We start from the raw sequence: 72,089 nt of genomic DNA, 5'->3' as shown, positions 1-72,089 counted from the left end.
AACTTGTCACACAATTTTTGAGCTCTAATCCAATCATCTCCTGATGGCGCATATCTAACATATCTTGAATCACGTAGTTTTAATTGTTCAAATACTCTATTGTACAATAAAGCTATGTTGAGCATCAAGTATGTTGAATTCCACCTTGTTTGACAATCAAGTGATAACTTTTTAGTACATGTCACTTCAAGAGAACGAGCAGTGTCCTCAAATTTCTCATACCTCTTTGGTGTGCCCGACCAATAAGCAACACTGTCTCGAATCTTGTCAATGCTATCACCAATAACAGACAACCCATCCTTGACAATAAGATTCAAAATATGCGCACAACAACGCATGTGAAGTAACTTTCCTTTTAAAATGAAATAGTTAGAATTAAATTTTTCCTTCAAAAGTGGAATCATTGCATCGTTAGTTGTACAATTATCCACAGTTACTGTACTAATCTTGTCTTCAATATTCCATTCAGACAGACACGAACTCAATGTATCAGTAAGTGTAACAGCATCATGTGGGCATGATACATACTTAAAACTTATAATCCTACTATGCAACTTCCAAGAGGCATCTATGAAATGAGCTGTCACAGTCATATATCCTCTCTTTTGATGATTGGCAGTCCACATATCAGTGGTTATAGCTATTCTACTTCTATTCTTCTCCAAAATTTGGCTACATTTTTCCTTCTCAACCTTGTACATTTTCAAATATCAGACCTAATTATATTCCTTGACAACATTTTAAACACAGGGCAAAGAGTATTTGAATAGTCTATAAAACCACTATGCTCAACCATCAATAAAGGGTATTCATGTAGAATGATCATTTGAGCTAACTTTTTTCTCCCTAGTTCAGGATCAAAATTGTAAGTTGTGACTGAAGGACTTGCATTAGGATTAGGATTCATGGCAAGTTGTTCCTTTATTACTGGGCATCTTTTCACATGAGCAAGCAAATGTTTAGTCCCATTACTACTCTCTCCCCCTAATTTCCTCCCACAATGGTTACAAACTGCCTTCAGTTTACCATCAATTTTTTGCAATGTAAGATGATCCCATGCAGGAGATGTTCTCTTTCTTTTAGCACTTCTACTCTCACTTTCATCTCTTGTATTTCCTAGAGATTGTGCCTCTTGTGTATGTGTTGAATGAACATAATCAACATCATCGACAAAATTAGATTCGATAACATCTTGGGTAGACATGTTTAGTGTTTGATCTAACCTACATTATATCCATAATCCACATAACAATTAGGAACTGCTTGGCTCCAAAAATATTATACATATGTATAAATATAACTTAAAGATTACAACACATAAATTCTAACCAGTAAAGGCTTTGACCAAGAAAATAGTGCCACTGACAGTCCTAATGAAACACAATCCGCAGGAGTCCCTAAGTAGAAAAATCATCATGAAACCTATTATTATCAATGACCCCAACCAAAACACAAAACTAAAGTACACATAGCAGAAGCTTTGAATGATTATGAGGCAATCTAATTCAATCCAACAATATTAATCTGATCATCCTATTCTCAAAATAACAACCAAAATTACAATCAAAATCAGCAATTGCATGTAGCACCCTCGCAACCTGGTTCTACAATTTTTATATATAATCCACACTTAGATAAACAAAATATATCCAAAACCAAAGGAAATCAAAATCTTAGAGAAGCAGAAGTATTAAAAAATCACATACCAAAATCTATATATATGAATAATACACAAACAAACCCATAAATTTTATAAATCAAACTCAGTTTGAAAAAACCCATTCAAAACTCAGTTTTTTTTTTATGACAAGAAAGGATATCAATCTACAGGCAGTGCAAACAGATCTTTCACTCCTAAGCATCTCTTGGAAGTGAAAAAGGCTTGCATTTTAGAATATTCTACTGATCGTTTTCATTAGCGCTGAGGTCTGCAAAAAAGTGTTGTGAATATTATGCTAGCAAAAGGATATTTACAAGGTTTTTTGTTTTGTTTCTTATAGATATATTTATTACTTGAGCTAGCCTCGTTCAAGTTGCAAAGGAATTTTACAAGTTATAATGGTCAGTTTTTCAGTTGTTCATTAGAGAGAATAGTTTGGGTGTCTACTTATGCACCAACTGATATTGCAGTTTTAAAGCACAAAATCAATTACTCCATATTCTAGAAACTGTAAGGTGTTCCAACTATTGTTAATTTGTTACAGAATGGAGATGCAGTTCTTAGCAAAACTTGATATGATATGAAAAATGAAATAAAATTCCAATTACTCTTTAATGCTATAATACAAATAATTCAATAGGAATGCTCATCTTGTTGTGGATTTTTATGTCCAAATCTGACTTTGGACAGTGGATTTGGTTGTAGTTTGGATTGAAACAGAAGAAAGCAGTATTGTTGTTACAACTTACCATTGGGTATATGTGGGCTATACTGAACCAAACCACCCAAGAATCCACAACAAACTCTTGAGCTGTGGTTCATTGAAGCTCCAACCATTTCATGTAAAAAGTGTTAAGACTTATCTTACTAGATCTGCTCCAACCCCATCCATCCCCAAGTTTTGGTTAACTTTTTTAGGTAGAAGGCATCATCCTTATACAGATTCATGATAAAAAGGTCTATATGAAAGCTGTATAGCCATTTCCTGAACTAAAGAACATCAGTAGTTATGTTAGGTACTTATTAATATTAATGAAAGAACTCCATGGAATCTCTCCAGAGATTGTTCATTTTTAATACTGATTAACATTGAAATGGAAGCCTATACATATATACTAAACTTACTTCTTGTTGATAAAGCTGGTTTCTAACATGAATGTATTTTGTATGAGTTATAAGGGATACAGCGCAAGTCCAAAAGCAAGGATTCAATATTAAAAAAAACTACTAAATATGTTTTGAAGCCTCATAAAGGATTCAATATGTATAGACACAGATATTTGCCAAACTAGTTTCGAAATAGCCATTCGAGATGACTACGGACCTAAATTCCTCATCAACACAAAAACAGAATTCAAATCATACCATAACTATGACCCAAATTAAAGAAATCATAAATACCCATCACACAAACTCAAAAATTTCAATAATAAAAGATCATTATCACCCATATATCTAAATATCATATTAATCTAACCCCAAAATTCTAATCAGTGTAGTTCTTGCAAAAATAAAAAATCCAATTTGAAACTAACAAAAATTCAAGCAGTAGAAGATGGAAATAATACAATACCCAGCTGAAAAAATAAGTAGAAGATGGAGAAGATGGAGATGGAGAAGAGAGCACTCACCATTACCCAAAACTTAGCAAAGAAGATGGAGAAGGTTGGATTGGCAGCAGCAGCTTTGGTTTGGAGAAGAAGGGTTTCGTTTTGGGCTTGCTCCACGACTTCGGGATTCTTGAGCTTCTTCAACAAATTCTCTTCTTCCTCCGAAACCGGGCTGTTGGAATTGAGGATTCCGGTTAGGGCATCAAGCTCTGCGATTTCAGAGGAAGACGAGGAAGAGTAGAGGTCTAGTCATGAGGAGAATAGAAAAAAGGTTCAATCGAGGTTCAGTCGAGTTACTTCCTTAGGAATAAAAAAAAATTAAAAAAAAAGGTAATCGGGGCGGGTCTACCCTGACCTGCCAGAATTCATAACCCGACCCGCCAGAATTCATATCCGGGCGGGGCGGGTCAAAGCCCCGCCCCGAATTCTGCCCCAATTTTACCGGGGCAATGATGCCTCGCCGGGTCGGGGCCCCGACCCGCCCCGCTCCATAGACCCATTTTTCCATTCCTAAATGTCTGGTTCTGTGTCTATAATCTGATTTTTATAGTTTGTGGATTTTCGCCATTATCACTTTGAATTTATTTTGCCTATGATGTTCAAGAATAAGTGTACTTATTCTATGTTGGTGATTATGAGACTTGATGTGCTCATATATTTTTTTTTAATATATGTTGGTATGTCAAGTGTCATAAATGCCCATAATAATAAGTCATATATAATTTGAAATCCTTATGATGATTAAATTGGGGATATTTTTTATGTTGAAGTTAATTAGAGTCATTTCCACTATCGCTAACCCAAGCCTCACCTCTCAAAGCCATCATCGACATTCTCAAAGTTCAGTTAGAGGAAGGAGGCTCTCATGCAATAATTCTAAAGTGAAGAATATCAAGAAAAATGTAGTTAGAGAAAAGATAATTGTATAGAATTGTTGATATTTTATTTTATGAAATGTAATTAGTGTAACACTCGTCATTTAATAAGCAATGAATATTTTATAATATATGTTTGTTTATTTTGTTATTCATGTTAAATAATTTATTTGAGGAATAATGACAAATATTTTTAAAATTAATTATTTTCATTTATTGTTTATATTAAATTAAATATAAAGATATAATTAAAATTACCTACATATAAACATTATCTTTACTCACAAATAAATAAGTGTAGGTAAAAATAGGTATACCAGCTCATGCCATGTGGACCAGTTATTTAGTGCCACGTAACCAATAAAAAGGGACGAGTAACCCAATCATTTAGTGCCACGTCATGTACCACGTGGAGTGCCACATCACTTTCCATGTATAATGCCACGTATAATGCCACGTCAAACACTAGGTCAATGACGTTGACTCATTATTTGTGGGGTCCACACGATTTTTACCTACCAATATACTAATCGTAGGTAATAATACATTTCTCGACTAACTATTACCTACCAATAGGTTATTGGTCAAAATTGGTAGGTAAAGGGATTTACCTACCAATGCACCATTTTTACCCACAAATAAAATTGGTAGGTAAAGGCCGAATTTCTTGTAGTGGGGAAAGAGGTTGAAGTGGAGTCTCCCATCCCCCAATTTGGTCCCACGGTGGAGAAGGAGGTCGAGGTGGGACCAGACACTTTCTTCGAGGCAGAGAGGATAGTCTCAAAGATTACGACCCAGGGGAGGGTCAACAAGATTCTACTGTCCCATAACATCGAAGTTGGGACAGACGCTCTTGTAGCCCGTCCTCCCCTCGAGGGCAAGAGGAGCTGCGTGCCTCTTGATGAGGAGTTCGCGACCTGGAGCGACGAACACCTCATGGCCGGGGCCTTCCTACCTCTGGACCAGTACTTTGCATATTTCCTGAACTATGTGAAGCTGGCCCCCTTCGAACTGCCCCTTAACTCCTACCATCTGCTGGAGGGGCTGAGGTACCTCTTCCTGAAGCAGGAGTGGGAGGTCCCTACTCCAGCGGACATCCTTTACTTCTTCTGCCTCAAAGCCAGCCCGGATCAACGGGGACGAGGCGACGGGTTCTACTACTTGAGTTGTTTCCCAAACTCTTCTGCAGTCATCGAGCTGCCCAGCCACCCCAACGACTTCAATGACCAGTACTTCATGTCGACGGGGTTTCGCAACTGCGAGTACCACTACTTCAACCGTCCTCATAAGCTTTCCATTCTCAGCCCGTGGTTAAAAAAAAAAACTTTTTTTCTTTCCTTTTTTTTTTGCGTGTATACTAACTGGAACAACGTCGTGCATCCATCTTTGCGAGGACGGCTAAATCAGTGACCCTCGAGGGTCAATATGACACCTTGGCGGGGCTTCCGTCGAGTGATAAGGACTACCGCCAGCTTGTGACTGATGAGACAATGCTGGCATGTAAGTTGATTTCTGCAGGCCAGACTCTGGCCTTGAGGAGGACGTGGGCCAATCAACCAGCAGCCCGCGTGATGGAGACTATTCCTGAGATCGAGGTCACGGCTGGCAACGACGGCGAGTAGGAAGATGAGCCTGATTGCCTCTTGTGCGGAAAAGGAGAGCTCCAGAGGCTGCCTGGGATCCAGATTTTGACCGAGCTCAATCAGGGGCAACAGCTGGCCCCTCCGGCCAAGGTAACCCCTATCTCTTTCGGGACCTAGATAGGGCAGCCGCGGACCTTAGGTTAGTTGGGTTTAACCCACACTAGCTCGTGCACCACCACCGAAATGACCCAGACCTCAATGTAACCCTGCTCCAATGCGTAGACCAGTTAGTACTACGTAATGACGTGGGCCGTCCTAGGGGTACCGTAGTAGTAGACAATACGTTGTCTTTTAGGTCGGCCTTCTTTGAGGAGTACGGGACTAACCTTAGGTTGTGGCCCTCCCTCCTAGAGGGTATAGTTGCCCTTGGACTTAGGCAATATGTGGAGGAATCTAGCCCCGAGGTAAAGCCTGACCCGACACCTCCCACAATCCAAGAAGTGGTTGTCTTAGATTCCCCGTCCCCTGTAGCAGCTCCGAGGCCGAAGGTCGTGGAAATAGATTCTGTTGGAAAAAAGCTTATACATCATCTTTATTTATTTTCATGTATATCTAATATTAAACAAATTAATACAAGATAGCCTAAAACATGTTTCTAAAATTGAATTCAAAGAGAAACAAATAATATAATACTTACAGTATACGCAGCGGAATTAAGAGTCCTTCCTTCAGTTTCTCTAACTCTTGTATCCTTTCTGTCGCAGAGTATTATCAAGAAACTGAACCGATCTTCTATTTTCTTCACAATCTTCCAATGTATCCTTAGAACCACCTAGACTAGTGTGGGAAATTCTCAACACATGAGATAGATATAGAGAGAAGAAGAGAAAATAACAAAGAGGCTTAGAAAATGACTTGTGTTTAGAGAGAATCTAAAACTATCAGAAAATCTGACTTGTGACTTATCAAACTTCTTTTTCGACTTCTCTTTAAGCACTCCTTTTATAGACTCAATTAGGCCATTTAATTTAATTAAAAAATCAATAAAATAATAGCCATTTTGAAGCCCTAGGTCGAAATTATCATGGGCTATAGGCCCGTGAAATTTCTCATTTGATTATAAGCCCATTGGACTTAAAATCAAAGCCTGTATTATTTTCTATTAATGTAATTAATTAAATAATTATTTAAATCCTTTATCAAATTAATTATTTCTAATTTGAACCTTGATTTAAATTTATTTATTAATTTAGATACCAATTTATCTTAATTAATAAATCTGCCATAATTTCTCTTTTCTTCTCAAAATTATACAACTTTGTGAAACTATCCAAAATTGACCTGGTCAACTTTGATAATTCTAATTGATAATTAAATCAATTAATTGAGACTATCTAGATGATTTTATCCAAGGTACAATGGGGACCATGGGCCTATGAAATCAAGCTCCAATAAGTTATCATAAATCTAACAAATAAATTTACTAACTTATTAATTCATCGTGACTCCACTATAGACTTGGAATTGCACTCTTGAATTCATAGAACGCTATATAACAAATATAGATACGCTATTAATTATCCATTGTTACAACCATAATTATCACTCAATCCTCTATAGACGGTTTACAATGAGATAGGACTAAAATACCGTTTTACCCCTCATTGTATTTTATCCTTAAAACACTTAGTTCCTTGTAAATGATATTTCAGTAAACTAATTTAATTACTGAAATGAGATCTCTATCATTTATCACCTTGAACCAAACTAAAAGGAAACCATCGTTTCACTTCTTCATCAGAAGCTATAGATGTTCATATCTATGATTAACACTCCCACTCAATTATACTACCGAGTTCCCAAGATGTAAGTATGGGCTAGTCCGTAGGGTAAGCTGGTAACGAACAAGTCAAAGAACTCAAATAATACAATCAGTTAGAATACTAACCACTCAAAATTGAGATTGAATTGACCTATGGTCAACTATATGATATGACTAGAATAGATAATAACGGTATGTTTACTTATCTTATCAACTGTCAATATCGGTCCTGTCTGATGTAACAAATACATCCGATCTTATCTACTTTGCTAATGTTCTAGAAAGAACATAACACTGTAATGTGTAAGTAGATCATATCGTAGATTGGCAAGTCAGTGTAAATCCTGGGCACTGACTAATCTTAGGACTAACTTATTTTGAACATATAATCATATTTATATTCCACTGTGATTACGTCACTATAAATAAGATTAGCTATATGCTCGGGATTTAATAGAAGTTTATATTAAACAAATAATCATGAAAATAAAACATGTGAGCAAAGTGATTGACTAAGGCAAAAAATGATTTCTATTCTTTTATTGATAATAAAATGAGATTACAAAGAATTTGGGTTTTAATTAGGGCATAAAACCCCAACAGACTCTTCCTCTAGCTTGGAAGGTAGGAAAAAAATTTCTTTACTGTGTTATTGTTAATAATTTTCTTTTGGAGAATGTGCATGTATCCTTAACGTGTTTTTTTTATTCTTATTTTTAGGTGAGGAGATGGAAAAAAGGGGAGGACCTGATATCAGCTCGATGTTCCCAAGAGGGAAGGCACTCGAGGGTCCCCTCGTCAAGAGGCTTCGGCCTTCTTCTAAGAAAATGCTGCCCCTAGATGCAACCACCTCTCAATCCCCGGCTAAGGGGAAAAGCTCGGGCCTAGGACCTGCTCCTACTATCGGAGCTACCGCGATATTTCCTCGCCCTCCTCCCCCTCCTGCTCAGGAACCGATAGCACCGGTTGGTCCCCAAGCTCCGGTGGTGCATGTTGCCACAGTTCGCATCCCCGTCAACTCTCAGGATTTGGAGCTGATTCCAGACACTTTCCGGGGGACCGTCTACGAGATGGCGAACTACTTCGTGGAGCACTTCTACAAATCCAAGCCCACCGATCTGAGGGCAATCGAGGAGAGGAGCCCTGAGAACGTGATGGAATCTTCTCTCGGGATGAACCTCACAGTAAGTACTTATACCGACCACTTTTTACATCTTACTTTTCGGGAATGCGTCTAATTGTTCTTTTGCTTTTTTGCAGGCGGTCTTGGCTCCTCGCCGCATCAGAGCAGAACGAGCAGACTGCCAGGGCTGCCTTGGTGGTGGCCCAAGCGAGTGAGCAGGAAGCAAAGTCTGCCCTCACTACTGCCCAAGCAGCCAAGCAGGAAGTGAAAGCTGCTCTCGCCGCAGCTCAAGCAGGCGAGCAGGAGGCGAGAGCTACTTCGACAGCTCTCCAAGTCGAGCTTGAGGGGGCCAAGGCAAAGCTGTTGGAAGCCGAAGCGGCCGTCCGGGAGGAGAACGAGGCATCAGCATTCTCCATGGAGAGCATGTTGTACCACTGTTGGGCCTTCAACTAGGATGGAAACTTCTCCTTCATGGCCCCCGAGGCATGGGGACACTACCTGGAGAAGTTCAAGGCTCGGCTACAATCGGAGTAGCCAGCGGCGACTGAGACCGAGGAGACCTCTGCTGCCGGCGAGCAGGAGCTGAGGAGGTGACGTCCTCGAAGCGACCTGGGGGGGCCTAGGGTTTTTCTTTTTTATTTTTATCTTTTGTAATTATTTACTACGAGGTTTTTCTCCTCGAGACAATTTTATGATTTTATTTATTTCATCACTTATTTTTCTTTTTAATATGATGTGTTTGGTAAAAACTTAGTTCGTGTTAGTTTATTGACTTTTTCTTTGAGACTGCAAAGCACTGCCGGTCAATTTCAACCAAATTCTAAGTTTTAAGACCTGGTCGTATCCAGGACATTTAATTTAAAAACTTAGTTCATTTTAATTTTATTGATACCTCGTGTCTTTTAGGAAAAACACTGATTAATCACTTTAACCAACTTCTAAGTTTTGGGACCTGGTTGTATCCAGGATATTTAATTTAAAAACTTAGTTCGCGTTAATTTTATTGATACCTCGTGCCTTTTAGGAAAAACATTAATTAATCAATTTAACCAACTTCTAAGTTTTAGGACCTGGTTGTATCCAAGACATTTAATTTAAAAACTGAGTTCGCGTTAATTTTATTGATACCTCGTGCCTTTTAGGAAAAACACTGATTAATCAATTTAACTAACTTCTAAGTTTTAGGCCCTGGTTGTATCCAGGATATCAATTTAAAAACTTAGTTCGCGTTAGTTTTATCGACACCCCGTGCTCTTTAGGAAAAACACTAGTTAATCAATTTAGCTAACTTCTAAGTTTTAGGCCCTGGTTGTATCCAGGATATCAATTTAAAAACTTAGTTCGCGTTAGTTTTATCGACACCTTGTGCTCTTTAGGAAAAACACTGGTTAATTAATTTAACTAACTTCTAAGTTTTAGGCCCTGGTTGTATCCAGGATATCAATTTAAAAACTTAGTTCATGTTAGTTTTATCGACACCTCGTGCTCTTTAGGAAAGACACTGGTTAATCAATTTAACTAACTTCTAAGTTTTAGGACCTGGTCGTATCCAGGATTTATGCCCCCCAAGTAAGCAGAAAGAGATCTTTCTTGGTTACTTTGAACACGCTCTTTTAAGCCTATACGCACACGGAAACATACAATACAAGAAGTATACTCCTCATTTTTTAATAAAACAGGGTGGCTTTTATAATTAAGCCTTACAAAAGCACGATTATTGATAATATTTCTTTAGGTGCACAGCGTTCCATGTTCGTGGGACTGTTTCCCCATTAAGCCGAGCGAGCTTAAAGGTTCCTTCCTTCATAACCTCTATTGTTTGATAGGGTCCTTCCCAGTTTGGTCCCAAAACTCCATCCTTGAGATCCTTACCGGCTAAAAAGAGCCTTCGGAGCACCAGGTCGCCTAAGTTAAAGACACGTTTCTTGACCCTTGAGTTGAAATACCGAGTGATTTTTTGTTGATAATGTGCGAGCTGCAGCTGTGAATCTTCTCATTTTTCGTCAATTAGGTCGAGGGACGCGCTGAGCAATTTATCATTCTGGTCTTGGTCAAACGCTTGGACTCTATGTGAGGCTATTTTTGTTTCGAAAGGAAGGATGACCTCACTTTCGAAAGTCAGGGAGAAAATAATGTGCCCCGTCGAAGTTCGGTGTGAGGTCCGGTATGCCCACAGCACCTGGGGGAGCTGTTCAGGCAAAACTCCCTTGGCTTCATCCAGCCTCTTCTTAAGGCTCGCTTTGAGTGTCTTGTTCACAGCCTCGACCTGCCCATTAGCATGGGGGTAGGCCACGGAGGAAAAGCTTTTAACTATGTCGTGCCTTTCGCAGAATTCGGTGAAGAGGTCGCTATCGAACTGGGTTCCGTTATCCGACACGATCTTCTTTGGCAGCCTAAATCAGCAGACAATATTCTTAACCACAAAGTTGAGGACCCTTTTTGACGTAATTGTCGCCAGGGGCTCCGCTTCTGCCCATTTCGTGAAGTAGTCAATAGCCACCACTGCATAGCGAACTCTTCCTTTTCCCGTGGGCAGGGCACCAACTAACTCAATTCCCCAGACCGCAAACGGCCACAGTGACGAGATCATCTTCAGCTTGACGGGCGAAGCTCAGGCAATCGTGGTGAACCGCTGACACTTGTCACACTTTTGGACATAAGAAATCGAGTCCTTTGATAGAGTGGGCCAATAATATCCTTGACTCAATATCTTCAAGGCCAGGTTTTGCCCCCCAGCGTGATCCCCACAAAATCCCTCATGCACCTCCTGCAGAATAGTTTTGGCTTCGCCTGGCAGAACACACCACAAAAGAGGAAAAGAAAGGCCACGCCGGTACAACGTCCCATCTACCATTGTATACCTTGGAGCTTGGTAAAGTATCCTCCTCGCGTCGTTTCGCTCTTCATGTAACTTTCTTGTTGTGAGGTACTCGACTATGGGAGTCATCCAGGTCGGCCTAGCGTCGATCATCTCGACCTCTCTTGCAGTTTCCTCTATGCTTGGCCTTTCCAAGAATTCCACCGGTACCAGGCCCAAGGTTTCGGCCTCCCCGGAGGTGGCGAGCTTTGCTAAGGCGTCAGCATTGGCTTTCTGCTCCCCGAGGTATCTATTCAACTAGGCTGTACTCAAATGCGTATAGCTCCTTCTTTACCTTGGCAAGGTAGGCCGCCATCTTGGTTCCCCGCGCTTGGTATTCTCCTGATACCTAGTTTACCATGAGCTGTGAATCGCTATAGCACTGGATGGAGCTGGCCTTCCGCTCTCGGGCCACCCTTAGCCCAGCCAATAAAGCTTTGTACTCGGCCTCGTTGTTGGACGCTTCGAATCCAAACCGTAATGCGGAGTGGAAATGATGTTCCTCTGGGGATATCAAAATGACTCCAGCTCCGGACCTGTTCTCATTAGATGAACCGTCCACAAAGACTTTCCACAAGGCCCGTACCGGTTCTTCCACTGGTTCCTCCTGGAATCCCGTGCACTCTAACACGAAATTAGCCAGAGCTTGGCTTTTGATCGCAGTTCGCGGCACGTATAGTATCTCGAATTGGCTGAGCTCAATAGCCCACTTCAAAAGACGCCCCAATGCCTCAGGTTTTTACAAAACCTGCCTTAAAGGTTGATCGATTATGACGTGGATTGAATGGGATTAGAAATACGGCCTGAGCTTTTTGGAGGCCGTGATAAGGCAAAACGCCATCTTTTCCATCATCGGATATCTAGATTCGGCTCCGAGGAGCGTCTTGCTAATGTAGTAGACCGGCTTCTGAGATCGGTCCTCTTCACGAACCAGCACAGCGCTGGCTGCATCTTCCTTTACAGCTAGGTAAAAAAAAAGAGGCTCTCCTGCTGTTGGTTTAGATAACACGGGCGGCTCAGCTAAATGTGCTTTTAGATCGAGGAAAGCATGCTCACACTCATCAGTCCACTCGAATTTTTTATTTCCCCGGAGCAGGTTATAGAATGGCAAACACTTGTCGGTTGATTTGGAAATGAACCGATTAAGGGCCGCCACCCTTCCTGTCAGACTTTGGACGTCCTTTCGCGACCGGGTTGATGGCATTTCGTGTAACGATCTGATTTTATCGGGGTTCGCCTCTATTCCTCGGGTGTTGACTATGAAACCCAGAAATTTTCCTGACGCAACCCCGAAGGTACATTTTTGGGGATTCAGCCTCATGCCATACTGTCTTAAAATCTTAAAACATTCCTTCATATTGGGGACATGGTTATCGTCAGTTTTTGACTTGACCAATATGTCGTCAACACACACTTCCATGTTTTTCCCGATCTAATTAGCGAACATCCTGTTGACCAATCTCTAATATGTAGCTCCTGCATTCTTCAGCCCGAAGGGCATGACCTTATAACAATAAACGTTAGTTGGAGTCATGAAGCTAGTGTGTTTCTGGTCCGCAGGATTCATGGCGATCTGGTTATAACCCGAGTATGCATCCATGAAGGACATGAGCTCATGCCCTGCAGTGGCGTCCACCAATTGGTCAATTCTCGGCAAGGGAAGCAATCTTTGGGGCAGGCTTTATTCATATCAGAATAGTTGATGCAGGTCCGCCACTTCCCGTTGGGCTTCGGGACCAAAACAGGATTGGCGACCCAGATCGGGTATTTTGCCTCGCGAATAAAGCCGCTCCTTAAGAGTCGAGCTACTTCCTCTTCTAAGGCCTCAGCTCGGGTCGTGCCCAGGCGCCTTTGTTTCTAGGACTACGCAGGCATGTTTTTGTCCAAGTTGAGGGTGTGCATGATGACGCTTGGGCCGATCCCTATCATGTCTTCATGACACCAGGCAAACACATCTAGATTCTTTTGCAGAAATCTCAGCAGCTCCGCCTTTCTCTCATTACACAGGTTTTTCCCGAGCTTCACCACCCTCGAGGGGTCTCTCGGATCGATGTTCACCTCTTCGAGTTCTTCGATGGCCTGGAGCTCGGGTCTATCTTCGCCTATCCTGGGGTAGATATCATCATTCAAGGTGATACCTTCCCCATTGGCTTCCTGAGGTTTTTCTATCTCAGGAATAGATCCTGCTTCCTGAGATTCCTCACTTCTGCCCTGAATGGTCATCATGTGCTGCCCGGGTTGTGACTTTCCCTTCATGGAAATGTTATAGCATTCCCTGGCAGCAAGCTGATCACCTCAGACCATACATATCCCCGTAGAGGAGGGGAATTTTACTACGAGATGGCGGATAGAAGTTATGGCCTCAAATGCCATCAACATAGGCCGGCCCAGAATAACATTGTACGCGACGGGACAATCGATAACCACGAACTCGAGGAGCTTTGAGACAGTTCGGGGTCCCTCTCCCAAGGTTATTACTAGCTCGATTATTCCTATCGCTGCCGGCCCTTCTTTGGAAAATCCATATAGCATCATGGAGGTGGCCTTCAGCTCGGTTACGGATAGCCCCATTTTCCCCAGCGTGGACTGGAACAGCAGATTCACCGAACTCCCATTATCGACTAGTATCTTCCTAACTCTTCGGTTGGCGAGCTAGGCAGTTATGACTAGAGGATCGTTATAGGGGAACTGGACGTGACTAGCGTCCTCTTCGGTAAAAATGATTGGTTACCTCTCCAATCGCTACTGTTTGGGTAGATGTTGCTCCAGGATGAATTCCACTCCGTTATGAGCCTTCAACTCATTGACATATCTCTTCTGGGCACCTCTGCTCGTGTCAGCCAGATGGGGGCCTCCGGAGATTGTGGATATCTCTCCTCCTATTACAGGAGGAGGGGTATCCTGATTTATCTAGGGCCCGGGCTGATTTACCAGAGCTTCCGGGGCTGGTTGACCAGTAGGAACCCGATTCCGCGCATACTGAGCCAAAGGTCTGGCTCTGATGAGTGTCTCAATCTCATCTTTCAAATGCCTACAATCGTCAGTGTTGTGGCCAATGTCGTTGTGGAATCAAAAGAACTTGGAAGGGTCCCTCTTAACCTTCTGGTGTTTCAAAGGCTCCAGCTTTTTCCAGGGGAGGCGGGCATAATTTGATAGGAAAATGTGTTCCCTAGTGTTTTTGAGCTCGGTATAGGCCACGTAGACTGGCTTAAACTTTTCTGCGAGCTTGTTCTTCTTCAGACCGTGTTAGCCGCCCTCGCCGCTCCCCTTTCTCTTGCCTCCACCCCTTGGTTATTCTAGGCAACGGTTTGAGTCATTTTCACGACATTCGTTTCCGCTCCAACGGGCTGATCAAGGGTTTGGCTGGTTCCTGCGACCGATGCTCGCGCCTCTTCCAGGTTTATCCATTCCTAGGCCTTGTTCAGGAATTCATCCACGGTGCTGACACCTTTTCTCTGGATCTCTTTCCATAGCCCGCCTCCAACAAGGATTCCAGTCCTCAAGGCCATAAGCTTGGAACTATCGTCCGCGTCCCTGGCTCGAGCCGCGACGTTTGCGAACCTACTCAGGTAAGCTTTTAAAGGTTCCCCGGGCTGTTGCTTCACGATCGCCAGGGTGTCAGCTTTGACACAGGTAGCTTGAGAATCTCGGAATGCCCTCTTGAAATCAGCAGAAAAAATCTTCCATGAGCTGATGGAATGCTTTTTACACTACTTGAACCACTGCCTAGCTGGCCCGATCAAGGTGGAAGGGAATATCAAGCACCTCAGCTCGGGGCCGATATTATGGGCCATCATTAGGGTATTGAACATACCCAATTGATCCAACGGGTCCCCATCTCCATCGAATTTGGATAGGTGGGGCATCTGGAAACCCGGTGTAATGCCCTAAACTCCAGGGACCGTTACGGTATACCTTGTAAACAGTGCTAAACTCGTTAATCGAGTCATTTGGCCAAAATCGTGTAACTAAGTATGATTAGCAGTTTAGGGATTAAAAATTTTGGTTAAGATATAACGTTTCATTAGAACGTCTATTATATATATTGGGATCCCAAAAATATAATTTAGAGGTCTATTACAAGAAAATATTTACAACCAGCCGATCTAAGCGGCAAAACAGGGTTTAACCCTAGTTCCTCTTCAAACCTCGGTCGTGGTGGTCGAGCAGCTGCATATGTACACATCGTCATCCAAGCTCTCCAACTCAAGGATGGTCCAGCTTTCTTTTGCCTTTACCTGCACCACATAGCACCCGTGAGTCGAAGCCCAGCAAGAAAACTCAATATGCTCATGCACAATCATATCATGATATCATATCATGATATCATATCATAACTGGCATGTCTAGAAAACATAGCTTTATTGAAGTATACAAATAAATTCAAACAATGTTGGGGAATGATAAGAAATCCTGCCCTCCTGATTGGATGGCTATCAAGTCAATCCTAATCAGATGAGTGATTTAACACTAGAGGTTTTGGTAAACCATACTAAGTGACCAACAAGCAAGTCACTACGGGCTCAACACCCAAAGCCATGCACATGATGATCAGAATGATCATACAGAGCTTATAGCTCTGAATAGATAAGTGAATATCACTTTGAGGTTCTGTTAACCATACTGAGTGACTGACAAGCAAGTCACTATGGGGCTCAGTGCCCATAGCCGTGTAACAAAACCATTACCTGGGCTTTCCTGCAATGGCTCTAATCAGATGAGTGACTGATGGGTAGTCACTAGCTTAAACAGATGAGTGACTGATGGGTAGTCACTAACTTAAACAGATGAATGACTGATGGGTAGTCACTAACTTAAACAGATGAGTGATTGATGGGTAAGTCACACAAGCGCTTTTAGTTTTCATCGAACTTGAGGTCGGTCCGGCATTAATGCTCTTGTTGAGTCATCTAATGCAGAATGTCGATTAGATCTAATCTTTTATCGGCCCTGCGTTCATGACGCTTATGCCGTTACTGGCTCCCAGGTCAGTAACACACGACCAATGCCAAATCTGAGTGAGTAGGGCCACTCACAAGTAAGCAATGCTACCAAACATATATCATATGCCTAATATCCAAATACAGGTCATTCAGCATGCTTACTTAACAATTACTAGCACAATTAAGATCATTCATACTGACAGAGGCTCAAGCTCTGAACAATCTCATATTCAGTATTCATAGCATGCCCTAATCACATGTTTCTCATGCATCATATTTAATAACTTGACATGCCTCAACAATAACCATGCATGTCACATTTAATCAACCAACATGCATCAAGAATAAGCATGCATGTCTTATACACAGGTTGCAGTTTTCTTACCTTTGGTCCAAGCACAGGTTACCAATAAATGAGCCACAAGCACGATCCTGATTCCAAGCCCCTAGTGATAACCTAGTCACAACCATAATATAAAACCTTATCAAAATGAGTAAATAAATACTTCCAAACCCAACCCAAGCCTCTGAGACATCGAATCCCACTCAACTAGGTAGTAGGATTGATCCCAGACCCTTAGAGTTAAGTTCCCCTAACCAAAACATCAATTTGGCCATAAACAGCATCAAGCGCCGCGGCCCTCCCGGCAAGCGCTGCGGCCCTCAGGCAAAACAAAACCTCCACCTGCTTCTTCAAGCCTGGGCTGCGGCGCCCAAGAACAGGACCGTGGCCCTACCTCGAACTAGCCATTTTTTCCCGTTTTCAAACTTTTAACACCTCCCAAAAACATATCCAAACATCTCCAAACTCAAAAATAAAAGTTCCCAAACATCCCCATCATCCAAAAACAACGAAACCCAAGTCTCAAATCTAACAAAAACTCATCAAAACACAAAATCCAATTCAAGCTTAAAAACTTTAAAAACTTAAAACTTCAAACTTGAATTACCTCCAATTGAGTTGTTTTCCAACTAAATCCTCTAGCTAATAAGCTTCTAATCTTCCCTAGAATCGCTATGCCTCGATCCTCGCTTGAATCTGAGTCCTAGAACTCAAGTTTCCTTCAAAAATGCGATCTAGAGACGAAAATGGAACTTTGAGGAAGAGAGAACGTACAGAACGTTCTTTTATTCTTTTAAAAGGTTACTTCAAGCTTAAGTAGCCTCAACCAAAACCTAACACTCACCCCCGGGGACAAAACAGTCAAAACCTCTAGAATTTCCCCCTAATCTTACTAACTCCCAATTTATCATCAAATTCTTGTTCCCATTACCCAATAACCTGGTAATGCTCTAAGTACCCCTTGACTCACTCCGAGTCAAGAATAAATCCCGCTGACTTTCCCACTAGCTTACCTCCTAGGATCGTCTTGTGCTGAGTAACCCTGGCATAACCAAATAATAATAAAGCACCACACACATATCACATGTATGCCAAATATGCCCGAAATGGCCAAAATATGAAAATCTCCCAATTAATAAGAAATGGGTTCACATGCATATTTAATACTCCTAAACATGCATATAATCATTTAATAACATAATAAATCAATTATGGCCCTCTCGGCCTCCTAATCAAGGTCCTAAACCTTATTAGGAAATTTGGGGCATTACACCCGGCGGGTACGTTGTGGCTGCTATGTTGGAGGCAAAAAGCTCGAGTTCGTCCCCCGAGTCATACTCGTCCTTCTCTGACAGGAGTTTCTTCATTAGCTCCTCCATCTGAGCTAGCCGTTCTAGGGTCTGGTCCTTAATCCCTTAGTTGTTCTAGGGGCTACAGCCCAGATTAGCCCGTGATGTACGTATCACCACTGTGGCTGGGGTTACTACCTATCCACAGGTGGTTGAGAAGGCACTCACAGCTGAGAGTGCAGAGAACAAGATCTGGCGTGACAGTGCAGCCAGAAAGGATTTCAGGAGGACAGGTCCTCCATTTGTGGGTTCTGGTAGGGGTGTAGGCCCCAGTGAGCAGAAGAGGAAGGTTCCTGACACCTTCCCAGTTCCAAGTCCTGATAGGCAGCCCCGTGGTATTTCAATGGGTCGTCCAGGTGGTGGTGAAGCCTGGAAGTCTTATCCTGAATGCCCTAGATGCAAGAGGCATCATTTGGGAGAGTGTAGGGCAAGGGCCTGCTTCTCATGTGGAGCAGTGGGTCATCTTAAAAAGGATTGCCCTAAGATCAGAAAAGAAGAACCCAGAAAAGCGGACAGCTCGGCCCCAGCTCGAGTGTTCGCATTGACACAAGCAGAAGCTGAGGCTTCTCCCTCAGTTGTTACAGGTCAGCTTCTTAGTGCTGGAACCCCTTATAATGTATTGATTGATTCTGGTGCTACACATTCTTTGTTTCTAGTAGTATTATTGATAGACTGTGTAGACCTTGTGATTTTTATGCTGTGGGGTTTGGAACTTTGTTACCCACTGGAGAGTTAGTGGTATCCAGGAGATGGGTCAGATCTTTGCTAGTGGCAGTGGAGGGCAGAGAGTTGTCAGTGGATTTGATAGAGTTGGTTATGACTGACTTCGACATGATATTGGGTATGGATTGGTTGGCAAAGTATGGGGCAACCATTGATTTCAGAAGGAAAATGGTCACCTTTGAGCCTGAGGGTGAGGATCATTTTTTGTTTGTTGGTACTGCGCATGGACCTCATATACCTATGATTTCTGTATTGAGGGCTAGGGATTTATTGCAAGGAGGTTGCATTGGATTCTTAACCAGTGTAGTTGATACCACTCAGGTCGTGCCAGTGAGACCAGAAGATACCAGACATGTTTGTGAATTTCTGGATGTGTTTCCAGAAGATTTGCCAGGGTTGCCACCGCATAGAGAAATTGAGTTCGTTATAGAATTGGCACCAGGGATGGAGCCAGTGTCTAGAGCGCCTTACAGAATGGCCCCAGCTAAGTTGAAAGAATTAAAGGTACAGTTGCAAGAGCTATTAGATTTGGGTTTTATCAGACCTAGTTTTTCACCTTGGGGTGCGCCAGTTCTATTTGTGAAGAAGAATGATGGTTCTTTGAGAATGTGTATTGATTACAGAGAACTTAATAAGCTGACAATTAAGAATAAGTATCCTTTGCCAAGGATAGATGATCTATTTGATCAGTTGCAAGGTAAGAAGGTATTCTCAAAGATCGACCTTCGTTCTGGTTATCATCAGTTGAGGGTCAAGGAGGGAGATATACCGAAGACTGCTTTTCGTACCAGGTATGGGCATTATGAGTTTTTAGTCATGTCTTTTGAATTGACTAATGCCTCTCCTGCGTTTATGGATTTGATGAACAAAGTGTTCATGGATTATCTGGACCAGTTTGTGATCGTCTTCATCGATGATATTCTGGTGTATTCTCAATCTGAGTCAGAACATGAGTATCACTTGAGGTTGGTTCTGCAGAGACTGAGGGAACACAGACTATTTGCAAAGTTCAAGAAGTGTGAGTTCTGGTTGTCTCAGGTATCCTTTCTTGGGCACATTGTCAGTAAGGAGGGGATTAAGGTAGATCCAGCAAAGATCGAAGTGGTCAGAGATTGGCCAAGGCCAAAGAATGCTTCTGAGGTTAGAAGTTTCCTTGGATTGGCAGGTTATTATAGGCGTTTCGTGGAAGGGTTCTCAAAGATAGCTAGTGCATTGACTGAGCTGACACGCAAGAGTTAAAAATTTGTGTGGTCAGATAAGTGTGAGATTGATTATAGCTTCGATTCTGAGTCTTCCGACAGATTAGGAGAAGTTTGTGATTTACTGCGATGCTTCTCATCAGGGTTTGGGCTATGTTTTGATGCAATCAGATAAGGTAATTGCTTATGATTCTCGTCAGTTGAAGGAGTATGAAAAGAGATATCCTACTCATGATTTAGAGTTGGCGGCTGTGGTTTTTGCTTTAAAGATATGGAGGCACTATCTCTATGGAGAGAAGTGTGAGATCTATACAGACCACAAAAGCCTGAAATACTTCTTCACCAAGAAATATTTAAATATGAGACAAAGGCGTTGGCTGGAATTAGTGAAAGATTATGACTGTGAGATTCTGTATCATCTAGGAAAAGCCAACGTGGTTGCTGATGCTTTAAGCCAGAAGGGTCTGGGACAGATTCATGGTATGAGGCTGATAGCCAGAGAATTAGCAGATGATATGACCAGGGCTGGTATAGAGTTGCTGGTGGGCCAGTTGGCTAATATTACGCTACAGTCTACGTTGTTGGAGAGAATTAAGGAGGGTCAGCTGAGTGATTCACAGCTGATCAAGATTAGAGAGGATGTTCTGGCTGGAGCATCCAGAGATTATACAGTGTCTGAGTTAGGCTTGTTCAGACACAAAGGGCGGATATGTGTTCCGCTAGACATTGCTTTGAGGCGAGAGATTCTGGATGAATCTCATACTACACCTTACTCTTTGCATCCAGGCACCACAAAGATGTATCAGGATGTGAGATCATTGTATTGGTGGCCAGGGATGAAGAGAGATGTAGTTGAGTATGTGGCTAAGTGCTTGACTTGTCAGCAGGTCAAGGCTGAGCATCAGAGGCCGGCAGGGTTATTGCAGCCTCTGGATATCCCAGAGTGGAAGTGGGAAGACATCACAATGGATTTTATGGTGGGCTTACCCAGGACTGTTGGTCAGCATGATTCTATTTGGGTGATAGTGGATCGCTACACCAAGTCAGCTCACTTTCTGCCAGTGAGGACTACTTATACAGTTGACCAGTATGCGGATCTCTATGTGAGAGAGATCGTGCGCCTCCATGGAGCGCCTAGGTCGATCGTGTCAGATCGGGACCCTACTTTTACTTCCAAGTTCTGGGGGAGTTTGCAGAAGGCCATGGGGACACAGTTGAAGTTCAATACTGCTTATCATCCTCAGACAGATGGACAATCTGAGAGGATGATCCAGATATTAGAAGACATGCTGAGAGCATGTGTACTGGACTTTGGTGGATCTTGGAGTAAGTATCTGCCTTTGATAGAGTTCTCCTACAACAACAGTTATCAGTCTACCATTGGAGTTGCACCTTATGAGATGCTGTATGGTAGGAAGTGCAGATCTCTCATTCATTGGGATGAGATAGGTGAAAGGAGATACTTGGGTCCTGATGCAGTTCAGAGGACTAGTGAAGTCATTGAGAAGATTAGAACTTGAATGCTCACTTCTCAGAGTAGGCAAAAAAGCTATGCAGATCCCAAGCGCAGGAACGTGGAGTTCCAAGTGGGAGACTATGTCTTCCTTAGAGTCTCACCATGGAAAAGGGTGAGAAGGTTTGGGAAGAAAGGCAAGTTGGGTCCTAGATTCGTAGGTCCATTTGAGATCCTAGAGAGGATTGGTCAGGTGGCTTACAGATTAGCTTTGCCTCCGGCGTTGTTGGCCGTGCATAATGTGTTTCATGTTTCAGCTCTTCGGAGGTATGTATCTGATGTGAATCATATTTTGAATTATGAAGATCTGGAGCTTGAGCCATATCTCTCCTTTGAGGAGCAGCTGTAATGACCCAACTACTCTAGACTTTTGGACCATTAACGAAAACTATACATAAACATTAATCCTTAATAAATCTTTACAAGTGAAAAGACCATAACTTTATTAAGAAACTTGTAAAAATAAAGGTTAAACTTACATAAAATATCAAGTAGGATATGGGATCCCATTGTTTTAAAATCAAAACATGACATAATTAAAAAGAGATTTCATAATAAAATGCGGAAAGATACATATAAAAACCATAAGAAAACAAAAGAACTACATCCTCGAAAACCGAAACTCTCGACTCCTTGAATCCATTCCGCCTCAATACACATTCCCCAAGCTTCCAAGAATCTTTCTCGCCACTAAGACTATTTTCCTGCACATATAAACAAAAAGGAGTGAGCCTAATGCCCAGCAAGGAAAATTCTAACACATAGTCCATATACATAAATTTCATAAGAAACATAAAACATATCATAACACTTATGTCACATACATACTATAATGGCCATTATTACTCGGGGTCCCATAAACTAAACAAGTCATATGCCCATTAGATTAGTGGGGTCTTGCTAGCTAAGCAAGTCATATGCTCATAATCTATTTGGGGCTTGTTAGTCATATAGGTCATATGCCCAAGTCTACAATCATACTCAACATAACATATTGCATAACATAAAATCATAAGATAACATATAAAAGCATATAACACATAAATCCTATCCTATTTTCCTTACCAAAATACCGGGAAGAGTTGGGACTTTGGAACACTCCTAAAAACCATTTATAACAGGGTGAGTAAATTGAAGAAAATGGATGAAAAGAATGGAAGAACTATACCATTGAGAATATACTTACCAAAAACTTATGTGCTTAAGAACTTGGATTTCCTAACCAAGAATAAGAATAAGGTTAGAATGAGTAGAAGACTATGAGAACTTAGATAAAATAATATCAATTGAACTAGAGTGTGGAAATACCTTGAAGACTTATAAGACCAATCTAAACCTTGAACCGAAATGCTACAAAACCTTACTTCCCAAGTGTTTGATAAGCTTATAATTCCCAACCCAAGTGTTTACACTCTCACACTCACCTAGCAACTTGCAGCCTCTGAACTTAGAGTAATAGATGAATAATGGCTGGGTACTAGGTCCTATTTATAGAGTTTAGGAATGAAGAGATCTTCATTTAACTTGAATAAAAATAATGGCTTTTTAAGTGAAAAACATTTGAATTATCGTTCAGCAGAGGCTAAAGACTCGTTCAAAAAGATGCTGGACTTATCAAGAGGTTGAAGGTTTGAAGGGAGAACGATTTCAAAAACTTTCAAATTATGCTGAGAGGGGCGATATATCGCCCCCTATAGGCGATATATCGCCTGGGCCAGTATGCCCGAGGCAATCGTGCACGTTTCGTGTTTTTTGTATCTTCGTGCTGCGATATATCGCCCCTATAGCTGCGATATATCGGCATACGCTGATTATTTAAACATGAAATTACACATTTTTAGCTTAATTTAAATTGAGTAAACATCCTTGACTAAGCCCTCTAACGTTTTCAAAGCTGCTGACTGACCTTAGAGTATTCAAATTTTAACCTAAATAAATTTAATCCTCAAAATACTTAATCATTAATAAACCCATACATAACATGTGCTATTATCCTATTGGTTCTTATCTAAACCTTATAATATAATAAATATTATCCTCAATATCAGTCATATTAATCAAACCTTAGGTTAAAATTAATATTCCTAAACTATAGGTTAAACTTAGAAAATCTACAAGTACTACTATGAGTGTCCAAATAAATCCCGGTCTGAACCAAAAATCCACAGTCATAAAGATAATTCTATTATTACTATTATACTACTATCTAACTTAGCTAAGTAAAGTTCTTTGGACTCTACAGCAACCAGTTCAGATACTTGACAGAAAAGATAAGGTCCTCAGAAATAAGACGATACCTTTGGTTAAGGTATTGTGGAGGAACAGCAAGGTCGAGGAAGCAACCTGGGAGCTGGAGTCAGATATGCAGAGTCAGTATCTCGAGCTGTTCAGGTAAATTTTGAGGATGAAATTTCTGTAAGGAGGGGATAGTTGTAATGCCCTAAATCCTCCGATGTGGTTTAATGGCGGGATTAGTAGGGCGGGAGGGCCATACTTGTTTAATTATGCCATTAAATGATAATATGCATGTTTATGTGAATTATATTATAATATGATGTTATATGCATGCATGTGGGTCCACATTTGAGTATTATGATATTTTGATAATTTGGCCCGTTAAGGGTATATTTGTATATTTGGGTGCATATTGTGAATTGTGAATGAGATCCCATTATTATGGAGATATATTTGAGCTATTCAGCATGAGATGTACCTATATAATGGATTAGCGGTTTTTTCATAACGGGGTCAATTATTGGGTAATAAGAATTTTATTTGATGATAAATTAGGAGTGTTTGAGATCAGGATGGAATTCTGGAAGTTTTGACTATAATACCCCCGGGAGTGTTTTTGGGACCCCGAGCACTAGGTTTTATTTGAGGTTACTTTAGCTTGAAGTAGCTTGTCAGATAGAACGTACGTTAGAAAATCTCTCGTTCTCTTTCCGTAGTTCATTTTTACCGTTCGAAGCCTTTTCGAAGAAGTCTTGAGTTCTAGGAGTCGAAATCAAGCGAGGATCGAGGCATAGCGATCCTAGGAAAGATTAGAAGCTTCTTGACCGAAGGATTTGACGAGAAACAACCCAATCGAAGGTAATCTAAGTTTAAAGTTTTGAGTTTTTAGAGTTTCTAAGCTTTGAATTAGACTTTGTGAATCGTTGAGTTTTTGGCTCGATTGAGCCTTGGGTTTTGATGGTTTTGGAGCATTGGGAAGCTTGGTAACTTTGATTTGATGATTGGGGAATGTTTAGGTATGATTTTGGAGGCTTTGGGAAGTTGGAAACGTGTTTGGGAATGGCCCAAAGTTGGGGGTCGCGGCCCTGTTCTTGGAGAGCCGCGGCCCTTGCTTGAAGAAGCAGGTGGGGGAGATTGCTCTTGCTGGGCGCCGCGACCCTTGATGTAGGGCGCCGCGGCCCTTGCTTTAGTGGTGACTTGGGGTTGCAGCCCAAGGTGCTAGGGCCGCAGCTCTTGAGCAAGGTTGAGCCCGTTTGAGTGTTTTGGCCCCGGGAACATGGTTTTAGGCCTCAGGATCATTCTTACTACTTGGATTAGTTTGGATTGATGTCCCGAAGGCTAGATAGTGGTTTGGGAACCTATGTTGATCATTTTTATTGATGGTGTCCCGTGTTTGGTTATGACTAGGTGACCGCTAAAGGACTAAAAGTTGATCGTTCTCTGAGGTCGTTCTTTCATTCATTCTAGCTCGAATCTGAGGTAAGAAAACTGCACCCTGTGTATATATGACATGCGTGATTATTATTAAGGCATGTTGATTGATAAATGTAGACATGGATTGCATATTAAATGTTAGTGAATGTTGCTTACTTGTATATGGCACTGACTAGTCAGGGACACTGACCTAAGAGTCAGAAACGACATAAGTGTCCTGAACACAGGGCCGAATGAAGATTAGATCTAATCGATATCAGCATTGAATGGCTCCAAGGCATTAATGCTGGACCGACCCTAAGGTCGATGAAACTTATAAGCACTTGGCTAGTCTAAGACAAGTTACTAAGAGCCAGGGCATAAGGTCCAGGTGACTACTTGTCACATGGCTAGGGAACGATGTTCTAGGGTTATGACTTTATGGTCATGAGGAAGGTTATGTTTGTGACCAGTCACCATGCACTTGTCCTGGTTAAGCTAATGAAAGGTTCACTTACCTGTTAAGCCCCGGTGACCCTATCGTCACAAGGCTGAAAGGAGCTATTCCCAATTTAGTGACTTTTGCGACTGTCGCATATCTGTTTTGGACTGGTAGTCCTGAATGATTATTATGATCATTGTTGATATTATATCATGTTTTATTGTGTTTTCTTGCTGGGCCTTGGCTCATGGGTGCTATGTGGTGCAGGTAAAGGGAAAGAAAAGCTCACCCAGCCTTGAGTGGAGAGCTTAGGTGGTGATGTGTACATATGCGGTCGCTTGACCACCACGGCCAATGAGTTCTCAGAGGGACTACGGGGTTTACCCTATTTTGCCGCTTAGGTCGGCGGGTTTGTAAATTTGAAACAGTAGTGACCATTTTGAGTTGTAAATAACTTGTAAATGTTTTGATAAGCTCATGAGAAGTTTATATACTTAATAAAACATATCCTTTCCTTTTTATTGATTTTCACCTTAACCTGTTAATAACACTTAGAACACGTTTTTAACCAAAGGACTCGGGTAACGGGTCAAATTTCCGGTTCACCGTAACTGTTCTGGGGTAACTAGGGCGTTACACCTCATCTCATAAGGTACCTTTCCAATACTGGGTAACTTTCTTTCTCTCTCTGATTTACCATTAGTCTGAGGATAATGAACTGCACTACATTCCAATTATATACTCATGGCCTTCTACAACCTTCCTAAAAACTTGGAAGTAAAAACTGAATCCTCGTCTGATAAGATAGACCTCGGATTCCATGAAGGCACACTACTACTTTCACATAGAGATCTGAATGCTGATCAGCTGTGTTACTTGTCCTTGTTGATAGAAGTGGCTCACTTTAAACACTGGTCCATAATGACCCAAACCAACTGATACTGGCCCACTATCCTGGGCAGCTCTACCGTGAAACCCATCGCGATGTTTCCTTATTTCCACTATAAAATATTCAAAGGCTGCAATTGCCTTACTGGTTTCCGATACTCTAATTTGACCTGCTAACAGGTTAAGAACTTTACCATGTATTCCATTATGTCCCTCTCCATCCCAGGCAACCACTATAAAACTTTCAATCTCTGATACACTATCATGATTCCTGAATGAAGAGAATAAAAAAGTAGCATGAGATTCATCTAGAATCTCCCGATTGATCCCAGTGTCCATCGGATTCCAAATCCGGTCCTTATACCACAATAAACTCATACCTGACACTGTATAACTCTTAGCTAATCCAGTTAAGACTTTTCACTCAATCTTTCCTATCTGTGGTTCACTTAATTGTTTTCCTTTTGATCCTTTCTGAAATAGTAATCTCAATCATAAAATTGGCCACCTGGCCCACTAGCAACTCTACTCAAGTTCTAGTCAGACCCTTTAACCAAAATGATGCATAGGCAATCCCTTTCTCCCTGTCACTGAGGTGTCATAACAACCTGCAAACTGATTCTGATCTATAAGAAGACTCATAACTCTTTCCCGAGGCACATATAATATCTTGTCCGTCCAGGGAAACTCTTGCCTACCGAGGCATTCCTTGACCTTGGAAAATCTCCAACTGAGGAAATACTATAATACTGTAAATCAAGACGTTCACAAATCCAATTTCAGATGATCCTTTGGATACTCCGTTCATCTGATTCATCAAAGCAATCTTGGCATTAACCAAATTCTCAGAACATCACTCAGCACTCCCAGTTCTCTTATCTAATATAAAAACAGTCTTCTGCATATCCTTCTCCTTGATCTTCAACTGGTACTAACCAGATCAAAGATCCACCTTATCCAATAACTGAGCCTTAAGTTCTTACAACTTTGCTGAAGCCGTTCAATACCGCGCCCTAGTCCTGATTCCATTCCTGGCACTAATCCACTCACCATTCTATTTCTTTATATAAAGGAAACCCTGGCAAATCCCTTGGAAACATATCCAGAAACTCACAGAATAATCCAGTTTGTCCCAATCCCACTGGCACAATCCAAGTGGTATCCACCACACTAGCTAAAAATTCTATGCATCTCCCTGTAGTAAAACTCTAGCTCTCAATACAGATGTCATCAGCATACAAAATCCATGCACATTGCCAACTGTCACAAGGCTTCCCATTCTCATGCCCAAGAGTTACTATCATTTCGTTGCCATTTAACATCACCTCAGACTTAGCTAATCAATCCGTATCCAAGATTAAACCGAAGCCAGTCATAACCAGCCTTATCAAAACCACTGATGAGTCCTTTTTACCATAATCCAACTCATCTCTTAAATCACTAATACAGTATTACTTTTCCATCATAACATAACCATGTGATTTGCATATCATCTTTATGCCTCTCTAGATGCCACAAAAAAAGAAACAACATGGCACCAAAACCAGTCAGCATAATACAAAAATCAAAATTAGAAAGCTAACCTGCCACCCTTGAGGAACTAGTCTCAGTCTTTGGCTACACCAGAACGAACACTTGAGCTGGAGTCGAGCTGTCTATCCCCTTTTGCTCATCCTTTCTTAGCCTTGGGCAATCCTTCTTGAAATGTCCAACCATGTCACATAAGAAACATGCCTTTGCTCGGCATTCTCCCAAATGACGCCGCTTGCACCGAGCACAAATTGGATAAGTCTTCCAGCTTTCATTCTTGCTTGCTCCAAATAATGGTGGTGTCACTACCTTAGCTCCATGATCTCTGGCACTACCTGAGCGTAGGTGGAGGTTTCATGCACTGGGGCAACTCTAATGCCCTGAGCTATTTTGGAATTCGATCCCTGAATAAACCTTTCCTTCCGAGCTACATATGTGGGTACCATATCAAAAGCGAACTTGGCCAACCCATCAAATCTGTTAACATACTCGGCTATTGTTGCATTTCCCCAAATGAGATTTAGAAACTCATTCATCTTAAAAGTCTTGGCTGCATCATAGTAATGTCTTTCATTGAACAACTGCCTAAATTCTTTCCAATCCATCACAGCTGGTATCTCGAGTCTGGGATACTACTTCCCACCACGTCTCGGCATCATCCCACAATACATATGTCGCACAAATCACTCTATCGTGACCTACCAGCCCCATACTATCCATAATAGAACTGATCATGCCCATCCATTGCTCAGCTCTGAATGGATCTAGGCCTCCCTCAAAGACTGGAGGGTAATACTCTTGGAATCTTCCACATGCCCATCCATTTTGTAATGCCCCACGTCACTATGACTGCTTCCTGGAATGACGACTAGCACTACAAACCAACACAAGTCTTTCCAGCGTGCTTTGTCCTCACTTGGCACGCTTCTTAGGAAAACTTCCTAGGAGGTCACCCATCTTGAGATTACTCCAGGTCAAGCACGCTTAACTTTGGAGTTCTCAAGTGATAGGCTACCGAAAAGAAGATGCATCTTGTTGATATAGGTAGTACCCATCAATCCATTTAAGTCATCTTCAACCGTGTAGTCTCATACCTACACAATCTTAGAATCATCACACATGACCTTCCCCAGGCGGTGTGGGATTGCACAGCATTTTACCCGATCTTTCTCCCTGCGGATCACGAGATTCTGACTATCACAAAAAGTATACATTACCATAAACAAAAACACAATATTCAATCTCTCTCTCCTCCGTGAATTTTTTTTTATCTCTCCATTTTTTCCGGTCGCCCACATTCAACAGCTTCAACTCCGGTGGCATGAGGTCTTCATTTCAGATCTTATTCTGGTTCTTCTTGTTCTTGTACTTGTTATTTTTTCATATATGATTTTGCATTTTTAGATCTGATTTTGCATTTCAGATTTGATTTTTTTTTTTGAGATAGATAACTATAATTAGTTTACAATCACTTTAGATTTTTTTTTTTTACATCTTTTTTTTTTCACACTTGGCTAAGTACTTAGGTACTATGGCGACAAGTTCCTTTCTTTTTTTATTTCAGATGTGATTTTTTTTAGACCTAACTATAACTAATTACGATAACGATCAATTTAGATATTTTTATTTAGATTTCATTTTTTTCACACCTAACTAAGTAACTAGGTATCATCACAATTTTTTTCATATTTAATTTTCTTTTTTTAGACCTAGTTAAGTAATCAGTTGTCATCATATTACTAAAAAAAATTATTTTGATGGTGGTGATCAGTCACCACCATATCACTAAAAAACTATGAAAAAAAATTGATAGTAATAATTGGTTACTATCACATAAATTTAAAAAAAAAATTCAGAAAAAAATATGATAACCAAAATATAGAAAAAAATCCATAAAAAAATAAAAAAAAGTCATAAAAAATACACAGTTAAAAACCTCACATTTATCAAAGTTGATGAAAAAAAACCATATTTTATGTGATTTCCTATTAAAAAAAATTCATAGTTAAGTGCTATAGCAAAGAATTTGTATATTGCTTATTAGAAAATTTTAAATTTTTTGCCATAACCATAACCACAAACATAAAAATAAAAAATAAATTAATAATAATAAAAAGAAATACAATAGAAGATTACAACTTAAATAATTTTTTTTGAAAAAAAAATCTTAATTCGAATTTGAATGTATATTAGAAGAATTTTTTTTTGACAATAATGTTTAAGGAAATTTTACAATCACACTTTATTTTTCGGTATACCTATACACTCATCTTATTTTTGGTACTTGCTAATTTTATTTTTTTATGATTTTGTATACTATGTTTTTGTAAACTTTTAATAAATTCTAAATTTTATGTGTCAAAATTTTAATTCAAATAATTTGTTAAAAGTAACATATTTCAACGCTGTGTTTCAGTAAATATAATTTATCAACTCTGTTTTCAGTAATATAATTTATTTGAATTATTTTTTAAATTTACACGATCTTAACAAAAAAAAAGTGCACCAAAAATCATGCACGGAAGATGTACCTCACATATATTAGAAGATTTTTTTTAAAACAATCCTTAAAAAGAAAAGAAATAAATAAATAAATACTCGATTGACTGAACAGTGTAAACGACAACTAGAGGAAGTCCATGGAATTGAAACTGTGGATGAAATAATCGACCGAAACGACAATTCTTTCCCAGAAATTGCTTCGGAATCGGAATTGGCCCATGAGACTCGACTAATTATCACTTCCCTCGCTCCGCCCAGTCACCAACCATGGAGCTCGACCTCAGCTCGTTCCTCGATGACGACGAAGACGACCAACTCAACTCCATTCCCCACCGTACAATCGACGACATTCTCAATGACTCTGATTCTTCCACCTCTTCGTCTCCTCCTCCATCTCCACCCTCCGCTTCCCGCCGTCTCTCCTCCGATCCCAACCGTTCATCCTCCGCCTCCAGACTCTCCTCCCAGTCTTCGATTGACGGGACCCGCAAGCCTACGAACTGTCCTAAACCCACACAATTGGAGGAAAGGCGAATTGGGTCTCGAACCAGTTCGGTTGGGCGGTTCAAGCTCGGCGATTCGTCCGATGACGTGATCCGGAGGGGGTCGAGGCCTTTGCCGTCGTTGTTTGGAGGAGTTCGTTCTAATGCGAAGCCCGGGGCGGCGCTAGCGGCTGCGGCGGCTGCTTCGAGGTCGATGCCGACTCCGCACGCCGCAGCGATCAAATCGAGGAGGAGTGTTGGGATTGGGGGTTTTCAGAAGGCTCTCGAAAGTGTTCAATCGGGTTCCACTAATGGTACTGGTGTTGCTGCTGATTCTGAGACTGTTGTTTCTGATGATTTGGGTTCCAATTCTACTGGTGACTTGAATGTGACTGGTTCGGAAATCAGTAGTTTAGATTCAAAGATAGTTGAAGTTAATAATAGTAATACTGATGATGAGAAGACTGATGAAACTTCAAGAGATGGAGTTGCGGTGAGTTCTTTTGTGGGTGAAGTTCTTCATTGTAAAGAAACAGAGAGCGATGAATCAAGGGCTGGCAGTGCTGGAGAAGGCTTGTTGGGTGTAAATAGGGAAACCGAGGCAAGTTTTACTTCAGTGAATGTTGGGAAGGATATTGATTTTGATGAGAATCCTGCTGTTGACCATGTTGAAAATAGAAACGTCGGGACTAATTCTTGTGATGAAAACGAGCCTGGAGTGGATGAGAGTTCAGAATTTGTAGGTGTTAATGATAATAATGGAAAGGGTAGTTCTTGTTGGGCTGTTGCTGATAATAGTGGAGAACTCGCAGTGGAGTCGATGACTGAGGAATTAGAATTGAGAGACTCAATAAACAATTTACCTTATATGAAGGATGACAATGATGATGATCTCGATGGTGATGATGCTAGCTCCACGAGTGAGATTAAAGAACTTGTGGAGGAGAGAATTGGGCAATTAGAGAGCAGGGGAATCAGTCAACGAGCAGAAAAGAAATCACAGCCTTGCATGAAGCCACTTGAAATAGCTGAAGAGCTCGAGAAGAAACATGCTTCGACGAGTATGCACTGGGTAGAAGGTGCTGCTGCCCAACCAATGAGGCTTGAAGGTATTCGGAGAGGGTCCACAACATTGGGATACTTTGATGTGAATGCCAACAATAACATCACACGGACTATTTCATCTCAGGCATTTAGGCGCGATTATGGTTCACCGCAGGTCTTGGCTGTTCATACTAATTACATTGCAGTAGGAATGGGAAGAGGGGTTATTATAGTTGTTCCCAGTAAATACTCTGCACATAATGCTGACGATATGGAAAAAAAGGTTGCATTTGCTTATCTCTTATATGTATTTTGTCTCTTTGATGCTTTTGTATTTACTGTTTTTTTGCTTTAGTTGAATCTTGGAATTTTTTTGAGATGTAGCTGTAGGGTGTTTTGGAACAAAATCATGGAAGAATGATCTCTTAAATATGTTAGACGTGATAATTTGTTGCCAATTTCTAGTTTCGATATGCCTCTTGTGTTCCCATAAAAAACAGGTAGTACTTGAATCTTAACAGTCACTCCAAGATATATCTGGCTTGAAATATGCTTTGCCATATAATCTTTGCATTACCATAAAGTTGTTTTCTTTTGAATTTGGTTTTGCTTTATGTTCCTTGTTTCTAGGAAATCACAAAGAACAGACCTTTTGCAATTTATACAGCTGATAAGCTAATCTTTCTTCTTCATGGAGAAGAACCGCAGCAATAGAGTTATTAATGTTACTACACTGCTGTGCTACTCAAAAAGCTTTTTTAATTTTTGAAGATTTTACAAAACATCCGACTTCAAATTAATTTATTGTTCTCTCAAGCAGTAGTTTGATGTTTCATTTGTGAGGTTGCTTATCCCATTTTATGTGCCAGATGATAATACTAGGGTTACAAGGGGAACGATCTTATTCTGCTGTAACTTCTTTATGCTTCAATCAGCAAGGGGACATTCTCTTAGCTGGCTACTTTGATGGTCATATTACTTTTTGGGATGTCCAGAAGGTATCCGCTGCTAAAGTCATCTCTGGTGAACATACATCACCAGTTGTACATGCATTATTTCTTGGGCTTGATTCTCAGGCTACACGTCAATTTAAGGCAGTGACTGGTGATAGTAAGGGTCTGGTTCTATTACATGCCTCGTCAGCTATATCTTTGTTTAGCAGGTTCAATGTCAAAACACAGGTAGGTTTTCATACTTCACCAAGAAATTAATCTGCGCACTTAGTTTTCTATTTATATATTATGCTAGTTGATGTAGATTTTCATATATAAATCCTCTCAGTTTAATCTTTATTATATTGATTGAGCTAGTGTCTTCTTGATGGACAAACAACGGGGACAGTGCTTTCAGCTTCACCACTCCTCTTTGATGAATCTTTTGGAGGTGCTTCGCTGTCCTCTCAGGGAAATGCAATGGGTCCTGCTAGCAGCATTGGCAGCATGATGGGGGGTGTAGTCGGTGGGGATGCAGGATGGAAACTCTTCAATGAAGGCTCTTCTTTGGTAGAAGAAGGTGTTGTTGTTTTTGTCACATATCAAACTGCTCTGGTGGTATGAAGCTTTCAGATGATTAGACATATTACATGCATCTTCTTTGGTGAATTCCTGCATGCTTCTTTGTGAATATTGCTGGTTCACAATATAATAATGCTGAATCTTTGTTGAAGGTGAGACTAAGTCCAACTTTGGAAGTCTACTCGCAACTTTCTAGGCCAGATGGAGCTCGGGAAGGTTCCATGCCTTACACTGCCTGGAAATGCACGAAACAATCACACAATTCATCAACTGGTATGTTCTGACTTAATATGTTTAATTTTCCATTGACAGCTTTTTAATATAATTATTTGCTGCAGAGAATTCTCCTACTGAAGTTTCAGAAAAAGTTTCACTGCTTGCAATTGCTTGGGATCGGAAAGTTCAGGTAGCAAAGCTGGTCAAGTCAGAGCTAAAGGTATATGGCACCTGGTCTCTTGAAAGTGCAGCTATAGGCGTGGCTTGGTTGGATGATCAGGTACCTGTATATTAGCTTATTATATTTTTTGTCATGCAGGGGTTCTATCTAATTCTATATTATGTGTTATAATTCTCTTCAAGTATTGAGAGTTCTATTCAGGAATACAAGTATAACTGAGGGTTTTGTGTCTATCCAGATGCTGGTGGTTTTGACTGTGACCGGACAACTATGTTTGTTTGCAAAAGATGGAACTGTGATTCATCAAACTAGTTTTGCTGTTGATGGTTCTCTCGGGAATGATTTTGTTTGTTACCATACTTACTTCACGAATATCTTTGGAAATCCTGAAAAAGCTTATCACAATTGCTTAGCCATAAGGGGAGCTTCTGTCTACATAATCGGACCATCGCATCTGATTGTGTCCCGCCTTCTACCTTGGAAGGAACGAATTCAGGTTTTACGAAAAGCAGGTGATTGGATGGGTGCTTTGAACATGGCAATGACAATTTATGATGGTCAAGCACATGGAGTTGTTGACCTTCCTAGGACCTTGGATGCTGTGCAGAAGGCCATTATGCCCTTTCTGGTAGAGTTGCTCCTTTCATATGTGGAAGAAGTATTTTCTTATATTTCAGTGGCATTCTGCAACCAAATTGAAAAAATGGATCTACTAGATGATCCCAGTAGCAAAAGTAGTTCTGTGCACAATGAAATAAAAGAGCAATATACACGTGTTGGTGGAGTTGCAGTTGAATTCTGTGTACATATCAAGAGAACAGAGATCCTATTTGATGAAATTTTCTCTAAGTTTGTTGCTGTTCAACAAAAAGGTATTTTAGTATGCTCTTGCATGAAGTTCCTTTATAACAATGCCATAGGTTAAGTTGAAATTTACATTTCTGTATTGGTGATTATGGCATTTAACTGCAAAATGCAGGCATTCTGTGTGAGAATATGCAGAGGTAACTCTACTGTTGTGACAAAATCATAATTAGTTCCAAGTAAATTTTTAGAAAGTAGGCTCAATGTCAAAATAAAAGCTCTCTCATACTTCTAATTAAAGTGGGATACTCTTTATTTGATTCTCATTGAATCTTAAATCAGTACTGGGGGGCGGCATACTCTTCATATACTGGCCCATACAGTCTGGATCATATCCTTGTTCAATACATGATTACAAACTTATTGTTAAAGACCCAAGATTGGAGTTTTGTATCACTAATAAACAGTATAACTGAATCCATATTCCACATGTGTTTGGATTAGAAAAAGGGAATTAGTTTGTGCTAGTGGTGTTTCCTTTTGGTATACTTAAGCTGCAAATTCTTTTCTTATTAAAGGAGGTGTTATACGTAACAAGCTGCTATATGCAGTGCATTGTCATATTCTGCTGCCACAGAATGTTCTTCTTTGACTGATTACTTTCTCGATATCATTGTAGACACATTTTTGGAGCTGCTGGAGCCATATATATTAAGGGACATGCTTGGTTCTCTACCTCCAGAGGTATAGCACAATGTTCAAGTATTTTGGCTGTTTTACAAGCTATTTGTATGTTCTAATTTTTTATTTTCTATTTTTTAATCTCATTCGAAGATTATGCAAGCACTGGTAGAGCATTACAGCAGCAAAGGGTGGTTACAGAGAGTTGAACAGTGCGTCCTTCACATGGATATTTCTTCCTTGGATTTCAACCAGGTGAACACCTTTGAGATGTTTACTGAAAGTTTTCATATTCAATGGATTTTGTTCTGTTATAATTTCACACCTTGACTGAGGAACTAGTGTTTACTTCTTTTGTAGGTTGTACGGTTATGTCGGGAGCATGGACTTTATGGTGCACTGTTTTATCTCTTTAATAAAGGATTGAAAGATTTCAGGGCACCTTTAGAGGAGCTCTTTGCCGTTTTACAAAATACTCAAAGCGAAGCCAATTCTGCCCTTGGGTATGGTTCTTAACATCTTGAGTCTTGACTTGCTAAACTTGTCTGGTTTTTCATAGTTTATGATTCTCTCCAGGCCTGCTCTTTCTTAATGATTAATTATTTTTTGGAAAAATTTCTGAGCAATAAAAAATGTGTTTCTATTCCCCCATTTTTCTTGATTGATTTAGTAGGATCCTATTCTTATGATAATTTTACTGGAAGCGTTCAATCTAAAGTATCTAGCAATTATATATGAAGCTTTTGGCCTCATTTTTTTACCTCCCATTTTTCAATTCTTGTAAACAGGTATCGAATGCTAGTTTATTTGAAGTACTGTTTTTCAGGCCTTGCTTTTCCGCCAGGTATGACCTTGATGTATTTATATTAGTGGGTGTAAAACAAATTTCTGTATGTATCTTCCTGGAGTTAAATTTTATGGAAATTCTACAATGCAATGATGAAAGATTAATCTCATTATTCTCTGACACTAAGTTTATGAAACTTTTTTACGGGAAAAATTTCATTAAATTACTCTATGCAGGACATGGTAACCTTCCTCCTTCACGCTTGCCATCTGTTAGAGAAGAATTGCTGCAATTTTTGTTGGAGTCATCTGATGCTCGAAATTCAAGAGTTGGTTCAAGATTATCATCTGGAGCGCCATATCTGAACCTTTATTTCCTCTTAGTAATGGACACCGAAGCTACCCTAGATGTGATGAGATGTGCTTTTGAAGAAAATAAAATTCCACAGCCTGAGCTTTCTTCTCATAATGTGGCTGATGCTGGCATGAGCACAAAAGAAGAGAACATTTTAACGGAGAGTCAAAATTTATTGGTGCAGCATACAGTAGATGCTCTCGTTCATATTCTTGAAAAGGGCATTTCACAAGCAGATAGAACTTCTGGTGACGACGAAGGATCAGCAGAAGAGTGGCCATCAGCAAAAGAAATAGGTCATTTGTTTGAGTTTATAGCACATTATGTTGCGTGTGGAAGAGCTAAAGTCTCAAAAGAAGTCCTCAATAAGATTTTGGAGTATTTAACATTAGAGAATCTGCAATCAAGTGCTTCTGCTCATAGCAGAATCTCAAAACAAAGAGAAAAGCAGGTACTTGCCCTTCTGAAGGTAGTACCGGAAACTGATTGGGACACCTCTAATGTGTTGCAACTATGTGAGAAAGCATGTTTTTACCAGGTACGTTTACTCTTTTGAGGTTGTATTGAAGACTTAACGTAGGACTGCGAACTTACAGTTTTAGACAAATCAACTCACTATCATCACTATTGCCCTCTTAGGTTTGTGGTCTAATTCATACCATCAGGCATCAATATCTTTCTGCTTTGGATAGCTACATGAAAGATGTAGATGAGCCCATTCATGCATTCTCATTTATCAACAAAATATTATTAGAGCTCAGTGACAGCAATGACTGTGGTGCTTTCCGATCAGGACTCATTTGTCGCATTCCAGAGCTGGTTAACTTAAACAGGTAAAATGCTTAACTCCTTAATTAATTTTGCGTCTATGTTACCTTTCAAATGTTATGTGGTCTCTTCATGCAGACATCTCTTTCTATCCTGAACTTAACCTCTAGCATTTCTGATAATTTCAGGGAGGGCACTGTCTTCTTGGTTATTGACCAGTTTAATGATGAAGGTTCACATATTTTATCTGAACTTCGTGCTCATTCAAAAAGCCTTTTTCTTTATTTGAAAACAGTCATTGAAATTCAGTTATCTGGCACCCTGAACTTTGATTATTTAAGAAATGATGATCTAATGAGTATGAAGGATAAATCTGAAGAACTTACGGCTTACTTGGAAAGAATCTCTGATTTTCCAAAGATTCTGCGCAGTAATCCTGTACACGTGACTGATGATATGATTGAACTTTATCTTGAGGTGAGTACATCCATTACTACGGTTAAGAATGCAGGAATTTTTTTATATTCGTGTCTACTTTGTCCTTATATGTTGTTCTAATATGAATATGTTTGCTATCATTCATGTGGTTGCTTTATTTTGTAACCTCTATGGTTGATAACTCAAGGACTCATTTCATCAGCCACACAGACAAGGATTCAGTTAAACAATCATATTTCCATTAGTTTGGGCATGTCCCTACACCTCTTGTATTGTTCAAATAATTAATATACGTGTCTCTTTTTCAAAAAGAAAAAAATGTTTGAGTAGCCAATTTGGTTGTTCTTCTATACTCCGATCATTTTGGGACCACGTATTATGTGTAGCAAGTTGATTCCGGAATACTGTTGTTACTCTAGATTTTACAGAAGTTTTCATGGTGTTATTTTCTTCCATCTGTTACTTTTTTTTAAAAAAAAATTATGGTTTGTAAATTACAGTTTGTGCTACCTTTGGTTTTAAAGTTTTTTTTTTTTTTTTGCAGTTGTTGTGTCAGTATGAACCTGATTCAGTTCTCAAGTTCCTTGAGACTTTTGATAGCTACCGCGTGGATCATTGTTTACACCTATGCCAGGAATATGGAATAATAGATGCTGCGTCATTCTTATTAGAAAGGGTTGGTGATGCTGGCAGTGCTCTATTACTTACACTTTCCAGCCTTGATAACAAGTTTGCCAAGCTTGCTGATGCTATGGGAAGTGGGGCTGCTTGTATAAAGCATTTCAGTACTGTCAAAAAGTTGGGAGAGGTCTGTTGATATGATGTTCAGTGAGAGTATATCATTAGGTTTCTCTACTGGCAATAACAAATTTGTGTATGCTTACATTGGTTGATTTGTCTTATATGTGATCGTCCTGTCACAGGTGAAGGAAATAGAAAATATATTGCATGCCTGTATTGGATTGTGCCAACGAAACACCCCCCGTTTGAATCCTGAAGAAGCAGAGATACTATGGTTCAGATTACTAGACTCGTAAGTTCACTACCAGATTTCCATCTTCTTTCTTGCTTGTCAAATTGAATCTCTTTTCTCTATTTCTCTTTCTTTCTCGTCATATTTTGCAATTTTCACAAGTACACGATATTTCTTATGTGAAGAATAACCATTCAATTTCAATACAGATTTTGTGAGCCTTTGATGGGTTCATTTGGTGATGGAGGACTTTTTGAAGGAGGAAATCAAAATAGAGTATTGGCTGAGACACCCAGCCCAGATGATTTTGAAGAGGCGTCCATCATCAATTGGAGAATTCCAAGATCCCACAAAGGTGCTCACCTCTTGAAGAAATTGTTTTCTCAGTTCATTAAGGAGATTGTTGAGGGCATGATAGGATATGTTCGACTTCCAACTATCATGTCCAAACTTCTTTCTGATAATGGTAGCCAGGAATTCGGTGACTTTAAACTCACTATACTGGGAATGCTTGGAACATATGGCTTTGAAAGAAGAATTCTGGTATTTTCACTTTTTCTTTTTCACACGTATACTACTATGTTCTACTTGTGTCCATTTACCTGGATTCTGTGACATACAACAGGACTTCGTGTAATGATCACATATTTAGGTCAATTTTTTTTTGCCCCCTCTGTTTTTATAGACCTCCCTTGTAGTGGTTTTTTAAACTTTTTAAGTTTTCTTTTTAATAATATTGTTTACAATGATGCTATGCAGGATACTGCCAAATCCCTGATAGAAGATGACACATTCTATACCATGAGCTTACTCAAGAAAGGAGCATCTCATGGGTATGCCCCTCGTAGTCCAGTTTGCTGTATATGCAATGGTGTTCTTGCCAAGAACCCTTCTAGCTCAAGCATTCGAGTTTTCAACTGCGGTCATGCAACTCATGCTCAGTGTGAGCTTTTGGAGAAGGGAGCATCCGGTGCTGGCTCCTCATCTGGATGCCCTGTCTGTATGCCTAACCAGAAATCACAGAAGTCAAGAAATAAATCAGTTCTTGTAGAGAAAGGTCTAGTAAAGAAGTTTCCAACGAGACCCCAACAAACACATGGAACAACAGTTTACCCCCATGACTACGATTCGTTAGACTATGCTAACGGGCTTCAGCAAGTCTCACGGGTATGAAGCAATGTTTAGCTTGTTACTGTTAGTATTGTAATTTTATAGGCTTCTTGAATATAGAATAAGGTAATCAAATTTTGTGTTGGATGCTGCAGTTTGACATGTTGAACATGTTGCAAAAAGAGCAAAGATTTGTTCAGGTAGAGAATATACCTCAGTTGAGGCTTGCTCCACCAGCTGTATATCATGAAAAGGTAAAGAGAGGAACTGATATTCTAACAGGAGAAAGTAGCAGTGGTCTGTCAAGAACAGAGAAACAGAGCAGTAGTAGAAGTAGGCCGCTAAAAGATCTAAAAGTTAAGGGTTCATCTCTTAGATTTCCCTTGAAATCAAATATATTTGGTGAGTTTTTGTTCATCCTGTAATTATTTTTATTCTGGGTTTCATTATTTAGGTTAATAATCCCTTGAAATATACTGATTGAAGTAACCTTTGTGATGTTGATATAGGCAAGGAGAAAATCAGCAAGAGGTGATGCAACGGTGTGATGTGTGTAGATATACTAACAATACTGGGTTCGGTATGATGTCTAATAGTTGAGGATCAATTTTTAGTAAAGCCCATGTTGGCTTGAGTGAGATTTTTTTTTTTACATTTAATTTCTGTATATTTATGTAGAAATGTTCCTTACATTTTTTTAACATATAGTTGCCTCCTGTATATGATCAAATAGGAAATTTTGTTTAAATTTTGAATAAAAAACCAATAATTTGGCGAGGAAAAAAATGTGCGATTCGATTATTTTCATCTGTTTATAGTTAACCACTTGTTATGTCGTAGTCTAACGTAATTAAAGCTTCTTTGCCAGGTTAATTGCGTCCTCATTTCAATAAATTTGTTTCTTCTCATTTGGTAATATTCGTCCTCAATCTAAGTATAAGTATTGAAAAAAGCAACAAATTTTATTAGTGCTAGTTGAGGTATCAAATAAAAACAAATGAGTTTATTTAGCAATTTCAAAATTGAAGTACATACTAAATGCACAGAAAGGGATTCTGATAACACAAGGTATATAATTTTATTAAAAAAAATATATACAAACCAAAATTATTTTAAGAACCAAGTGTAAAATAAGTGATTAAGAACGCATAATGAATGCTGAAAAATAATCCAATATGATTATTTTCATTTTGGACGTTAATGTCTACTTCCTTTATTTTAATTTAACCCTTGTTTAGAGGAGATGGTCAATAAATATATTAAATTTTTAGTTTAGAATTTTTCCAATACACCAAAACATTACCTTAGCTGATGTTATACTATTTTTTAAAACAGTGGATCCCATATGAAATAAATGTGATTGGTTAAAAGAAACTATCACATCAGTTGGTAATATTTTATAGCATAATTTTGATACACATATTATTACTCTTGTATATAATAGAGGTATTCCAAATGCAAACAGTGTGATTTGAAACTTTTTTAGTAAACGCACTCTACATGTTGTTTTGAACATTTTTTTAAATCACATTATACCACATATGACCTCAAACTCCACTACACCATATGTGATTTATGCAGTTTTGAATTAAACATTAGTTTTTTTTTTTAAATAATATTTCGTATACATGACAATCAAACATAAATAGTTTAACATTAAACTTGAATAATACAACCAAAATTTAAACAACATGAACAAAATAAATTTCAAATTAAATTTTGAAATAACAAAAAATGAAATATATATATATAAATTGATATAATTATAAATTTATAAATATGTGAAATGATAAGGTTTGAACAACAATTATAAATTTTTAAATCGCCAACTACACGGTTTTGGAATAAATATAACCTCACCACACATTATATGAGTTTGTAGTTTTTTTTAATACATTTAGAATATGTTTGGAAAACTAACTTATAATTAGAATTGAGTGTAATTCAAAGTAATTACTTAATTTGACATGTTTGTTTAACCAATTAATTATATAATAACCATGTTTGTTTATCCAAGTGAAATGACATATTTAATTAATGTTAAAAGACCTATTTCATTTTAAAATCATTTGGAAAATTGAGTCTTATTAGAGAAGTATTATAGTTTGGAGAGGATACGGAAGATAAGAAAAATAAAAAACTTTTGAAAGGAGAATAATTTCAATCTAAATTAATTTGTTATTTTTTAATTGATAGACATACAATTAAAAAAATTGATCCCTCTAAAATTTATTATCCTTCAAACTTTAAAACACACAAACAATGAGTCTATTTTGCTAAGCACTAGAGAGATGATTTTCATTTTTTAATGATGGCATAATCAAACATACTTTTTTTTTTTTGAGCAAAAACATACTTATACTTTAAAAATTGAGGAAAATATTCGTTTTTAAAAAATATTGTAGGGCCCAACCGGGTTCGAACCGGTGACCTCTTGATCTGCAGTCAAATGCTCTACCACTGAGCTATGGACCCATTTGTTTGTTGTTATCGATTTTTTGATATTAATCTGTTGAAGAATATTTAATTTTGACCTCATCCATTGCCACGTTTAAAGTCATCCTTGTCCACATGTCACACCCATCAATTTATATTGACACCACAGAAGAGTCATACAAAATCGCCCTAATTTTTTGCAATAATAAATGCTTATATTCAATTATAATATATACAAATACAACCTATTTCCATTGCTTGCAAACCCCAAAACCAAAATAATTAAAAGTTGGACAAAAATATATATATATATATATATAAAAAAAAGTTGGACAAAAATGTTGATTGAATTCATGCATCAAACTCATCTCCAGAGTCCAATCAGTTAGAAACTGGTATTTATTACAAGAACCATTTTTGCCTCAAAGGGTTCGTCCAAGAACCCTGTCCTCACTCCAACACTATAATTGTTTTTTAATTTTTAATTTGGAGAAGGAAAGATTGGAAATGGAAGAATTGTATGGTTAAGAGTGTTATATTTTACATTTTAATTTGTTGGACATAATATATGGTTCAAATATTCAAGACTGAATATTAGATTACACCAATAATTATATGCTATCTAGTGTTGGGCAACAAATAATTTCCATTGACAATTCTCTATTGTTAACAGGCATATGAGCAGTCTATGAAAACAACAACACTATTTGTTTCTCGTTCTTTTATTTCATCAAAACACTAAATATTAAACATTAAACAACACCACCGTCCAAAACAAAAGAATTCTCTTTGTTTTTTTACACTTACAAAATGATATTTACAATAATAAATTTTTCTTAGTAACACGATAGTATATTGTAAAAATGTGATATTATATTATTCTGTATTTTTGATACTTAATAATAATAATAATTAATAGAAACGTAAATAGCAGTAAGAAATTAGTTGGGTTTGGGTGGCTTATAGTCCAACGCTCTCAGCTCATCTGGCTCCGCACGCACAGTAGGCGGGCATTTCCAAAGACTTCTCCCTCGTATCCTCCGCCTCCTTCTTCCTTCTTATTTTCTCGCACTTTCCCTCATTTTCTCATCTCATTCTTTCTCTCTTTCCCTCTCTTCTTCATCATAACACCTCATCCCATTTCGCTTCTGGCTTCTCTCAACTGCCTCCCTGGGGTTTCCAAACACTAGAGAGGGCAATGTCGTTCTCCGCCACCAAGTTCGCTCAACCAGTCCCTCTCCATGCCTCCACACCCAGATCCAATGACAACCCATCTCTCTTTAAGACCTGCTCTTTCCTTGGATCTACCCAGAAGCTCCGCTTCAATCCTCTTCCCACCAGAGCCAATCACTCCGCTTCTTATCGTCGATCCGCCGTCGTTTCCGTCTCCGACGTCATCAAGGAGAAAAAGCGTCAGACTTCCACGAATCTGGTAACCCTTTTTGTTTTGCCGCTTCAATTTTCTGTTCAAGCTTTACTTTCAATTCCTCTTGTTTTTGTTTGAATTATGGGAATTTAATGAAACCTTAGCCTTATACTAATTGCTTTTTTTTTTTCCAAGAAAAAAAAAATTCTGGTTTACCGTATTGAGTTCCTAAGATTTGTGTGATTGCGACACTCGAGTAAGATCAGCTGAAATAGGTTTGATTATCTATTTGAGACCTCTAATAAACAAATCAGAAGATTTGTATTTCAGTTTTTGCTATTTGATGGTGAAATTCAAGTTAGTTGTCTTCCAAAAACTGTTGATCGACACGTTAATCTTAAAGGGATTATTTCTAATGTATAAATTTTTCCATGCAACAAAAAATTATCGTGAAACAGACAGCCGAACAGGGTTTATGATGATTTAGCTTATTGAACTTTTTTGAATTCTATTTTATCCAGCTGATCACGAAAGAGGAGGGCTTGGAGCTGTATGAAGACATGATATTGGGCAGATCTTTCGAGGATATGTGTGCTCAGATGTATTATAGGGGCAAAATGTTTGGTTTCGTTCATCTCTACAATGGCCAAGAGGCTGTTTCAACTGGGTTCATCAAACTTCTGAAAAAGGAAGACTCTGTGGTGAGCACATACCGGGATCACGTGCATGCACTGAGTAAGGGCGTCCCAGCCCGTGCTGTGATGAGCGAGCTCTTTGGGAAGACCACCGGATGCTGCCGGGGCCAAGGAGGTTCGATGCACATGTTCTCCAAAGAGCACAATTTGCTCGGAGGATTTGCTTTCATCGGTGAAGGGATTCCGGTGGCAACTGGTGCCGCGTTCTCCTCCAAGTATAGGAGGGAGGTTTTGAAAGAGCCCGGCTCTGATCACGTAACTTGTGCCTTTTTTGGAGATGGAACTTGTAATAATGGACAGTTCTTTGAGTGTTTGAATATGGCAGCTTTGTGGAAGTTGCCCATCATTTTCGTTGTGGAGAATAATTTGTGGGCAATTGGGATGTCCCATTTGAGAGCTACCTCAGATCCAGAGATCTGGAAGAAAGGACCTGCTTTTGGTATGCCAGGTGTTCATGTTGATGGGATGGATGTTTTGAAGGTCAGGGAGGTTGCTAAGGAGGCTATTGGAAGGGCCAGGAGAGGAGAAGGACCGACCTTGGTTGAATGCGAGACATACAGATTCAGAGGACATTCATTGGCAGATCCAGATGAGCTCCGTGACCCTGGTCAGTAATTCACTTCATTTTTTTTTCTTTTCTCAAATGATTAATTCTCTTTATAGTCAATTTTGTATGGTTATCAAATGTTTCTTCAGGAATTTTCTTCTGTCTCTTGCTAGAGTATGTTCTGTGAGGAGATTCTTGGCTTTGCAATTAGTATCCAAATCCCATATGTGTAATCATATGTATGTGTTGATTTAATGGAGTTCCCTGTTAATCATCCCTTTCTGGGTTCCTAATTTTGCAGCTGAGAAGGCACGTTATGCTGCCAGAGATCCCATCACAGCCTTAAAGAAGCACTTAATCGATAGCAAATTAGCAAGTGAACAAGAGTTAAAGGCCATAGAGAAGAAGATCGATGAGCTTGTTGAGAATGCTGTTGAGTTTGCAGATGAAAGTCCCTATCCAGCCCGAAACCAGTTACTGGAGAATGTGTTTGCAGATCCAAAAGGTTTTGGAATTGGACCTGATGGACGGTACAGATGTGAGGACCCCAAATTTACTGAAGGCACAGCTCATGTCTAATTATTCAATATTGGATGTCTCATAATCTTGCTGGTTTTTAGTTATTGGATCTGGATGTGTATGGTCTTTTATGTTTTACTTACATCTAGTGGTATCTCCAGTATTAGCCATTTTCTACTGTAAGCAGGATATGTTGTCAAGGTGGGTTTCTAATTTCAATTTTGGTTGTGCTCATCTTTAAGCTATCATTGTTTTTATATGAAGCTCAGAACTTATTTATGTTTGCACAACTTCTGCTTTTCTTATATGAAGAGCCCAAATGGGCTCAGTTTGTAGCCGTAGGCAACTTCTTTATTCATTGCAAATTCGTAGAAGTTGGAGATAATAATATAAAATTTGTTCTGTTTCACTATTTATCTCACTGATTTGTTAAATGTTTCTTAGTATAATTCAAATTTGTAATGTAGTTTCATGTTTACCAAGAAACAATTCACCTACTATATATGTTTTAAATATTATTCTCCATGAACTGCAAGACAAAGGCTCTCTCTCTCTTTGCTGGGTCACATAATACTCCAACTCATTGTTCCAATTTTGATTATGATCTCTTGTCAAAATTTTAAGGGTATAAATTATGGAAGGTCTAAAATGTTTTTTTTTCTATAACTATTGTGTGTTCCGAATCAAAACTTCACAAGTATTTGTTTATATAAAATAGTTATACAAAAGTTATAATAAAAAAATGTTAGACCAAAATGATGATTGATGGAGAAGACTACAAGAAAGGATAGAGTAAAAATTATTAAAAATTTTAGCTAAGCCCGAAAGATAAAATTGAAACTACAAAATGGAGAACTAGCTATATTAATAAATAGAATATTAGAGAATCTCCAATATAGTGTAAATTCTATGCCAATGTTATACTTTAGCTAAAGTTAATGCGAACTTTAATATAAATTAAAAGGTTGTATTAAATATGGCATAAAGTAAATTTTATATTCTTAATAAATATTGATTAAATTTGTTATATTTATTTATTTAAAACTCTTTCCAATAAATTATAATTTTACAAATCACATTTCATATAACATTTGTACATTGGGTATAAAATATTAAATATTGGCAACATTTAATTATTTTTATTTCAAATTTAACATTAATAAGAGATTCTATTATAATTGTTTAATCTAAAATTGGACATGATGATGTGGCATATTAAAATGAACACATGGCAACAATTGGCATTACATTTGTTTATAGTGGTCGATTATGCTCAGATAAGAAGCTATCCTCCTCGGAGTCAAATAAGAGGATTAAAGATCATCGTTCGAAGAACATTGCTCGTGAGGACCTGGTCGAAGGCACACTGATTATATGAGCTGTACCGAGAAGACCTGGTTGATATATACTTTTGAGGACAGTCCACCTGACCAGAATAGCCCAAGTTTTATAAGATATTTATGTAATTATAATTTGAATGTATTTTGTATATTCTCTTATTATATATTCAGTTGTAACAAACTTACACTATGCGTGTAATACCCATGACCCGCTAAGGAACTATAAATAAGGATCTATCTTACAATAAAAACTCTGTCGAATTGTATTCTCTCTCAGACTTAGGAAACTCAGTGTAATCTTATTTTTCTGATATTGAGTCTGAGATCTTCATAATTAATAAAAGTGTCGGTGGACGTAAGTCATTACTCATTCTTGGAGCCAAACCACTATAAAATTCCTAGTGTCTATTACTTGAACTCAACTTTTGTATTCTTAATTGTCATTCAATTTGACTCAATGTCGTTGACCAAAATGTTAGTCAACAAAAATTTATAAGTTTGTGTTACCTACTAACTACTTGTGACTATTTTTTTTTATTTCTCAAAACTAATCTTGAAATTTCTAAAACAAAACAAAAATAAATTTAATCAAGCATAAGCTAATAGCTAAAATTCTCGACACATTCTAAACTATTAAATTAAATTATAGCTTAGTGTATTTTAGGAATTAAATATATTATATTTGACTATGTTTTTAATAGTATTTGACTAAATTTCTATTGGCAATCATGATTTATTTCCGTATTTTCGTTGACAATTACACACTAAATTTTAGTAAACAAGACAAGAGAGTTATCGAGCCTTAATAAAGTAAATCAATGAGATACAAATGCTGTGCCAATAAATAGATTTCAATATGATGTGACCACATGTAATTACATGACATTCTCCACTCATATGCAAAATGTCCACTGATTCTAGGAACTTAGAAGCTAGCTTTCTCTTGAGAATCAAATCTAATAAAACTCAACTTAACTTTTTAGATAAAACACAATGCTTTTGACTTCCAAAATAATGAACTTGATACAAAGTAAATTTTCATTTTTAATTGTACACTGTTTGGGGTTCACAACAAAACAAAATGCTACATTGCCTGCCTGAGGTGATGTAAGGAAAAAAAAGGTGGGCAAGGAAGGAGGGTTATATCATTCTTTTCAAAGGGGGAAAAACTATTGGTAAAAGATTTGCAAACAACAAAAGAATATATGGCTGTGAATAGACACATCTACAACTTGAGAGCTGCAATTGCTTCAGGTTTAAATTCAACTCTGAGACCTAGTACTCGTCTAACCTCCGCTGGAGTTAGTCTCCAAGTCATAGGCCCTGAATTTTCACCCCAGAAATCAAGAATCTCAGAGACCTTCTCTAAGTTGAGAATTGTTGCCATTTGAGTGAGACGGGCAAACTTATCTCTAACAGTCCTTTGAGTCATGCCAGAGAAGTGGCTTACCAATGCCCTTGCATCTCTATCAAGCTGCAGACCTCCAAGCTGACTGAATCTTTTCTGCATCATAATCACTTCCAGCCTCTTGACGATGAAGTCGATGACCAGATGAACAAATGAATCATAGTTGTTAGCAGTCATTAGAGACTGCAGCCATGCCACATTTGTTTCCACTGCATGGAGAAGCCTCTGGACCCATGGATCATTAACCTCGTTGTCTGCGTATTCAGCTTCTGACAGCTCGTAACTGATAGTTGCAACACTGTCCAACAACGGACGAATTCGTGGTGTAACAGTCCCCACAAGTTGTTCCAAGCCAGCTGACAAAGCTTGCTTGAATGTGCTGCTCATATCCCCCAGCTCTGACAAACAAGATTTCACCTTTTCTCTATCAGCTGGTGCCGGGAATACCTGAGCACATATTGTACATCCATCAAGTTTATGAAAGAAAATTATATTCCTCTCATGAATTTTGAAAAAAAAAAAAACATGTATACAAGCTCAACAAATGAAAAATAAAAGCGACAGGCCACTTTTCCAGCATCTAAAAACTATTCAAGACCAAACAATACATCAAATGAATGTTTCCCCACAGTGGAAAGCAACTTGTGAATATCATATTCATGAAAGTTGATAACCACATGACCTGCAAAACAGCCTCATGGGCATTGCGTCTTTCGGTAAAAGAGACTCGGAGTTTAAATCACATACTGATCGAAGTACAATATATGCTTATGTGGCTTATTTCATACAGGCTGATGATTGTCTATGTTACCATAGATAATTATATTAATGACAGATCTTCTTAGTATCAACAGTGTAAGATAAGTGACGCATAATTAAGATTATAAGCAATTGGATCAACAATGGTCACATATAAAAATGGATCCGTTATTTATAGTGTTCTTTGGTAATTATGGCAACTTCTAAGGACTTTGTCCAGACAAGCATAGAATGAATATGCAAACTTTCCAGGCGAAAATTTGGATGATTCTAAGAATGCATATATGCAAATAGTACTACATTGTTGAAATTGATATTTATATATATATATACACACACACATGATAGCAATTGGATCACCAAAAAGATAACCAATCTCAAGTAACAACTAACAATGCATTGTCATGATTCAGAGGACAAACGTATTATCTACTATTCATTTCTCAATTAATTTCTAAAAAAAATGGTTAATAAATGTATCTCAAATAGGAATCTATGTAAGCATTTTCCAATTCACACTAGCAACTAAAGTCTCTACGTAGAAATAGCATGCATAAATCATGATCAAATGGCATTAGCAATGAGGAGCAAATCTATTATGATCACAGCTTCAGAGTTAACCCACGAACAAAGTTACAATGTAAGCCACAGACTAGATTGTATCAAAAGAAATGAGCAAAGATAAAATAGAGGCCACTTACCTCTGCACATTGCTCTTCAATCTCGTGCTTCAGTTTCAGGACATATTCGCTACTAACATCCATGTTGTTTAAAGCTGTTGCAATCTCTGTTCCGGTTTTCTGTACGCCAACACCACCCAAGAACAACTTGGCACCAAGATTAGGCTCTCTCATTTTCTGCTGCAATGCCTCGTGGTATTCATTGCTCAACAAGCTACTCGCCCCACTAAGAACAGCAACCACAGAGCTGATATTCGAAGTGGATATCGCCCTTCGCAAACAACTCTGCAAAACATAGAAAACATCGTCCACCATTGATGTTGTCAGACTATCAGGTACGTGCTCATCAATATTAATAGCCTTTCTAACATTTTCCACCATGAAGAATCCTTCTAGAATGACATAAAACCCAGTAATATCCTGAACAACTTTGCTGAAGCTTCCACTCCTAAAAGCCTTGGTGGCTCGTGGGAGTAACTCCGGATCCACAGAAGTCAATCCCTTGATCTTAGAAACCATGAACTCTGTGTAGTCCTCACCCAGTTGCATCAAGGAAAGTATTTCTTCCAAGTACAACTCAACCTCTCTGGGGTCCGGTCCCTCATTGCTAACCCCAACAGTGAGCAAATTCTTATTCTGGGTATTGATCTCAGAAGACAACTTGGGCAATTTCCTGTACTCCATGTACTTCTTCAAGATCAAAGTACCCCTAGAATCACACTCCTCTTGAAGCTCACAAATTGCATAAACAATACCATCTTCACCACATAGACCTTTCAAAATGGCATGGTTCTCTTCAATAGCCAAGACTATATCTTTAAACAAATTGGTCAAGCATCCAACAAAATTCACCGGATTCTGACCAACACCAGAAGCATTTTGCTCCATCAACTCCACCAAATTCTCATACTCAAGCCTAGATCTCATCCCAATCACCTTCCTCAAATAACCAACATAAACCTGCAAACCCTCTTCCTCCAATCCCAGTGGTGTGTACAACTGAATGAATCTCAGAATGGTGGCGTGGTCTCTTTGATCCACGGCCGCCGAGAGCCGCTTTCTCACAATCCCCTCGAGTTTCTTCTTCGATTCCATGAGCTGCTCCCTCTGATCCGAGCCAGAATCCTTATACTTATCGTCGATTTGGAGGAACGTCTGGACGTAGTTGGCAGCGGCTTCATAGTCTTCGTTCTCTAGCGCCTTCTTCACCCCATCAATGCAGTTACCCCTCTCAACAATGGCATCAAGGCGTTGAAGCGTGGACTTGACACGCGACTGTGCGAAATCGAGCTCACGAACCTTACCACTAACATGGTCGGCGAGGTCTGCGGTTGAGCTCACATTCGAAAGCATGTGGTCCGACTCGCCCTTGACTATATCGAGAACCTCGGCGGACTTTTGGAGATGGAGAAGTTGCTTATCGAGATCGGTGCGCTGAGAGAGAAGGCTGTCAAGCTCCAGATCCAGAGCTCTCTGATAAGCTATGCATTCGTGGAGCAACCGAGTCATGGCTCCCACATCCGTCAGGCTCCGCACATCCTCCAGTGCCTCCTCCGTGCCGAATTTTATAGACGACGACGATAGCAGATCCTGCTGTTGACGGTGGTGATCATTTTCCACGGATGTGATCGATCCGTTCGGTGTCGACCCCATTTTCTTCTATTCAATTCTCCACACAAACAAAAAAAAAATGGCAATGGTGTACTTTGAAGGAACTGAAGAAGAATACAGTGACGAATGCTTCTCGGGTCCGGGTTTTCAATTGGTCTCATCCATAATCAAAGATGTTGGGCCTTGAGCCCAATACGACAAAGATTATCAGCCCAATACACATTCTACATTGTTACCCATTTTCTGGAATATTAACAAAATAATCTTTTAAAAAAATAACTAAAAGTTTTTAATTTTATTTTAACATGTAGTTTTCTTTCGTTTCCATTTTAAAAATCTTATATTAAATGTAGGATAAGGGTGCACATTTTTTATATACCACTATAGTGAATTATATATTTTTATAGTGAATCTTCTACTTTTCAAAATATTTGGAATAATTTACGTAGTAAAAAATAAAGTTTTAAAATTCGAGTTCAATATTTTGTTTGGATTACATTTTCCCACCCTAAATTATATAGAATTCGGATGAGGTCTATGTAACTATAATAAATACAATCATATAAAACAATTGGGGTCATAATTTACTGAAATGTGTACTACGATAGTGGTTCACCATTGTAGAGCCCATTAAATATATACCCATCATACATCAAATATATACTAAAAATAAAATTGAAAAAAGTATAAGTAATACTAACAAATTCTTAAACTTGATTATTTTGTGTTTTTTTTATTGGGTCTCTCTCTTGTGGGTGGGAACTAGAGTTTCTATTTTCTTTTTCTTCTACTTCTCCTCTAGGTAATGGTTGTCGTCGATGAAAGACGTGCTTCTAGTGTACTTGGCTGAGAGGAGTCAATGGTGTTGAGGGTCCTAGTGGTGATGGAGACAAAAGAGCCTCTCTCGCGTAGTTGCCTAGCTTTCCTCCTCCGGTGGATGGTGGTCCTTCTTCGTTTTGACCCCGTGATTGGTGTCGGACCTGGAATCTGGCGAAGCTTCTGGGCTTTCTGGGTTTAGATTGTCCATATCTAGGTCCGGGATATCTGGCTCCTTTCCGCGGGTTTATCGTGGCTTTGAGGGTCTCTCGGTATTGAATTTGGGACAAGGGGGTTAGTGGAGGAAGATCGGTCCTCAGGCAACATTGAGTTGGAGTTGCGACCGAAGGATTGGGTGGCTTCGCTTTATGTTGCTGAGATGGATTTTTGTTTTTGTCTTGCTTGTGTTAGTGTTTATTTTGCTTTGCTTATGTTTAGACCCAATAAGACTGGCTCGTTCATTGAATAATGTCCCCTGCTTACCACTATGTTTGTTGATGTTTTTGTACCATCATCTTTAATAGTTTGGTGGTTGTGTCACTTTATCATGATGGTTAGAGGTTCGTTTGCAATCCATGTCATTAGATTTTTGTTAGGAGAATCTAGTGGCCCATTTCATTAGCAAAATATGTCACTTTATTTTTTTATACAATAGCTAGTTTTAATATGTTTTGAGATTAATTTTATAATTTTAATTTATTTATATTACTTTTTATCATTCATATTTTATAAAATATTATTTTTACATTATTCATTGAAAAAAAAACTAAGACCTTTATCATTGTAATGATCAAAATTTCTTAATAAAGTTTAGGGCCTTGATTAGGGGGCCAGGATGGCAAATCTTGGAATTATATGATTATGTGATATTTATGTGTATCATTATGTGAGATGTGAGTTATATCATAATATGACTAGATATGCATGTTTAGGTGTATTAAATATGCATGTAGGCACATTTCTGTTTAATTAGGCAATTTTCATATTTTGGCAATTTCAGGTATATTTGGCATATATGTGGCATGTGTGTGGTGTTTCATTATTATTTGGTTATGCTAGGGTTACTCAGCATGAGACGATCCTAGGAGGTAAGCTAGTGGGAAAGTCACAACGGGATTTATACTTGACTCGGAGTGAGTCAAGGGGTAATCAGCACATTACCGGGATATTGGATAATGGAAATAAATATTTTAGGATAAATTAAGAGTTAGTAAGATCAGGGGGAAATTCTAGGAGTTTTGACTCTTTTACCCTGGGGGCGTTTTCGGAATCCTGAGCATTAGGATTTGCTTGAAGCTACTTAAGCTTGAAGTAACAGGTTAAGAAATAAAAAAGAACGTTCAGAACATTCTCTCTTCCTCCCGTTCACTTTTCGACACCCGATCACATTTTCGAAGGAAACTTGACTTCTAGGACTCAGATTCAAGCGATGATCGAGGCATAACGATTTTAGGGAAGATTAGAAGCTTTTTATCTGGAGGATTTAGTTGGGAAACAACTCAATCGGATGTAATCCAAGTTTTATGTAACGCCCTGGTTACCCAAGAACAGTTACAGTGAACCGGAAATTTGACCCGCTACCCGAGTCCTTTGGTTAAAAACGTGTTCTAAGTGTTATTAACAGGTTAAGGTGAAAAACAATAAAAATGAAATGATATATTTTATTAAGTATATAACTGCTCATGAGCTTATCAAAACGTTTACAAGTTATTTACAACTCAAAATGGTCACTACTGTTTCAAATTTACAAACCCGCCGACCTAAGCGGCAAAATAGGGTAAACCCCCTAGTTCCTCTGAGAAATCCTTGGCCGTGGTGGTCAAGCGGCCGCATATGTACACATCACCACCTAAGCTCTCCACTCAAGGCTGGGTGAGCTTTTCTTTCCCTTTACTTGCATCACATAGTACCCATGAGCCAAGGCCCAACAAGAAAACACAATATAGCATGATATAATATCAACAATGATCATAATAATCAATCAGGACTATCAGTCCAAAGCAGATAGGTGACAGTCGCAAAAGTCACTAAGTTGGGTATAGCTCCCTTCAGCCTTGTGACGATAGGGTCACTGGGGCTTAACAAGTAAGTGAACCTTTCACTAGCTTAAACAGGATAGGTGCATGGTGACTGGTCACCAACATAACCTTCCTTGTGACCATAAAGTCATAACCCTAGAACATCGTTCCCTAGCCATGTGACAAGCGGTCACCTGGGCCTTAGGCCCTGGCTCTGAGTAACTAGTCTTAGATTAGCCAAGCGCTTATAAGTTTCATCGACCTTAGAGTCGGTCCAGCATTAATGCCTTAGAGCCATTCAATGCTGATATCGATTAGATCTAATCTTCATTCGGCCATGCGTTCAGGACGCTTATGCCGTTTCTGACTCTTAGGTCAATGTCCCTGACTAGTCAGTGCCATATACAAGTAAACAACATTCGCTAGCATTTAATATGCAATCCATGTCCACACTTATCAATCAACATGCCTCAATAACAATCACGCATGCCATATATACACAGGGTGCAGTTTTCTTACCTCAGTTTTGAGCTAGAATGATTAAAAGAACGACCCTTGAGAACGATCAACCTTTAGTCCTTTAGCGGTCACCTAGTCATAACAAAATACGGGAAATCATCAATAAAAATGATCAACATAGGTTTCCAAACCAATATCTAGCCTCTGGGACATCAATCCAAACTAATCCAAGTAGCAGGAACAATCCCGAGGCCTAAAACTATGTTCCCGGGGTCAAAACACACAAATGGGCTCAAAATTGCCTAAGAGTCGCGGCCCTGGCACCTTGTGCCGCGACCCCCAGCCATTATTGAAGCAAGCGCCGCGGCGCCCAACATCAAGGGCCGCGGCGCCCAGCAAAGGCAATTTCCCCCACCTGTTTCTTCGAGCTAAGGCCGCGGCACTCCAAGAACAGGGTTGCAGCCCCCAACCCAGAACATGCCCAAACTCGTTCTCCAACATCCCAAAACCTCCAAAATCATGCCTAAACATTACCAAATCATCAGATCAAAGTTCCCAAGCTTCCCAATGTCCCAAAACCATCAAAACCCAAGGCTCAATCGAACCAAAAACTCAACGATTCACAAAATCCAATTCAAAGCTTAGAAACTCTAAAAACTCAAAACTTTAAACTTAGATTACCTTCGATTGGGTTGTTTTCCGTCCAATCCTTCAGTTAAGAAGCTTCTAATATTTCATAGGATCGCTATGCCTCGATCCTCGCTTGATTCCGACTCCTAGAACTCGAGATATCTTCGAAAACGCTTCGAACGGTAAAAATGAACTAACGGGAAAGAACGAGAGGTTTTCTAACGTACGTTCTATCTGACAAGCTACTTCAAGCTTAAGTAACCTCAAATAAAACCTAGTGCTCGGGGTCCCAAAAACACTCCTGGGGACATTATAGTCAAAACTTCCAGAATTTCATCCTGATCTCAATAACTCCCAATTTATCATCAAATAAACATTCTTACTACCCGATAATTGACCCCGTTATGACAAAACCGCTAATTCATTATATAGGACCGTCTCATGCCGAATAGCTCAAAAATATCTCCATAATAATGAGATCTTATTCACAAATCACATTATGCACCCAAATTCACAAATATACCCTTAACATGCCAAATTATCAAAATATCATAATACTCAAATGTGGACCCACATGCATGCATATAACATCATATTATAATATAATTCACATAAACATGCATATTATCATTTAATGGCATAATTAAACAGCTATGGCCCTCCCGGCCTACTAATCCAGCCATTAAACCGCATTAGGGATTTGGGGCATTACATTTTAAGTTCTAAGTGTTTAAAGTTTATAAGCTTGAATTGGATTTTGTGTTTTGATGAGTTTTTGAATGAATTGAATCTTAGGTTTTATTAGTATTGGGTAATTATGATGTTTGAGAACTTTGATTTTTGGATTTGGAGATGTTTGAGTAGGTTTTTGAAATGATTTAAAAGAAGAAAAACGAGGTTTTTGACTAGGTTCGTGGTCGGGCCGCGGCCCAGGCTTGATAAAGGAGGAGGCTTGCTGTTGAGAACTCTACAAAATAGAGTTATTTTACCACTTCTTATGTGCTAATTGTTGCTTAATTCTTGAGTTTTTAATTGATTTATTAAGTTTTTAAGTAATTTTGAATTTATTAGGTTTATTTTAATTTTATAGATTTTTGTGTATTTTTATTGTTATATTATTGTAAAATGTTATGGCTTAATTATTTAAAATTAATATTGTTAAGTTAGGAGTAAAAAGATGCAATTCTGAGCTTAAATGTTTAAGTAAATTAAATTTTAATTAATATTTTCATTGAACTTTTGTTGTATATTTCATTAGCTATCTGGGGCAGTTAGGGCCGTGGCGCAAGGTAGGAGCGCCGCTGTAATGCCCTACTACCTTAGAGCTGTTACTAAGTGAGTTTAAAATGTGTAATTAACTCGCTAAACGAGGTTTTAAACAAAGGTGTGATTAAACAGAAAACAAGGCTGTAATCATTGAAAATTCCTTGATTCATTGAAAATTTCAAGTGTCTTACATTTGGGATCCCAAAATAAGGTTTATAAAATATTTACAACTCAAAATAGGTTTACAAATAATTAACCATAAAAAATCACAGTTTAATATAGCCATTTCTCAAAATGCCCCCAACCAAAGCAGTCGGGCAGGCCAAACATGTACGCGCTGCTTCACGCTCTCCGTACTCATGGCTGGTTGACTTTTTCTTTGCCCTTACCTGCAAAACAGAGCACCCGTGAGCCGAAGCCCAGCAAGAAAACTCATGCAGCACATAACATATGCATATGAGATCATCAGTATATCAATTAATCCACAGATAAACAGACAGTCCATCAGACTAAGCATATACGGCCATGCCGTCCCAGAAGCATTACCAGAGTCTGGGGTCTCAGTCCTAACCGTAAGGATATCCCATGTATCCATTGGGGTCTCACCATAATATTATGCACTCCACGTGCTAAGTGTTACTCTCGGCCCCACTGCCGTTCTCGGCCCTTTGCCGTACTCGGCTCCTTGTCGTTCCCAGCTCCTTGCTGTTCTCGGCTCATTTGCCGTTCATTCAACTATAATCACATAAAGTATAATCTAAACAACATTCAAGCATTTAATAATTCAATCAAGGGCTATGCCCTAGCAAGCAATTCAAACTAGGGTCGTGCCCTGTAACAACACTATGGGCCTGTGCCCTGCTCTATGGGTACTACAGTTTTCTTACCTGTATCCCCAGCTTTCCAATGCACCAAAGTCACGAGCACGGTCCTCTATCCCGAGCCTCTCTGAAAACCTAGTCACAACACATATAAAACACTCTTTAATACTAACCAATCCAAAGCCACTTCTCGGGACCAATCCCGTACTCTCGAGACCCCTATTTCCCTAAAACAAAGCAATGGAAACATCCCCCGAGCCCTCGGGCAAAAGCCCTAAAAATGCAAAATTCACTGTCTAAAAATTGCCTAGGGCCGCGGCGCCCAGAAACTTTCCTGCTCCTGATGCAACCCTACGCCGCGGCACCAAAGAACAGGGCCGCGACGCCCCTTCGCGAACCCAGAATTCTAGGTTTTCCCCTGCGTTTTCCCCGAGCCAAAACACCTCCAATTCAACCCAAACACATACCTAAACCCCAAAATCAATTTAAAACCCCAAATGAACCAGTTAACAACCTATAAACACCAACAACATGCTCAAACACACAACCACACCCAAAATCCACACTTTGATTTCAAATTTCAAAAACTTAAACCATAGCTTTTAAAACTTAAACAAGAGCTTGAAAAATGTAAACCATGCTTCTAAATTCTTAAACCACATCAGATACGAAATTCAAACATGTTAAAAACTCTTACCTCAATCAAGAATTCAGCTTGAATTCTCTCCAATCCCAACTTCAAGCCACTTTCCCCTTGATTACCAAACTGAGTTTCCATACAAAACCAGCCATACTATCTTTAAATTTCCACACTTACTCTCTAAAAATCAAGCTTGAAACTTAGTAAAACAGGGATAATTCTTACCTCAGAACAATCTTGATTTATGATCAACTTGATTGCCTTAAACCACCTTGATTCTCATCCTAGGTCTCCCAACTTCTGCCCCCTTCTTCCTTTCCTCTTTTCTTCTAGTTTTCTTCCAATTTTCAGCATAAACAAGATATGCCTAAGTGTTGAACGTGAATGACCCTTCTTTCCTCAGCTGAAGTTTATCTAACCTAGGTCTCCCAACTTCAGCCCCCTTCTTCCTTTCCTCTTTTCTTCTAGTTTTCTTCCAATTTTCAGCATAAACAAGATATGCCTAAGTGTTGAACGTGAATGACCCCTCTTTCCTCAACTGAAGTTTATCTAACCTTTGCCAAAAGACTATTTTACCCCTCCATCAAAATCATTTCCTAACTAAACCTAAAGGGCATTTTTGACATTTAATCTTTCTTACAATTCTACCATTTTCTCATCTAAACTTGTTACCCTTAATGGTCACCATTTGTTACTCAAGTTACTCAATTACCGTTAACCAATAACTCACAAACTTAAATTTACAAAATTCCCAAAATACCCCTAAGCTCCTCCCGAGCTGGGTATTTAATCCCGTTGTGACTTTTAAACTAATTAGCTCCCTAGGACCGTCTCGGCACGTGCATCACAATAATATCACCACTCACACGTGGTAATAATCATATAATACAGTTATCACATTTATGCCCTCAACGGGCTAAAATTACCAATTTACCCCTAACAAGCAAACAGGGCCCACATACATATTTATTCCACCTAAACATGCATTCTAATCACATATTCATTTAAATTTATATATTAACACATTAATTCACTTATTGCCCTCTAGGCACGCTAATCAATGTCCTAAACCTTATTAGCAAATTGGGGATGTTACAGTCGCGGCGCTAGGCACATGCAGTTTGGGTTCAACCTCTGTAGGGAGGCGGTGAGCCGCGACGCTTAAGGGAAATTTTGCCCAGATTTAGTTTTTAGTCGTGAGAACTTAACTCTAAGGGCCTGGGATCGATCCTACGACCTAGTTGAGTAAGATTCGACGTCCCAGAGGCTAAGCTTGGGTTTGGAAGTATTTATTTACTCATTTTGATAAGGTTTATATTATGGTTGTGACTAGTTTATTGCTAGGGGCTTGGAAACAGGATCGTGCTTATGACTTGTTTATTAGTAACCTGTGCTTTGACCAAAGGTAAGAAAACTGCACCCAGTATGTGATGCATGAGAAACATGTGATTAGGGCATGCCATGAATATTGAATATGAGATTGATCAGAACTTGAGTCTCTGTAATTGTGCGTGATCATAATTATGCTAGTGATTGTTAAGTAAGCATGTTGAATGCCCTACATTTGTATATTTGACATATGATATATGCTTGGATGCATTGCTTACTTGTGAATGGCATTGACTCATTAGTCAGAATCGGCAATGGTGTCGGTATTAACTGTGAAGCTATGACTCATTAGTCAAGTTCGACAGTAGTACTGAGCACTAGTCATATGGTATTGGCTTAAGAGTCAAGAACGGTATTAACGTGTTTAAAGCAAGCCGAAAAGAATAGATCTAATCGACATAAGTATTGAATGACTCATCATGAGCATTAATGTAACGCCCCAACACCAGGGACCGTTACGGTGTGCCTTGTAAACAGTGCTAAACTCGCTAATCGAGTCATTTGGCCAAAATCGTGAGCTAAGTATGATTAGCGGTTTAGGGATTAAAATTTTTGGTTAAGATGTAACGTTTCACTAGAACGTTTAATATATACATTGGGATCCCGAAAATATAGTTTCAGAGTCTATTACAGAAGATATTTACAACAGGTCGTTCTAAGCGGAAAAACTGGGTTCAACCCTAGTTCCTCTTTAAACCCCGGCCGTGGTGGACGAGCAGCTACATATGTACACGTCATCACCTAATGTAACGCCCTGGCTACCCCAGAACAGTTACAGTGAACGGTGGACCGGAAATTTGACTCACTACCTGAGTCCTTTGGTCAAAAACGTGCTCTAAGTGTAATTAACAGGTTAAGGCATAAAACCAATAATAAGGAAATGGAGATTTTTATTACAAACTGCTCTGCAGAGCTAAACAAAACATTTACAAGTTGTTCTCAGTACAAAATGGTCACTACTGTTGTAAAGTTACAGTCCCGCCGACCTAAGCGGCAAAAATAGGGTAAACCCCCTAGTTCCTCTGAGAACACCTTGACCGTGGTGGTCAAGCGGCTGCATATGTACACACCACCACATCAGCTCTCCACTCAAGGCTAGGTGAGCCTCTCTTTCCCTTTACCTGCACCACATATCACCCATGAGCCAAGGCCCAACAAGAAAACATAACACTTTATACAACATTATCAAATGATTATCATTATAATCACACTGAGCGTAAAGCTTTCAAACAAATGGGTAAACACCACATGAGGTTCTGATAAACCACACTGAGTGACTGCCATGCAAGTCACTAATTCAGATGGGAGAGTGGCTGCTGAGTAAGCCACTAGCCTCCAAGCGCTTATTTCATTCATCGACCCTCGGGGTCGGTCTGGCATTAATGCTCTCTGAGCCATTCAATGCTGGTGATCTATCAGATCAAAACTTGTTGGCTTGCGTGACACACGCTAAGGCCGTCCTGACTAATAAGCCAGCTCAAAGTGATCAGTGCCCAGTACCACCCCTGAACCTGACTAATAAGTCACAGCTTCACAGTTGATACTAGCACCCTTGCCAAACCTGACTAATAAGTCAGTACCATGCACAAATGAGCAACATATGCTAAGCATTCTATATTCAATCCATGTCCATATTCTCACAATCACATGCCTCATGAATATCCACGCATGTCACATTTGGGGTGCAGTTTTCTTACCTTTGATTCGAGCTAGAATGAACAAAAGAACGACCCTTGAGAACAGTTTAGCTTTTAGTCCTTTAGCGGTTACCTAAACACAACACATATGGGATACCATCAATAATCAAGATAATCAAGGGTTCTCAAACCAATATCTAGCCTCCAAGAGATCAGTCCAAACTAATCCAAGTAGTAAGGACACTCCCGAGGCCTAAAACTAGGTTCCCGGGGTCAAAACGAGCAAACGGGGCGAAAACAGGGCAAGGGCTGCGGCCCTAGCACCTTGGGCCGCGGCCCCCAGGGTTCTCAGAGGCAAGGGCCGCGGCGCCCTTCATGAAGGGCCGCGGTGCCCAGCAAGGGTAAAGGCTCCACCTGCTTCTTCAAAGAAGGGCCGCGGCGCCTCAAGAACAGGGCCGCGGCGCTCCACCCTGGGCCATTCCCAACCGCGTTTCTAACACTTCAAAGCCTCCAAAATCATCCCTAAACATTCCCCAATCATCAAAACAAAGTTCCCAAGCTCCCCCATGCATCAAAACCCTCAAAACCCAAGGTTCAAACGGATCGGAAACTCAACAATTCACAAAATCAATTCAAAGCTTAGAAACTCGGAAAAACTCAAAACTTAAACTTCGATTACCTTCAATTGGGTTGTTTTCTGTCGAATCCTTCGGTTAAGAAGCTTCTAATCTTTCCTAGGATCACTATGCCTCGACCCTCGCTCGATTCCGACTCCTAGAACCCAAGACTTCGTCAAAAAGGCTTAAACGGTAAAACAGACTTTGAAAAGGGAGAACGGAAGGTTTTCTTATCGTACGTTCTATCTGATAAGCTACTTCAACCTTAAGTAACCTCAAATAAAACCTAATGCTCGGGGTCTCGAAAACACCCCCGGGAACATTAGAGTCAAAACCTCCAGAATTCCACCCTGATCTCAAATATTCCCAATTTATCACCAAATGAACATTTCTATTACCCCAAAATTGACCCCATTATGGTAAAACCGCTAATCCACTAAAAATATCCGTCTCATGTCAAATAGCTCGAATATATCTCCATAATAATGGAATCTCATTCACAAATCAAGTTATGCACCCAAATACACAAATTACCCTCAACGGGCCAAATTACCATCATACCCCTGTAATGAGAAATATGGACTCACATGAATGCATTTCACATCATATCATAATATAATCAACATATACATGCATTTATCAATTAATAACATAATTAGGCAAATATGGCCCTCCCGGCCTACTATTCATGCCGTTAAACACATCGATGAATTCGGGGCATTACACCTAAGCTCTCCAACTCAACGATGGTCCAACTTCCTTTTTCCTTTACCTGCACCACATAGCACCCGTGAGCCGAAGCCCAGCAAGAAAACACAGTATAACATGATATAATATCAACAGTGATTGTATTGATTATTCAGGACCAACAGTTCAGCAAATAAGTGACTAACACAAGAGTCACAAATGTGGGGTCAGCACCCTTTAGCCATGTGACGATAGGGTCACCAGGGCTTAACTGGTAGGTTGTCCTTTCATAAGTTCGATCAGGACAGGTGCATGGTGAATGGTCACCAACATAACTTTCCTCCCGACTCTAGAGTCGTAACTATGGACAGCGTCCCCTAGCCATGTGACAAACAGTCACCAGGGCCATACGCCCTGGCTATGAACATCTGGTCTTAGACCAGGTAAGCGCTTATAGTTTTCATTGACCTTTCGGTCGGTCCCGCATTAATACCCCATATGAGTCATTCAATGCCGACCTCAATTAGATCTAATCTCCCGACTCTAGAGTCGTAACTATGGACAGCGTCCCCTAGCCATGTGACAAACAGTCACCGGGGCCATATGCCCTGGCTATAAACATCTGGTCTTAGACCAGGCAAGCGCTTATAAATTCTTCGACTTTAGGGTTGGTCCAGCATTAATGCCATAGAGCCATTCAATGCATGTTCATCGACTTTAGGGTCGGTCCCTGACTAGTCAATGCCATACACAGGTAAGCCATGCCACCAAACACATATCACATGTTCAATATCCACAACCAAGGTATTCAGCATGCTTACTAAACAAGTACTAGTACAATTAGGATCATGCATAAACACAGAGGCTCAAGCTCCGAACGATGTCATACTCAGTATACAAAGCATGTCCTAATCACATGTTTCTCATGCATCATATGTATAATATTCAACAATCCAACATGCACCAATAACAGCCATGCATATCACGTTTAATAATCAACCAACATGCATCTAGAATATCCATGCATGTCATACTTAATAATCAACCAACATGCATCAAGAATAGCCATGCATGTCATACAAATACATAGGGTGCAGTTTTCTTACCTCAGAGTCGAGCTAGGATGATTAAAAGAACGACCCTTGAGAACGATAAACTTTTAGTCCTTTAGCGGTCACCTAGTCATAACCAAATATAGGATACCATCAATAAAAATGATCAACATAAGTTCCCAAACCAATATCTAGCCTCCGGGACATCAATCCCCACTTAACCGGGTACTAGGTTCAACCCCGAGGCCTAAGGCTTGAATCCCCAAGCTAAAAACACCATTCTGGCCAAAAAGTCACTAAGGGCCGCGGCGCGTCCCCCAGACAGAGGCAACCCTCTCTGCCAAACGCCATGAGCCGCGGCGCACCACAGCCATGCCGCTGGTCATTACCTTGTTCAGCCAAAAACTCAGTACGCACCAGCAAGCCTCCCCTGCGTTATCCCTTGGAACCAAGCCTTCAAACCAGCTCCAAACCTCCTCCAAACACTCAATTCAACCTCTAAACATTACCTATAACTCACCCTCATCAAAACCCAAGCTAAGCTTCAATCAAAACCTCCACAAATCCAAACTACCATAAAGAAATCATAAGCTGAAAAACTAAAGGGAAACAGAGTATAAACCAGAAAATTATGGCTAAACTCACCTCAAACTCGATTTTGAATCCCCTTTAATGGCTGAACCAAGTTCCTAAGCTTCCACCTTTGATCTCCTAGCTTAGCTCCTCAATTTAGGCTCTCAAAATTCAAAGAAAGAATGAAGGGAAAAGCTTGTACGGGAGAGAAAGGAAGAGATGAGGATGGGGCTCTGTTTTGTTATGCTTTCCACAGCCTTCTAAAACTCAAAGGCTGATATAAATCCTTAAGGTCAAAAGACCATAATGCCCCTAGGCCAAATAAATCCCTCTAAAGGCTTCCGAGGGTAAAACCGTCATTTCCCGCCTATCTCGTTAATTATAATTAACGCTCTACAATTCCCGCTATTCTCAAATACCAATAAATCATATCCCATTACCCTTTTATTCCCGGTAATGCTCTAATCATTTAAAATGACCCCGAGACTCACCCTGAGCCTCAAACTTAAACCCGTTATGACTAGACCGAACACTTACATCTCATGATCGTCTCATGCTGAATAGCTCGAACCGATCCACCTTATAATGTAGCTATATTAATTAATCACAATCATGCACCCAAAATACACAATTACACCCACAGGGCCAAATTACCAAAATGCCCTCATAATTAAAATATGAACCCATATGCATGCATCCACCATCATATAATAATATAATTCACGTAAACATACATATAATCATTAAATACCATAATAAATCAACTATGACCCTCCCGGCCTCCTAATCAAGATTCTAAACCTTATTAGGAAATTTGGGGCATTACAATTAATGCTTGACCGACCTCAAGTTCGATGAAAACTAAAAGCGCTTGTATAGCCCTGTAACTCCCATTTACATTACAACAATTATGAAAAATAAGAGAAGATATTTTTATTCATACTTTTGAGTGCATTACAATGCTAACCGAATGCTAGAGCTATTAAGTAAAGTGGAAGAATAACTAATGAATATGCAACTATAACATTCATGGGCATTTCATTAGTATAATACCCATAGAATGATGCAATATACAAGCAAACAATCACTAAAGTTATGAAAAATAAAGAGAAATTCATGATTTGATGATGAATTTTATCTAGAAGGTTAAGAGATGAAGAAGTTGTGCAAGTAATTGGTTGAAGGAACAAGTATTTATAGGACAAAAACTAGCCGTTTATGACCGTTGGTGAATAGTGATCATGACCGTTGGGGATATAGGTGTATTCTATTGTGGGGTTTTAACAATTCTAAGTTGTTGAAGTAACTAATACATGAGAATAATTAATTTATGGATGTTAGAGAAACTTTTTCAGAAAAGTTTGTGAGTCAAAAATGTTAAACTAAGTAATATAAGAAGATTGAGAAATTTTCATTTTTTTACTTTTCACCAGGTACTATTCATAATGGGTCCCACAGTGGGGTCCGCAAGGGTCCCACAGTAGGGTCCACATGGGTCCCACAGCGGGGTCCACCCCATGGTTCCCACATGGTGATGCAGTAGTGATATAATGATGACTTTAGCAAACCACCATGTGTTATATTTTGAATATTTTATTATTCCACTATGCTTGATATTTTTAATATTTTATTAGCATAGTAGCCCAAAATTTTCCTATAAATAGCCCTTCCAAAACTCATCTTGAATCACAAAATCCTCATTTTTCTTTCTCTTACTCTACCCAAAAATCTTCTTAACACCCTTCTAAAGTTCTAAACCTTGAAGATCTAGGCGAAGTTCTGTCCGAAACGATAGCCTACGAAAACCTTTTAGGTAAGCTCTTTCCCGAGCCTTTCATTTCAGTTATTTAGTTATTATATATGTATAGATTATTTTACTATGCCGTTATAATGCCAAAATTTATATATAGATTAATTTTACTATGCCGTTATAATGCCAAAAGTTATATATAGATTATTTTACTATGCCGTTATAATGCCAAAAATTTATATATAGATTGTTTTACTATAATGCCAAAATTTATATATGGATTATGTTACCATGCCATTATAATGCCAAAATTTATATAGATTACTTTACTATGCCATTAAAATGCTAAAATTTATATATGGATTATTTTACCATGTCGTCATATTTTACAAATACCAAAAATTGAAATATAAACTATTTTTTTATGTATCTTTATAATACTAAACTTATATATGGGCTATGGTCACACTTTGGACTATTTGGACTTTTATTATATGAACTCATTCCCTATTATTATGGACTGATACTATGATCTGGACATTTCCATATGACCATGACCATGACCACGACTTTTAGACCAGAACCTTCCCATGGACAAATATAGTATGACCATACGCCTAGACATAAAATAAACAATAAAATAAGAAAAAATAGAATAACAACTATAAACTAAAGTTACATCATGTAGATTTTATGTAAGTTAATAGTTTGTATTTTTATCAGGAAGCTAACAATTTCGGTTATTTTATCAAGACGCAAGGTAAGTAGAATCCTCATCTACAATACATGTCTTTTATGTGTCTTATGTGCATTTATATGCTTTATATGTTATCCTTCCATGTTTTTATGCATAAGTTATTTTTAATAATGTTATATTTCTTATGCATAAGCACGCTTAATGTTCACAAACAAGTTATTGAAAGTGTTAAAGTAGAGGTGCTGCTTGGGAGACCTACGTCCCAAAAATGTAAGGAGGGAGATATACTTCCCTATATAATAAATGTTTATGAGGGAGAAATTCCCTATTATCATGTTTATGTTCAGGTGGGAATGTGATTCCCTATGTAATGCCGGCAGCAGCATCCTCTAGGGCCCAAAAGAAAGGAAAGTGACAGAAAGAAAGAAAATATATAGCATGTTGCACGTTTATTTTAATGCATATGAGGTAGTTATTCTGCTTACTGAGCTTTAGCTCATCAGTTAATGTTTTGTATTGTAGGTAAGAGGCCCCAAATATAAATCGTTGATGAGTATACGTGGAGCCAACATGACTGTACATATGGGGCTGACCTGAAGGGAGTGGAGTTCTGCTATGTTATTTTATAAATAAACGAGAAACTTGACTTTATAACTATATTTCACTAAAAGTATTTTGTGAACTTTATAATTTACTTAAAGCTTTAAAAGTATTTCATGAACGTTGTAATTTACATAAAGCCTTCAATTTATCGGTTGGATACATCTTCATTTCTACGTTAAGGTGTAGTAACGCCACAAAAATTATTTATAAAACTATTAAGATTTGTATGTAAGATAAAGTTTTTTATTTAGTTGTGAGTATTGTACGGTTTGAAGTTATGAACATTAGTTTATGTATTGTTTAATAAAGTTTTTGTAAATTCAGAATTTCAGTAGTGTTATATTCAGGTAAAACTTTGTTTTTTTTTACACTATATATATGTATGTTAAGAAAGGAGGTCGTTACAAGCCCAATGGCTAGTTACTTAGAGCTAGGGCCAGAAGGCCCAGGTGACTACATCATCACATGGCTGTGGGTGCTGAGCCCAAGTTAGTGACTTACTCATCGGTCACTCATCTGATTCAATTTTGTGACTCCAAAGTCACTCATCTGGTTTAAGTTAGTGACTTGCTCATCAGTCACTCATCTGATTAGGGCTACACACCCCAGCATGATTATTAGAATCTCAAGTGTTAATCATTCATCTGATTAGGGCTACACGCCCGAGCATGATTATCAAAATCTCAAAGTGTTAATCACTCATCTGAATAGGATTGGCTTGATAGTCATCCATACAGGAGGGCAGGATCCACAATCATTGTTTGGACTTATTTGCAATGCATGGATAGGGCTATTATTGCTAGGCATGCCTATTATGACTTAGTAACATGTTATTACTGTTAATGAGCATATTGATTTTTCTTGCTGAGCTTCGGCTCACAGGTGTTATGTGGTGCAGATAAAGGCAAAAGAAAGCTAGATCATCTTTGAGTTGGAGAGATTAGGTGACGATGTGTACATATGTGGCTGCTCGACCGCCACGACCGACGGTTTAAAGATGAACTAGGGTTAAACCCTATTTTGCCGTTTAGGTCGGCTGATTATAAATATTTTATTGTAATTAACCTTTAAATTATATTTTAGGATCCCAATGTATACAATAAACGTCTTAGTGAAACATTGTATCTTAACCAAAAAAATTTAATCATAAACCATTAATCATACTTAGTTACACGATTATGGCTGTTATCCAAAACGTAGGCGTGGATGATGTGGCAGACATTTTTAACACGTGGCTGACACCTGGCAGAGGTTTTGTTCGACCATCGACCAGTGCGATGCCCCTGGCGTAACATTTGGGTTTTACATACGACCAGCTTGGTCGTATACTCCATGTATTTCGAGATGATCTTGTGCAATTGTAATCATATCCAAGATTATCTCCCATGATCCGATTATTTAGGAAATAATATTTGTAACTAATTCATGTAATCCTTCTTGAGCCTATAAATAGAGAGAAATAGCTCAAGGAAGGGACTTTGGGGCTGATTTGAGTTTTTGTTTTACAAGAGGATTATAGCTATTATCTTTCGAGTGTATTGTTGATCTCTCTAAGGCTTGTGAAACTCGGAGAACCCTAGTTCTTTGATCACTCCTTTGAGAATTAATATCAATAATAGCTTAAGTGGCGTAGGTCATTACCACTTCGTGGGGCCGAACCACTATAATTTGTTGTGTCGTTTACTGTTCTTTCCATTAGATCTATTTCAACACTTCCCATCACATCAAGCATTTGACTCCGTGTCAGTTGACCAAAACGAGGGTCAACATTCTGATGCTTTCGTTGAGAGCTTGAGACAAGGTTATTGAAGCACTAATGGCAAAGACAACAAAGAAGACTGGGCAGGCGGCTGGCGCTGCACCATCTCAACCTCCTCCTCCGAACATGGCTGAAAATGCGCCACACTTGGAATTTGATGAGGAAGAACTGGACTTCGAAATGCTGAGAAATACCCTGGGAGTATTGCAAGATGAATTGGCCAATCTGAGGGCCAGTCAAGAAAGTGCTGCGAAGACCATAGCGCGACAGCAGCAAGAAATAGAGCGTCAGCGCCAAGAACTGAGTGAAAGACAGGCGGAGATGGACCGTCGGTAGAGGGAGACCATGGCAGCCCTTGAAGCAGCCCTACAATTGGCTAGGAATCAGGCTGCACCTGCCTCGCAGCCTGATCAACCCTCAAATGGGCCACCTCAAAGGGGTCCTAATCCTAGCCCTCCAATCCAGCCAACGAACCCTCAAAGGCCGGAGCAACCACATATGCCACACGATGATATCCCACCTAGGGACCCTGAGATGTAGCCTCCATCCCAGGCTGGTCGAGGTGATCCCCCACTGCCAAGGCAGAATAGGGCTGGGCAGCAGCCTTAGACGCCAGAGGGGTGGAGAGCCGCACCCACCGAGCAAGGGACATCGTCCTTCTGGCAACAGAAGGATCTCAGAGACAGGCTCTGCGATCAAGGGCCCCCCATGGCATGATAATGCACGAGGACCTACCAACCAGCGCAGGCCTCCCCCTAACGCTTAGGAAGTTCCAGCCCGAGGAGCTAACCGAGGAGACAGTCGGTCTCGCCATAGCCAATCGAGGTTCAGAGATGGCCATGGCTATAATGAGGCCGACTCAAGCAGAGGGAATGCCGGTCGGAGGAATGAGGAGAGAGGTGGAGGCAGAAGCCCACCACCTAGAGAAGACCAACAAGCGAGACGTAATGCTGGGGGGTAGCCCAGACAAAACAACGTCTTTAGCCGGCTCAGAGCCAACGAGCAACGGCGGAGAGATGACGACTTAAGGGATGTACTCAACGACCGCAGAGAACGACACGACGAGTACACCCCCCAACACTTGAGGCCCCGGCAATTCCTGAAGTCATTCAAGCCCAGATAGATGCCCTAAACCAGGCAGTGCAACAGCTGGTCAGGGGAAGAACGTCTCACATAGAGTACGACAGGAGAAGGGGCACTCCTTTCGTCCAAAGGATTGCTGTGGCGGAAATCCCCAACAAGTTTAAAATGCTCACACTTCCAAACTTTGATGGATATTATAACGCCCTACTTCCTTAGAGCCGTTACTAAGTGAGTTTAAAATGTGCATTCAACTTGCTAATCGAGGTTTTAGGTCAAAAGTGTAAATAAATCATTAAAAGAGTTATAAACTTTAAAAATAATTCCATTTACTAAAATTCATAAAGTGTTTGACACTTGGGATCCCAAAATATTGTTTAGAAATATTTACAACATATAATTACAAACAAAGTCGACTAGATGACAAAATCTGAGTTTAGTACAATCATTTTCCAAAAATACCCCTGACCGAGATAGCCAGGCAAGCCAAACATGTACGCGTTGCTTCACGCTCTCTGTACTCATGGTTGGTCGATTTTTCCCTTGCCCTTACCTGCACCACAGAGCATCCGTGAGCCAAAGTCCAGCAAGAAAATCCTCAAAAGCAGATAACATATGCATATTAAACACTCAGCATATAAACAGGCCATCAATAGGTTAAACACATACGGCCATGCCATCCTAGGCGCTTTACTAGGTCCTGGATTCGCGGTCCACACCGTGAGGATATCCCAGGTATCCTTTAGGGTCACGCCCTGGAAACTCGCACTCTACGTGCTCAACACTACTCCCAGCCCCTTGCCGCACTCGGCTTTGCACTCAACGTGCCCAACGCCGTTCTCGGCCATTTGCCGTTCCCAGCCCTCTGCCGACTTCGGCCTACACCGTTCCCGGCTCTTGCCGATCATTTACATAATTGCACTTATAGCATAGTAAACATATACTGAACACTAATAAATTCAATCAAAGGGCTACGCCCTGTAATTCAAATATATTGGGCTCAGTCCTGCATACAAGCTCTGTGGAAACAAGGGTTTTCTTACCTTAGATTCCCTAGCTCCGTACACTTGATCCTCGAGCACGATCCCTCTTGAGCCCTAGCGTACACCCAGTCACAGCCATAGATCAGAATCATCACCAAACCTCAAGTTCAAAACCTAACCTCGGGACCAATCCCGAGCCCTCGGGAAGCCCCAATTCCACCAAACAAGGTGATGGAATCGAACCCCGAACCCCAGACCAAAAACCCTTGAAAATAACTCAAAAACCCATTTCAAGAGACAGGGTAGCGCCACAGCGCTCTAAGGAGGGCACTACAACGCTACAAATAGAGCCCAACTCGCCCAGAACACTTGGCCTAGCGCTACAGCGCCCAAAGGCTAGTGCTGTAGCGCTAGTCACAGAACAGCAAAACCTGCCATTTTCTCCTTCGATTTTCCCCGAGCCAAACTTAACCAAAACTCATCCAAACTTTACCCAAACTTAAAAACAAGCTTACTAACATGTCTAACTCATCCCAAGCATCCCATGTTGGGTTTTATGCCCTTATAAAACCATGTCGGACATGTAGCACGATTTCATATTATCAATAAAAGTAGTAGAAATCATTTAGTTTGAAAACCGTGTTGCTTGCTTGTTTTATTACATGATTATTGAAATAATACAAATATTTATAAAATCCTGAACATATGGATAGTTACAATTATAGTGACTAGGTCATAGCAGATTATAGTTGTAATTATATGTTCAAAAGAACGAGTCCTAAGATTAGATAAGTGCATTGGATTTTCACTGATTAGGCAATCTACGATATGATATACTTACACATTCAGGGTGTGATGTCTTGTCCAAGGCATCGACCAAGTAGATAAGATTGGATGTATTTAGTTACATCGGACTAGGACCGATATTGATTATTGATTGATAAATAAGTATCGTTGTTATCAAATCTAATCAATGTCACAACGTTGACCATATATTAAGTCAATCTTAATTCTGAGTGATAATATTCTGCTAATTATATTATTTAAATCTTTTGACTTGTTCGTTACCAGCTTACCCTACGGTCTAGCCCATACTTACATCTTGGAGATTTAGTAATGTAATTGAGTGAGAGTATTATTCATAGATACGAAATCTATAACTTCTGTATGAGAAGTGAAAAGATGATTTCCTTAATTGCTTTGTTCAAAAGGTTAAATGATTGAGATCTCATTTCTGTGATTAAGTTCATGGAAATATCATTTATAAGGAACTTAGTGGGAGTTAAGGA

At 39.4% G+C, this 72,089-nt stretch overlaps 3 protein-coding genes and 1 non-coding gene across 4 annotated transcripts; 2 read left to right on the top strand and 2 right to left on the bottom strand.

Annotated features, from left to right (window-relative positions):
* Positions 1-30,697: 30,697 nt before the first annotated feature.
* Positions 30,698-40,771, top strand: LOC133797417 (uncharacterized). Its single transcript, XM_062235309.1, has 19 exons — positions 30,698-32,419; positions 33,006-33,317; positions 33,447-33,686; positions 33,803-33,923; positions 33,989-34,146; positions 34,286-34,919; positions 35,531-35,595; positions 35,686-35,787; positions 35,893-36,035; positions 36,321-36,376; positions 36,556-37,211; positions 37,313-37,506; positions 37,630-37,918; positions 38,424-38,687; positions 38,803-38,912; positions 39,062-39,395; positions 39,612-40,019; positions 40,118-40,364; positions 40,472-40,771. Exons 1-19 carry the CDS (start codon positions 30,878-30,880, stop codon positions 40,495-40,497), a joined length of 5,901 nt encoding a protein of 1,966 aa, XP_062091293.1. The 5' UTR covers positions 30,698-30,877; the 3' UTR covers positions 40,498-40,771.
* Positions 40,772-42,365: 1,594 nt separating this feature from the next.
* On the bottom strand, positions 42,366-42,437 carry TRNAC-GCA (transfer RNA cysteine (anticodon GCA)). Its single transcript has one exon. It is a non-coding gene; the product is annotated as a tRNA-Cys (tRNA).
* Positions 42,438-43,353: 916 nt separating this feature from the next.
* Positions 43,354-45,934, top strand: LOC133797415 (pyruvate dehydrogenase E1 component subunit alpha-3, chloroplastic). The gene is made up of 3 exons (XM_062235308.1): positions 43,354-43,830; positions 44,286-45,066; positions 45,308-45,934. Exons 1-3 carry the CDS (start codon positions 43,597-43,599, stop codon positions 45,583-45,585), a joined length of 1,293 nt encoding a protein of 430 aa, XP_062091292.1. The 5' UTR covers positions 43,354-43,596; the 3' UTR covers positions 45,586-45,934.
* Positions 45,935-47,862: 1,928 nt separating this feature from the next.
* On the bottom strand, positions 47,863-51,415 carry LOC133797414 (conserved oligomeric Golgi complex subunit 4). The gene is made up of 2 exons (XM_062235307.1): positions 49,734-51,415; positions 47,863-48,720 (listed from the first exon to the last, which is right to left on the bottom strand). The coding sequence occupies exons 1-2, from the start codon at positions 51,363-51,365 to the stop codon at positions 48,091-48,093; spliced, it is 2,262 nt and encodes a 753-aa protein (XP_062091291.1). The 5' UTR covers positions 51,366-51,415; the 3' UTR covers positions 47,863-48,090.
* Between the last annotated feature and the right edge of the window lie 20,674 nt (positions 51,416-72,089).

This window comes from Humulus lupulus, chromosome 8, assembly GCF_963169125.1.
Source record: "Humulus lupulus chromosome 8, drHumLupu1.1, whole genome shotgun sequence".
Lineage (NCBI taxonomy): Eukaryota > Viridiplantae > Streptophyta > Magnoliopsida > Rosales > Cannabaceae > Humulus > Humulus lupulus.
Note: the sequence above shows the minus strand (reverse complement) of the source record. Positions and strands in the feature narration are given on the sequence as shown.

What these genes read in the sequence shown, in the direction of transcription:
- LOC133797417 (XM_062235309.1), top strand. Translation starts at nt 30,878, where the DNA reads ATGGAGCTCGACCTCAGCTCGTTCCTCGATGACGACGAAGACGACCAA. An exon ending in CTGACGATATGGAAAAAAAG is followed by an intron (nt 32,420 to 33,005) that starts GTTGCATTTGCT and finishes TTTATGTGCCAG; the next exon opens with ATGATAATACTAGGGTTACA. An exon ending in GAGCTGGTTAACTTAAACAG is followed by an intron (nt 37,507 to 37,629) that starts GTAAAATGCTTA and finishes TGATAATTTCAG; the next exon opens with GGAGGGCACTGTCTTCTTGG.
- LOC133797414 (XM_062235307.1), bottom strand. Translation starts at nt 51,365, where the DNA reads ATGGGGTCGACACCGAACGGATCGATCACATCCGTGGAAAATGATCAC. An exon ending in TTGAAGAGCAATGTGCAGAG is followed by an intron (nt 48,721 to 49,733) that starts GTAAGTGGCCTC and finishes ATATGTGCTCAG; the next exon opens with GTATTCCCGGCACCAGCTGA.
- LOC133797415 (XM_062235308.1), top strand. Translation starts at nt 43,597, where the DNA reads ATGTCGTTCTCCGCCACCAAGTTCGCTCAACCAGTCCCTCTCCATGCC. An exon ending in GTCAGACTTCCACGAATCTG is followed by an intron (nt 43,831 to 44,285) that starts GTAACCCTTTTT and finishes TATTTTATCCAG; the next exon opens with CTGATCACGAAAGAGGAGGG. An exon ending in AGATGAGCTCCGTGACCCTG is followed by an intron (nt 45,067 to 45,307) that starts GTCAGTAATTCA and finishes CTAATTTTGCAG; the next exon opens with CTGAGAAGGCACGTTATGCT.